The sequence below is a fragment of the Triticum aestivum genome, chromosome 5B (assembly GCF_018294505.1).
Source record: "Triticum aestivum cultivar Chinese Spring chromosome 5B, IWGSC CS RefSeq v2.1, whole genome shotgun sequence".
NCBI lineage: Eukaryota > Viridiplantae > Streptophyta > Magnoliopsida > Poales > Poaceae > Triticum > Triticum aestivum.
In genome coordinates this window covers 561,386,281-561,458,369 of record NC_057807.1, presented here as the reverse complement: position 1 = coordinate 561,458,369, position 72,089 = coordinate 561,386,281, and the positions used below count along the sequence as shown (strand labels likewise).

Here is a 72,089-nt window from a genome sequence, read left to right as displayed (position 1 = left end):
GACTCTCTTATCATGAAGATCATGGTGCTACTTTGAAGCACAAGTGTGGTAAAAGGATAGTAACATTGCCCCTTCTCTATTTTTCTCTCATTTTTTTATTTTAATGGGCTTCTTTGGCCTCTTTTTTTCTTTGGGCTTCTTTGGCCTCTTTTATTTTTCATAAAGTCCGAAGTCTCATCCCAACTTGTGGGGGAATCATAGTCTCCATCATCCTTTCCTCACTTGGGACAATGCTCTAATAATGAAGATCATGACACTTTTATTTATTTACAACTCAATAATTACAACTCAACACTTAGAACAAAATATGACTGTATGTGAATGCCTCCGGTGGTGTACCGGGATATGCGATGAATCAAGAGTGACATGTATGAAAGAATTATAAAGGTGGCCTTGCCACAAATACGATGTCAACTACATGATCATGCAAAAAGCAATATGACAATGATGGAGTGTGTCATAATAAACGAAATGGTGGAAAGTTGCATGGGAATATATCTCGAAATGGCTATGGAAATGCCATAATAGGTAGGTATGGTGGCTGTTTTCAGGAAGATATAAGGAGGTTTATGTGTGATAGAGTGTATCATATCACGGGGTTTGGATGCACCGGCGAAGTTTGCACCAACTCTCAAGGTGATAAAGGGCAATGCACGGTAGCGTAGAGGCTAGCAAAAATGCGGAAAGGTAAGAGTGCGTATAATCTATGGACTCACATTAGTCATGAAGAACTCATATACTTATTACAAAAATTTATTAGCCCTCAAAGCAAAGTACTACTACGCATGCCCCTAGAGGGATATATTGGTAGGAAAAGACCGTCGCTCGTCCCCGACCGCCATTCATAAGGAAAGCACTCAAAGAGCACTCCATGCTACAAATTTGTCACATAACTTTACCATACGTGCATGCTACGGGACTTGCCAACTTTAACACAAGTATTTCTCAATTTCACAATTACCCAACTGGCATGACTCTAACATTACCACCTTTATATCTCAAAACAATTATCAAGTGTCAAATTATCATAGTGTTCAATGCACTCTATATGATAGGTTTTATTATACCCAACTTGGATGCCCATCATATTAGGACTAATTTCATAACCAAAGCAAATACCATGCTGTTCTAAGAGACTCTCAAAATAATATAAGTGAAGCATGAGATATCAAAAATTTCTACAAAATAAAACCACCACCGTGCTCTAAAAAGATAGAAGTGAAGTACTAGAGCAAAATTTTCTAGCTCAAAAGATATAAGTGAAGCACATAGAGTATTCTAATAAATTTCGAATCATGTGTGTCTCTCCCAAAAGATGTGTACAGAAAGGATGATTGTGGTAAACTAAAAAGAAAAGACTCAAATCATACAAGACGCTCCAAGCAAAACACATATCATGTGGTGAATAAAAATATAGCCTCAAGTAAAGTTACCGATAGACGAAGACGAAAGAGAGGATGCCTTCCAGGGCATCCCCAAGCTTAGGATTTTGGTTGTCCTTGAATTTTACCTTGGGGTGCCTTGGGCATCCCCAAGCTTAGGCTCTTGCTACTCCTTATTCCAAAGTCCATCAAATCTTTACCCAAAACCTGAAAACTTCACAACACAAAACTTCAACAGAAATCTCATGAGCTCCGTTAGTATAAGAAAATAAATCACCACTTTAAGGTACTGTTGTGAACTCATTAGTTATTTATATTGGTGTAAAACCTACTGTATTACAACTTCTCTATGGTTCATACCCCCCGATACTAGCCATAGATTTATCAAAATAAGCAAACAACACACGAAAAACAGAATCTGTCAAAAACAGAACAGTCTGTAGTAATCTGTATAATTAGAATACTTCTTTAACTCCAAAAATTCTAAAATAAATTGGTGGACCTGAGGAATTTATATATTAATCATCGGCAAAAAGAATCAACCTAAAAGCACTCTCCAGTAAGAAAAATGGCAGCTAATCTCGTGAGCACTAAAGTTTCTGTTTTTTACAGAAAGATCACAAAGACTTCACCCAAGTCTTCCCAAAGGTTCTACCTGGAACAAACACTAATTAAAATGTAAAACCACATCTAACCAGAGGCTAGATGAATTATTTATTACTAAACCGGAGCAAAAATCAAAGAACAAAAATAAAATTGGGTTGCCTCCCAACAAGCGCTATTGTTTAACACCCCTAGATAGGAATGATGATTTCAATGATGCTCACGTAAAAGATAAGAATTGAAACATAAATAGATCATCATGAAGCATATGACTAGCACATTTAAGTGTAACCCACTTCCTATGCATAGGGATTTTGTGAGCAAACAACTTATGGGAACAATAATCAACTAGCATAGGAAGGCGAAACAAGCATAACTCTAAAATTTTAAGCACATAGAGAGGAAAGTTGATATTATTGCAATATGTAGAAGCATATGATCCTCTCTCATAATAATTTTCAATATAATCATGAATGAATTAAACCATATAACCAGCACCTAAAGCATTGTTTTCATGATCTACTTGCATAAAAAAATTTCTACTCTCCACATAAGCAAATTTCTTCTCATGTATAGTAGTGGGAGCAAACTCAACAAAATAATTATCATGTGAGGCATAATCCAAATGAAAACTAAAATCATGATGACAAGTTTCATGGTTAGAATTATTCTTAATAGCATACAATTCATCACAATAATCATCATAGATAGCAACTTTATTCTCATAACCAATTGGAACCCCTTCTGAAATAGTGGATTCATCACTAAAAAAAGTCATGACCTCTCCAAATCCACTTTTATAATTATCACAATAATATTCAAAATCCTCCAAAATTGTGGGATCATTACTTCCTAAAGTTGACACTCTTCCAAACCCGCTTTCATCAATATAATCATCATAAATAGGAGGCATGCTTTCATCATAATAAATATTATCATCAAAACTTGGCGACTAAACATATCATCTTCATCAAACATAGCATTCCCAAGCTTGTGGCTTTGCATATCATTAGCATCATGGGTATTCAATGAATTCATACTAACAACATTGCAATCATGCTCATCATTCACATATTTTATGCCAAACATTCTATGTAATTCTTCTTCTAGTACTTGAGCACAATTTTCCTTACCATCATTCTCACGAAAGATATTAAAAAGATGAAGCATATGAGGCAACCTTAATTACATTTTTTTGTAGTTTTATTTTATAAACTAAACAAGTGATAAAACAAGAAACTAAAAGATTCGATTGCAAGATCTAAAGATATACCTTCAAGCACTCACCTCCCCGGCAACGGCGCTAGAAAAGAGCTTGATGTCTACTACACAACCTTCTTCTTGTAGACGTTGTTGGGCCTCCAAGTGCAGAGGTTTGTAGGACAGTAGCAAATTTCCCTCAAGTGGATGACCTAAGGTTTATCAATCCGTGGGAGGCATAGGATGAAGATGGTCTCTCTCAAACAACCCCGCAACCAAATAACAAAGAGTCTCTTGTGTCCCCAACACACCCAATACAATGGTATATTGTATAGGTGCACTAGTTCGGCGAAGAGATGGTGATACAAGTGCAATATGGACGGTATATATAGGTATTTGTAATCTGAAAATATAAAAACAGCAAGGTAGCAAGCGATAAAAGTGAGCGTAAACGGTAATGCAATGCTAGGAAACAAGGCCTACGGTTCATACTTTCACTAGTGCAAGTTCTCTCAACAATAATAACATAACTGGATCATACACCTATCCCTCAAGATGCAACAAAGAGTCACTAATAGCGGAGAACAAACGAAGAGATTATTGTAGGGTATGAAACCACCTCAAAGTTATCCTTTCTGATTGATCTATTCAAGAGTCCGTAGTAAAATAACACGAAGCTATTCTTTCCGTTCGATCTATCATAGAGTTCGTACTAGAATAACACCTTAAGACACAAATCAACCAAAACCCTAATGTCACCTAGATACTCCAATGTCACCTCAAGTATCCGTGGGCATGATTATACGATATGCATCACACAATCTCAGATTCATCTATTCAACCAACACAAAGTACTTCATAGAGTGTCTTTTACCTCTTGAGCATGTGTTGGTTTTTCCCTTGAAGAGGAAAGGGTGATGCAGCAAAGTAGCATAAGTATTTCCCTCAGTTTTTGAGAACCAAGGTATCAATCCAGTTGGAGTCTCCTCACAAGTCCCTCGCACCTACACAAACAAACAAGAACCTCGCAACCAATGCAATAAAGGGGTTGTCAATCCCTTCACGGCCACTTGCGAAAGTGAGATCTGATAGATATAATATGATAAGATAAATATTTTTAGTATTTTTATGATATAGATTGAAAAGTAAAGATTGCAAAATAAAGTAGATTGGAAACTTATATGATAGAGAATAGATCCGGGGGCCATAGGTTTCACTAGTGGCTTCTCTCAAGATAGCATAATTACTACGGTGGGTGAACAAATTACTGTCGAGCAATTGATAGAAAAGTGCATAGTTATGAGAATATCTAGGCATGATCATGTATATAGGCATCACGTCCACAACAAGTAGACCGACTCCTGCCTGCATCTACTACTATTACTCCACACATCGACCACTATCCAGCATGCATCTAGAGTATTAAGTTCATAAGAACAGAGTAACGCATTAAGCAAGATGACATGATGTAGAGGGATAAACTCAAGTAATATGATATAAACCCCATCTTTTTATCCTCGATGGCAACAATACAATACGTGCCTTGCTGCCCCTGCTGTCACTGGGAAAGGACACCACAAGATTGAACCCAAAGCTAAGCACTTTCCCATTGCAAGAAAGATCAATATAGTAGGCCAAACCAAACTGATAATTCGAAGAGACTTGCAAAGATAACCAATCATACATAAAAGAATTCAGAGAATATTCAAATATTTCTCATAGATAAACTTGATCATAAACCCACAATTCATTGGATCTCGACAAACACACCGCAAAAAGAGTTACATCAAATAGGTCTCCAAGAAAATCAAGGAGAACTTTGTATTGGGATTCAAAGAGAGAGAAGAAGCCATCTAGCAAATAACTACGGACCCGAAGGTCTGTGGTAAACTACTCACAACTCATCGAAGAGGCCTTGGTGATGATGTAGAGGCCCTCCGTGGTTGATTCCCCCTCCGGCGGAGCGCCAACAAAGGCTCCAAGATGGGATCTCGCAGATACAGAAGGTTGTGGTGGTGGAAATAGTTTTTCGTGGTGCTCCTGGATAGTTTTGGGGTACGTAGATATATATAGGTGAAGGAGGTAGGTCAGGGGAGCCACGAGGGGCCCACGAGGCAAGGGCGCCCCCCTAGGGCGCGCCTTGCACCCTCGTAGCCGCCTCGGCTGCTTCTTGGCGTCCACTCCAAGTCTCCTGGATTGCGTTTGTTCCAAAAAGATCGCTCCTGAGGGTTTCATTTCGTTTGGACTCCGTTTGATATTCCTTTTCTGCGAAACATTGAAATAGGCAAAAAAATAGCAATTCGGGTTGGGCCTCCGGTTAGTAGGTTAGTCCCAAAAATGATATAGAAGTTTATAGTAAAGCCCATAAACATCCAAAACAGATAATATAATATCATGGAACAATAAAAAATTATAAATACGTTGGAGACATATCAAGCATCCCCAAGCTTAATTCCTACTCATCCTCGAGTAGGTAAATGATAAAAACAGAATTTTTGATGTGGAATCCTACCTAGCATATTTCTCAATGTATTTTTCTTTATTGTGGCATGAATGTTGAGATCCAAATGATTCAAAATAAAAGTTCATATTGACAAAAGAATAATAAAACTTCAAGCATACTAACAAAGCAATCATGTCTTCTCAAAATAGCATGGCTAAAGAAAGCTATCCCTAGAAAATCATATGGTCTGGCTATGCTCTATCTTCATCACACAAAATATTTAAATCATGCACAACCCCGATGACAAGCCAAGCATTTGTTTCATACTTTAATGTTCTCAAACTTTTTCAACTTTCACGCAATACATGAGCGTGAGCCATGGACATAGCACTATATGTGGAATAGAATGGTGGTTGTGGAGAAGACAAAAAGGAGAAGATAGTCTCACATCAACTTGGCATATCAACGGGCTATGGAGATGCCCATTAATAGATATCAATGTGAGTGAGTAGGGATTGCCATGCAACGGATGCACTAGAGCTATAAGTGTATGAAAGCTCAACAAAAGAAACTAAGTGGGTGTGCATCCAACTTGCTTGCTCACGAAGACCTTGGGTATTTTGAGGAAGCCCATCATTGGAATATACAAGCCAAGTTCTATAATGTAAAATTCCCACTAGTATATGAAAGTGACAACATAAGAGACTCTCTATCATGAAGATCATGGTGCTACTTTGAAGCACAAGTGTGGAAAATGATAGTACCATTGTCCCTTCTCTCATTTTCTCTCATTTTTTGGTGGGCTTCTTTGGCCTTTTTGTATTTGGGCTTCTTTGGCCTCTTTTATTTTTCATAAAGTCCGAAGTCTCATCCCAACTTGTGGGGGAATCATAGTCTCCATCATCCTTTCCTCACTTGGGACAATGCTCTAATATGAATATCATCACACTTTTATTTACTTAAAACTCAAGAATTACAACTCAATACTTAGAACAAAATATGACTCTATGTAGATGCCTCCGGCGGTGTACCGGATATGCAATGAATCAAGAGTGACATGTATGAAAGAATTATCAAGGTGGCTTTGCTGCAAATACAATGTCAACTACATGACCATGCAAAAGCAATATGACAATGATGGAGCGTGTCATAATAAACGGAATGGTGGAAAGTTGCATGGCAATATATCTCGGAATGGCTATGGAAATGCCATAATAGGTAGATATGGTGGCTATTTTCAGGAAGGTAAATGGTGGGTGTATGGTACCGGCGAAAGTTGCGTGGCACAAGAGAGGCTAGCAATAGTGGAAGGGTGAGAGGCGTATAATCCATGGACTCAACATTAGTCATAAAGAACTTATATACTTATTGCAAAAATCTACAAGTTATTGAAACAAAGTACTACGCGCATGCTCCTAGGGGGATAGATTGGTAGGAAAAGACCATCGCTCGTCCCCGACTGCCACTCGTAAGGAAGACAACACTACAAAAAAATACACTTCCGTGATGATACGTGTTTGTCACAATAGGTCACATTTTTTGTCATGCATGTACATCCATGACGATTTTATGACATAATCGAGATAGTCATACATGTGTTGTCGTATAAGTGTTCCATGACATTACCAAAATTATCATCACGGAAGTGTCCACTTCCATGACGATAAATCGAGCGTCACAGAAGTGCTTTCGTCAAGGGTGACCGACACGTGGCATCCACCATAACGGGTCGCCGTTAATCTATCAGGTCTGGTTTTGGATCCGATAACCCGTTAACAGCCCCGACCAATGGGGATATTCCACGTGTAAAATCATCATTGGCTGGAGGAAACACGTGTCGGCTCACCGTTGGGATAGATGTCATCCACTCATTGGACCGAATGCGCCTATGATACGGTGACACGTGGCACGGCCCAACAGAGGCCCATTCATGTGAAAAGGATGGCCTGTTTGACTTGGTCAAAAGGTGTCGGGCCGGCCCACGGAAAGCCTCTTAACGGACTGTTTGCATATAGCCCATTTACAGCCCGCTAACCCGGGGGCCGTTACGACCTCTCCGAATTAGGCCCATCGTCTAGGCCGTCCAATATGATTCGAGTCCGTTTTAACTTCCGGCCCATGTGTGGCCCATGACTTCTTTCGGCCCATATGAGACCCTTTGTAACTCTTGGCCCATTAACGGCCCGTGGCAAAACTGGCCCGTAATGAACAGTGTATCACTTTATACCCATTAACGGCCCGTTATTCCATTGGGTTGTTTTCGGCCCAAGTTATCTTTCGGCCTTCTCAGGGCCCATTGATTCTTGGGCTCATTTGCAGCATTCGGTTACATACGGCCTGTTACTGTCATTTTCTACTTCTGGGCCAAATTCAGCCCGTCGTTCTAGTCAGCCCGTTTGTGGACCATTAATATGTTGGGCCATTTTCATGTCAAAAAAAACCTGTTGGGCTGTTTTCATAGAGTTATCAAATACGGCCTATTAACGGCCCGTTATGGTCCATGAATAGTATGACCCATGATTGGCGAAATGATGATCCGCCCCGTAGAAGGCCCATGGATCCTATGGCCCATATGAGGCCCATGGATCATACGGCCCGTAGAAGGCCCATGGACACTACGGCCCGTAGAAGGCCCATGGATCCTAATGCCCGGATAGAAGGCCGATGGATCCTACGGCCCGTATAGAAGGCCAATGGATCCTACGGCCTGAAGAAGGCCCATGAATCATACGGCCCGCGGGAGGCCCATGGTTACAACAGTCCGTGTCTTGCCATGATTATTTTGGCCTAGTTATCAAAAATAGGCTATTGTGGCAACTAGAAAAACACAGAAAAAGAACTGCAGTGACTGCAAGCAAATAACTAAACAAGACAATAAGGAAATAAATAAGCAAGCAATTAATGCTAGCCTATTACTGCTATTACACATATTTCATCCACTGGGCATCAAAGTTCGCCACCAGTGCAAATATAGCGAACAAAGCAGCATATTACATACACTGGCCGTCAAAATTGGCCACCAGTGCAAATAAATGCGGCAGCAAAACAAGAGCATAACTGAAACAACTTCAGTAGAGCTCAAGAAACATTATCCTGGGTATCCACCATGCTGGCAATAAGCTTAGCAAGCTTATTAGCTTTGTCATGTTTGGCGCTAAAATCCTCCAACGCTTGCTGTTGCACCAGAAAGTATGCATTTGAATGCTCTAGGGACTTCCGCAGTCCTTCCGCTTCTTGTTGGAGCATAGCTGATCGATGTCTTTCAGCTTGTAGTTGAGACTCAAGAAACCGAACTGATTCAGACAGTGAGTTTGAATAGCTTGTGCAAGCGGTAGTGGCCAGTAACTCGAACACTAAACCAAGACAGGACTTTGGGGTTGTCTCGTTGTCTTCAAGATAGTCTTCCTTAGATGTTTTATCAGCTTTGTTGGAGACCAAAAAGGATGTGTCACTATCCTGAACCTTATCTGCATTACTTCCTTTACCATTGCTTAATAAGGCACTCTTCCCCAATATTCTGTCAGCATTCTAAAAGAAGAAACAAGCAGACACATAACAAGTTTAGCATGTACTAGTATATGAAACTCATTTCGGTGAACTAGTTCATTAGTAAGGTGGACAGGATTAAACTACCAAGTCTTCTATTGCCAAGTACTAGTACATAATAAAAGCATCAAACAAACATATATATATATATATATATGTCCTATGGTCACTGCATTGTCTTGCCAAATCAAAATAGAGAGACGGTTCAAATCATATCAGTTCAAGAAAAACAGCAGTGAAAGAATACAAAGCGTGGGAAACTACACGGCACAACAAGATTTCAGATGGGTACCACGGGTCTATATGTACAACAACACTATTGGCTCTGTTGTGATGCTAGTAATGTGCATGATATGCAAGTCAACTGTATACACAATTGAAATTGAAATCAACAGAGCTATTGATAAGAGCAAACCTGTTAAAGAAACATGCGTGAACATACCTGCTGTGCCATTGGAGTTTCGATTGGATCCTTCAATTTAAAAATAAGTTTGTATGAGTAAATACAGTCATACAAGAGCAAAGCAATCATAGTTAAAAAAGGCGCGCCTAAGCGAGCGCTTAAGCGCGCCTAGGCCATAGGCGTTGGCAAAACGCATTGAGCATAACTATGCTTAATCTGTGCATAACTGCGCATAAGCATGCGCTTTGGTCAGTAAAGCGCAAGGCGGTGGCAAAATGCACAATTAACGCCTAGAGCTTTTTTGAACTATGATAGCAATGGAATCTTAAATTAGAACAGTTGTTCCTTAGGTTTAGGCACTTGTTCTACATGAACAGAGTACAGTAAGATGCAAGAATATAATACTTAAAAATAGAAAATGAGCTCATAGACCTTACCACATTCTTGGTTCGGGACCAGTACAGAACAAGGCGTTCCCAGTCATCGTCGAGTAAATGTGTCTCAGGAGAACATAAGGGAATTTGATGAGTTTCTTTGCCGGTGAAGTACGTTTTCTTCAGGTAATCCCGATACTGCCACCAAGCATTCTTGAAGATAGCAGAGGTATTAGCACGGGTTACCTCATCCTGAGTTTCCAAATCGGTCCTTCTCTATAGAGAAAAATGGGAAAATTTGTTGTATTATAACCATCATGGAGGTAGGATGTATGGGACAAAGCAAAGTAATTACCATGAATAACATTACTTACACATAACTCCTGGACAAACACCTGCAACTGGCATTTTCCTTCATCTTCAGTATAATATTTCCAAGATGGGAAGATGCGCACATACGGTTTAACAACATCAAATGCGATAGATGCTAAACTACGACTAGCTGGTTGTGTTTCCTCCACAGGAATAGGCGTACTAACTGGTGGAGTTGGGGTTCGCCGTGATAGTACTGGCCCTTTGGGCACTGGAGCTGCCTTACTAACTGCTTTTGTTTGGGGGCTCTGTGGTGGACATGGTGATGTGTTAACATGAACTGGGTTACTATCGACTGGGGTTGGGGTTAGATTGGGTGAAGCTGGTTCTCTGTCCATCGCAGTAGGGGTACAATCTGCGAGAGTTTGGGTTATGTGTGGTAGGGCTGGTTCTTGTGCATGTACAACCGGGGTGCTATCTCCACCAAGAGGTAGCGCTGTTTTATTTGAAGTCTGTGTTTTAGTCAACTAGATACTGGCATCACCCGCTCCAATTCAAATGGCTGATAAACAGGAAACATAGTTGAATGTACAGACATTGTATGAGAGACAGATGCAATAGATAGTGTAGAAAAAACAGGGCATGAAATAGTTGACATGTATATCATTTAACTAAACGGATAGCATGACATAATTTCACATATATGATGTCTATCTAAACTGGAGAGCATAGCATAACATAATTCAAAGATATGATGAATAACTAATCATGATCGCATGACATAATTCACCTACATGTTATCTAAGTAATCAGGATCGCATCATTTAATTCACATATGTGATTTATATGCTAAACAGAGGGCATTCGATATGATGTCTGAACTAAGAACATGGTATTGAATATTGTGTATATGATGTCTAAACTATTGAATGCAAGACTCCATATGCATGATATGAGCAGTATAATCGTGCCAAGTTAGAGCATACACCTCGGTGGGGGAATAGGACTGGTCATCTGTCTCTGGATCGATCTCTGAGGAGCTATCGGGACCCAACAAGAGATCTGCTTCGACATGTAGCACTGTCTACTCTGAAGGCCTTGTTTTCACTCCAGATTTTTCCATCTCCCACCCTAATGGTTGATTCATAGGAAGAGTAGTTTAATGTACAAACATTGTCGACAAATGGAAATGTAATGAAGAAAAGGATGGGCAAGTTATCATTCAAATATATGATGCCTGGTTAAACAGGATGGCATTGCACATTTCACATATATTATGGCTGGCTAAAAGACATGAGACTACATAATTCCCATATATGATATAGAAACTAAACAAGTGGCATTACAAAACATGTCTAAACTAAGCAGATGACATATATGATGTCAAAAGTAGGCACTGCAAGGCAACATATGCATGAGATGACTAACATCATCATGCCAAGGTAGAGCAAACACCTTGGGGGGTAAATAGGAGTGGTCAGCGGCGTCTGAATCTGCCTCAGAATAGATATTTTCCTCTGGATTACAATCTGGAGAGGGGTAGGGAGGGTTTGCCATTGAACCCACCATGGAGCGATGTTTGCATGACATTGTATTGCCGCGCAAAACTCTTCTCTTTTTCTCTACATGTTCAGCATGACTGTGTACAATATCTGACATGCATACGAAAAAATATGGTGAGATTATGTAAGGAGAGCATGCAGAAATTTAGAGTGATGGTAACAACCAGTGGATGGATCCCAAAATAATGATAGCAGGCTGATGATTGCTTTAATTTAATAAAAAGACAGATGATGATTGCTTTACTATTTGTTTCCCACCCAAGATGAACAACATAGGCATACCCTAGGTGAACCAGATATTAGACAGACATACTATTCATTGCTGCCTCGATATCTGCCCCACAACAAATTTAGAACTTAAGTTTGAACGTTAATTTGGACCTGACTTAAGTTAGCATGTTATTCTACCACTAATGCACTTGGTCTTGTTTTCATGCATAGGATTTTGAAAAGTAGGTCCAGGTGGATGTTTTGCTTCATTCCTTTCAACAAAATGCATGAATAATTGCATAGTAGAGTGCCATTGGAAAATTCCCTATTGCTATGTTTTCCCGTTGAACGAAAATAGCCCTAATGGATCGACTTGAATGTATAGGAATAAGTGATGCAACAAGTGTACAACCTCTTTGCCGTAGCCGTGTAGACCTCAGGATCATTGGGTTTGTCGCTGAAGTAGTTGAGGCAGAGGTGGCTGTCGGAGGTGTGGAGGAAGATCTGAGGAATCTGTAGACAGCGTCCAGGGCACTGCTCTGTTGTGATGGATCGTTATGCCGTCGGAGCAGCTCCGATGAGCTGTAAGACGTCAAGTCTGAAGCAGCACAAGACAGACATTGTCAATCTCAAGTGGGATTCTAATAGCATCTCCAATAGATGATGTAAAATTGATGTAAAATTTACGTCACCAAAAACTACCTGACTACAACAGATGAGGTAAAAACTGTTGACCCTGAACTTAACTGTCGAAACTGAAATTTACTATCGAATATGGATGTTACTGTCAAAACTCAACGCAATGGTAGCAGAGAGGCACTTGACATGTAGTTTAGGGAGGGCCTGCAGTTCATCTTCAACATGCACCCTCCTGAGCCGCCAACCACCACCGGCCGAACCGTCGGCCCCAGCGTCGCCTCGCCGCCCCGAAACAACTCCCCACTGCCGCCCCGGCTAGCCCTCTAGGCCCCCCGCACCCCCACCCTGAACCCCAAGATAGATAGTGGGGTACCTCTCCGGCGAGCCCCTGTCCCCGCTGCGGGTGGTTCTTCCTTAACTCCAGCGAGCCCCCCCCCTCCCAACCCCTAAAAATCGACTGACCCAAAAGTCGATTTAGTCGACTGAAGTGTGGCTAAAAATTGGAGTAGGGCAGCAGCACGTGCGAGGGGGAGAGCAGCAGCAGCAGCGCGAGCGAGCGAGCGAGAGCCGGAGCAGCAGCAACTGGGCGAGCGAGCGATCGAGCGAGAGCCGGAGCAGCAGCAGCGCGAGCGAGAGCCAGAGCAGCAGTAGAAGATCCGACTGGTATGGACGCCGCCGCCGAAGGGGCCTCGCACTGGGGGAGAGCCTCCATGGAGATGTCGCCCGCGGCGCTAGCTTCAAGGTAGTCGCTCCATGGGGGTGCGGGATGGAGCACCGTTGGTGCTGGGAGGTCGAGTTAAGGTGAAAGTGCGATGCGATGAGTGTACAACCTCTTTGGTGGTGCTGAGTAGGCCTCGGCTACGTCCGAGGAGTCGGTGAGGATGTTGCGGTTCTGGTGGAGCAGGTTAAGGCGGCGCTGCAGGGATGGAGTAGCCGCGATAGACGAGACGATCGTCGGAGCAGCTCCTTGGAGGTGGAGGACGGGGCGGCTGAAGCGGCGGGACAATGAGATGGACGACGGATCCTCATCCGGGGAGGTGGACGAGGGACGTCGAGCTATTGCGGTGGACGGCATTGTCGGGGAAGAAGCTCCAGCTGGGCAGCGGTGAGGTGGCGGACGGAGGAGGGTGGGGTTTCGCGGCTGGAGCGGAGAGGTTATGGTGGCCTGGGATTTCGAATGGCGAAAAGGGAGCGATGGGAGGGGGTGAACCATGACTTAGGGACGCGCTTGTCCAAAATGTAGGGTGTGTTACAAAAGTACCCCCCACCGATTTGAACTAGCGGCCTTTCGCCTCAGGGTTAGAAGGAGGATTTTGCGTTTCGGGATTTGGCAGCTGGAGGGAGTTTTCACGCGCGTTGTAATTTCAGGATAGCAAGGCGCGGGTTGTGAAGGCGCCAGTTTTGGGAGCACGATATCTGAATATTCGGGATATAACAAGGCGCGGGTTGAATTTTAGGGACAAGCCTAACGTGTAGTAATATTGTACTTGTACGTACCAAATCAATTCGCACTTCTCTCAACCAAAAAGAAAACGAAAAAAATTAAACTGTTCACACCACAGAAAGAGAGAGTCTTGCCCCGTTTTACTATACAAATGATATTCAAAGCTACTCCCTCCTTCCATCTATATAGGGCCTAATGCGTTTTTTGATGCTAACTCTGACCAAATATTAGAGCAATAATATATGACATGCAACTTACACAAAGCACACCGTAAAATTCGTCTGTGAAAGGTTCTTTCAATGATATAATTTTCACATTGTGCATATCATGTATTAATCTTGTTAATAGTCAAAGGCGGTGATTAAAAACTCATTACTCCCTATATAGAGGGAAGGAGGGAGTATGAATCCATGTTATGTCCAATTAAATTTTTTTGCTTGCTGTATAATGCATGTAACTTACTCATTCCAACATTTTAGTGCATTCCAAATGTCTATACTACCACTGCAATTCAAACTAAATTTGAATTCGTTTCTCTATTTCAATAAGAATCTACAATCATGATTGTTGCCAACTTCAACCATCATTCGTGTATTACCTTAATAACACACCACATGATTACTATAGAGATAGATATGAACTATGTGTACTACATGAACTCGAATTCTATTTTTTGAATACACTTGATGCTGATTCCAAATAATAGTACATTTGATGTACTAACTATATATTCATAATCTAAACCATGTTCCATTCGTACACCGTGTTTATCACACAAAGTATAGTGCCCCGCCCCCTACATTATGACAAGTATTTAGACCTGAGCTGCAAAAGCCACACATTAGCCCAAATTATAATCAATGTTCTATATATTATACGTAGTACTAGCAAGATGCCCATGCATTCCACAGAAGATCAACGTGATCAAGGGGCCTAATTTGCAAATATGGAGAGGGGTGTGGGTATGTTTTTTCAAAATTGCCATAGTTTCCTTCCTATCCGCCAGATATAAATAGGACAGCCTATATTGCAGGATGGCAGGCACACCATCCTCAGCAACTCCATTTTTTTATAAGAAGTAGAGATAAAATATATTATATGTAGTATAACATGTTCATAACTACACCATGTGTATCACCGTTATATATATTCATACATGCGTCGGTTTAAAACACTATGATAAATTCTGCAAATATCCGAATTCACTTTTTATAGTGAAGTATGATCTCTATTCGTCTTTTACACCCACACAATCCTCTTATCTTTGTAGCTAGCGCTAACTTTCTCTCGTGCATGCACACGCCCGCATCCCTCTCACCCTCCTTCAGCATTCTCTAGCTCCATTGCGCAAATTTGTCTTTTCACTTTAGGTCTTTCACCCATGGTGTGTGTAGGCCCCCCAGCTCCTTCTTTACGGCAAACATCAATCGATATGCTTCTCTAGCCAGGTGTGCTAGCACAAACACAAGCTTCCCCTCTTCTCTTATCACCGTCAATGCCTCACTCCCACCACTCTTTTCATCGATCTCGTACTTGCACAGTCCTTCCCCCATGATATAATATGCCTCTCGTACCACCTCCTAGATGCATCCCCCTCTCTCTATCCTTCTCACCGTGCCTCATTTGCTTCTAACACACACATGCATGTATACCGATCGATCTCCCAACATATACCTAGATCGACTTTAACTATTCCACCCCATCAATCGATGTACCTCACAAGTTATGTCTCTCCTTTCTCTAACAAAGGGCGATTGATCTTCCTATGTAGTTACGTCTGCTTACCACAGCCATATCGTCCTCCCTCATCATTCGTGCATGCCTCCTGACCCGTCTTTCACATGCACGTGCACAGACAAGCAGCCATCTCCTCTCTTATTGATATTGCGGGCGTGCCATCCATTTGTCTAGCAAGCCTATCCCACCATTTGTTAGAAGCAACTCCACTACCACCCCCTCCAACACTCTAGCGCTGTCTCTCTCCCAACCTTATTCCTCTCCTACACATATGCATGGATGCCGATCGATCTCCCTTAATACATGATGTAGATCGATCTCCTTAATACATGAGGTAGGCCTCTCTCCTCCTCCACACATATACCATCCATTGTACCTCTATATTTAATTAGGCCTCCCTCTCCCCCTACCACACACCGATAGTCGAGCGTTGTACGTAGGTATCCATGCCACAGAGACAAACTGCACATGTCCCCTCTCACCTTCCAGTAGGCCAGCCACTCTATATATTTGACGTGGGCACACACAAATTCGATGGCACTCTTTATCAATCGCGCGCACGCGCGCACATACACACACACACACATCATCCCTCTCTTTGATTCTATGGACACCTCAAGCCGATGATACCTCCACTCTCTTCTGGTGGATCGCCCCCTCTATATATATGATATATCCAGGACTCTATTTCACACACATTGCATATGTTAGATTTTTTGATTGAACCCCCCCCCCCCCCCCCAAAAAAAAACTCTCACGAACCCAACACACTATATCTCTCTAGGTTTGTATCTCTCTCACACAACCCCACATAGGTGGTGTACGTATACAAGAAGAGAATAGGTGCACCATGCACGTACTCATGCTTCATGCCCAGCCACACCCGCGCGGGTACACGGTGGAGCTCATTTCTTTACGAAATGGCATCCCACGTGCTAATTTGAATGCGTGTAGCGGTTGTTTAGCTAGGGAGGTCGTGGTACCACGCGTGCATGAAACAAAGTTCGACTTGACGCGTTGGCGTGTTATTTTTAAATAAAGTTATAACGCTCAATGGCACATACATAGAATATAAAATGATTTTTATGGAGAAAACGGTAGTCCGCTCCACTATATACAATAGAGCCTGCCTGCCTGGTTTGTCTTTCTTCAGAGTATCTCACACAAGGCTGTGGTGGCCTCTCTCTCTCTCTCTCACCGTTGGTCAATGATCCGGCCGCATCCTGTCCGCCGGGGAAAAGGGAGGAAGTGCATCGTTTCTCTGTTCGATGGTGCCGAGGCAGCATGTCCTGATCTGCGGTACATGTCGTTCTCTCTGACCAAGCTCCAGCGCGGTAGGGCCTACGCCACCTGCTTGCTACCACAGTATGGGTAGATTCCGCCCGCCGCCGCTCACCTAGTTACATCCCGACGACCTCCAGGTATCCCCTGCAGCCTTGCTCCACTGCCCGTCTTCCCACGTTGCTGCATGTGGATCTTCCATAGTTCTTTGCCCAAAAAGTAGCTTGTCCAGCGTACTTTCCATATTGCAATCTCGTGCTCACACCGTTTTAGACAAACACAACCGTGTTGTTATCTTCCCTTAGGACAAGGAATGTGCTTCTTTTTTGTCGTCGCATGTGTCATCAACTGTTATTGGCCAGTAATTGTTTCCTTTCTACCTCTTTTTTGCAAACAAGGCTATCCATTTCACCTCATTGGGAGATTGGTTTTGCTTTATCCTCCTCATCCAACTCCGAGCCTAATCTTCTCCAACTAGTTAGTCTTAAGAGAGACTGCAAAGGTGACTGGATTCTATTTGTGTGTTTATTGTTTAATCAGCAGTCCTCTATTATCGTACTCACACTTAATGTCGGTGTTCTGGGAACGGGGGTCCCCAGACATGCCTGCCTGCGGCCTGCGGCGTGGCTCGAGTGGTGGCCCAGCGCGGCCCATCTTCATTGACTCAAGCTCAAGACCCTCGCGAGGGGCCAAGTCTCGCGGGGCGGACGACAGGAAGCTTCCTCAAAAGCAGCCTCGCTAGGCAGGCTCGCGAGGAGGTGGAGAGATCAAGGCAAGGGTACCTCGTGAAGTGCTCATGACGCAAGCCATGACGATCGAGGCCAGGCGAGCGCCAGGCGGGCGCCGGCCTGCGCAGTGTCCTTGTTTCCTCTTTGGTGCAAAGGGAGCAAGCACAGACCAAGGCATCAGGCAAGGGCTACCATTTTGGTGCAACAAGACCAAGACCAGCAGAGCGGTAGGACGGAGGTCACCATGGAGCCCAAGACGGCGTCATCGTCAGAGTCTTTGGCAGTCGAAGACCAACTTTAGTCAGGATAAGTGTACTAGATGTTCCCCTTCAAAATGGCCATTGTTGGCGCCCTTCCTGCTCAATATTTGGGAAGAGGACCCAGGCCTCTATATATAGGGCTAGCCACCATAGTAGGGGGGCATCTTGGATCGAATCCTTCCCAAGCAGAGCCACACATCCACAAGAACACCCCTCGCGAGGCTGTTCTTCCTTTGTACTGTTCATCATCAGCCCCCTAAGGCAACCCACACACCAAACACTGGAGTAGGGTATTAGACCACAATGGTGGCCTGAACTAGTATAAACTCTGTGTCCCTTGTGTTGTTCATCTTGCTTGTCCAGATTCTTAGCGAGTCTTTGGGACGTGGTCGGTGGAGGAGAGATCTTCGCGCGCACCCCAGAGTTCGAACCTTAAGGGTTTGTTGGAACCCAACATCTGACATTTGGCGCGCCAGTTCGGGGTGTGCTGGAATCTTTTCTTCCGCCGGCTTGCATTCCATCGTCTGTCGCGTCCATGGACGACGCTCGCCGAGCCCGTGCCGAGCGTCGGGCTGCTCTCGCTGCCCATGTCGCCCAGACGGCTCCCGTCGGTGGGCCTCCCCATCGTTCCCCGTTGCCTGCCGCCCACGCCGCCACACGACCCGGCGGGGAACGAGCAGCAGGCGTCGTTGATGCATCCCTCGGTGCGGCGGGAAGGCCGCACCGCCACCCCGTCATTGACTCCAGCAGGCTCGTCGTCGCACGCCCGTCGTGCTCCTGCGAACGCGCACTCCGCGTTGCTCCTGGCGCGTGAGCTCCTGCACTACTGCCCCGTCGACGACCTCTACGAAGAGTGGCTCGCTCGCATCACCGAACTCGTCAGCGCCGCAGGGGGATCCCCTGCACCGTCCCTCTTGCTGCATCGCCCTCCGTCCTGCGTGGGTAATGCAGCTCCAGAGGCGCCTCCGCTGCCTCCTCCCCAAGAAGGCGCCCTGGCTCCAAGGCGCGCAGCCCCTGGGCGAGACCCACCACGCCCAGCACCAGCACAATAAGAAAGGAGCTGCCAAGAAGTCCCTCACCCTCAATAAGGCGCTCGCGTGCTCCCTGCACCGGCGCGCCATGATCGCATTCCTGCTCCAGCGTGCCAAGACCCCGCGCTGCTCCTGGCAGCAGCGCGCGGAGACCCCCAGGATCAAGCCCTGCATCAGCAAAGGCCCCAAGTGGCTACCGCAAGCTGTTGCGCCTTCACCACCGAGCTGTGTAGCATGGCCTGGCCGGGCAAGTTCAAGCCAGATCTACCTCCTAGCTATGATGGCATCGTCGACCCTGCGGAGTTCCTCCAGCTCTATGACCTGGGCATCGAAGCGGCCCACAAAGACGAAAAAGTCATGGCGAACTGGTTTCCCATGGCGCTCAAGGATGGTGCCCGCACCTGGCTCCTGAACCTGCCTCCCAGCACGATCTCCTCTTGGGACGAGATGCACACCCGCTTCATCGCCAACTTCCAAGGCACTCGCGACCGGCCCCCGGCCATGAGTGACTTGCGCTGCATCAAGCAACAACCAGGAGAGACCCTGCATAAGTACATCCACCGCTTCAACAATGCACGCCTCAAGATCCCCAGGGTGACTAAGGAGGCCATCATCTCAGCCTTCTCTAATGGCGTTCGTTACATCAAGATGAAGGAGGAGCTAGCGATCCACGAAGAGTTGTGCACCTCTCTGGAGCTCTTCAACTTGGCAACCAAGTGCGCCAGGGCCGAGGAAGGATGCCTCCCCCTTCTCGAGCTTCCAGCTGCCGATCCGGAGGAGAAGAAGCCCAAGGACAAGGACGTGAAGCGCAAAGGAGCAGTTGTGCTCGCAGCTGAGCCGGATACCAAGCGAGGCAGGGATCAGCCGGAGTCGTCCAAGGGCAGCCGGTACTGCGTGTACCACGACCTCCACACCCACAACACCAACGAATGTCAAGAGCTCAGGGCTGTACGAGAAGGACGTGTCGGCCGACGCCCCGAACGCAACGATTGGGGCTACGACCGAGAAGGAGGAAGAGGTGGAGGATGATGTGAAGATCGTGGCCCTCGCTAAGGGTGGCGTGACCAGCCTCACGAGGACCGCTGGCAGGACCAGCCTCACAAGGGGGCTTGGAGGGAACAACCTCGTGAGGATCGTCCACAAGGCAACGAATGCCTCCCTCCTCTGCCACCACCACCAAAGAGGAATGAAGACCACCAGGACGAGGGGCTGGGGGCTTCCAGGAGCCGCGTGCTATCGCTTGCATCTTGGGCGGAGCTCAGGCCCCAGCCTCTCAGCGCATCTTCAAGCAGTTTGCTCGCGAGGTGAATGCAGTCCTCCCAAAGCTCGAGGCCTCGCGCCCTCTCAGGTGGTCCACGTGTGCCATCACGTTCAGCTCAGCGGATCTGCTCAAGTGCGCAGCAATAGTTGGGGTCCTCCCAATGCTCTGCTCCCTAGTCCTCAGCAATGTGCAGGTCACCAGGACCCTCATCGATGGTGGCGCGGGGCTCAACGTTCTGTCTGTTGAGACATTCAACAATCTCCAGGTGCCTTACGATCAGCTTTAGCCAACCAAGCCTTTCTCAGGAGTCACTGATGGTTCTACCACCCCGATAGGGCAGGTCCGCCTCCCTGTCACCTTCGGACAGCGCAAAAATTATCGTACTTAGCTCATCGACTTCAACGTCGCCCACATTCGCCTACCGTACAATGCCATCCTTGGGTATCTAGCCCTGGCCAAGCTCATGGCGATGACTCACCATGGCTACAATGTCCTCAAGATGCCAGGAAGCGGTGGGATCATCACAGTCCCCTGTGAGGAGAAGGATACAGTGTGTTCTCTCGAGTGTGCCTTCCAGGCCGCGTCAATTGAAGACCCAGATCGCAGGAGCGAGAGCCTTCCCGAGGCAGTCCCTAAGAAGAAGAAGACATCACTTGGCCCGAGCCCTCAGTAGGCAGGCACCTCTAGTGGCACGGTGCCAGGATCCGCGCCCGTTCAAGGGGTGCCTCCCTCCATCGCATAGCAAGGCGCGCCCGGTGCCCTCCTCGGGCAAGGCTCGGGGGCTCTCTCTTGGAGGGCCATTGACTTTGCCAAGGTCACGAGGGAGGCGCTCGGGCACCACTTGGAGGCGTGCTTCGCAGCACGTTTCCCTCAGGAAGGTACGAGGCAAGGAGGGTCCAACCCTCAGGAGTTCATCAGTAAAGTCACTCAGGAGCTACAGGAGTCAAGAGTCATGCGTGGCAGCCTCCGCCTACCCACCGCAGCTCCCCATCCAAGGGAGGATGGTGGGCTGCGCGTCTGCATCGACGTGCCAGGGCTCAACCGAGCCGCATCTTAGGAGCGCCTCTGGCCTTCACGCGTGGGACGTTGCGAGGGTCTGCCTCACAGCTACGTTCGCATGCCTCTCGGCCTGCCGAACGCGGCCGCTCCTCATTAGCGCCTGGTGTAGAGCATTCTGGAGTCTCTGGAGGTCAGGCACTATGCGGTCTTAGCAGAGATGGAGATGGTCCTCGAGGAGCCGCTCGGGCCCTTAGAGCCTCTCGAAGCTCAGAGCCCCGAGGGCTCATGAGGAGTGGCTTCCTCACCGCACGTCGTCTGCTACTCCAACATCCAACATCCCTTCGTCTGCAATGGTATCAGGGCCTCTCTAAGGGATAGTGTCGAGCGAGGCCCTCGCGGTCTCTCTCTCTCACACCCGCGTGAACCGCTTGCATGTTAAAGGGGGGCGCCTGAGCATCGCGACTCATGGGGTCTCACTGGCTCTCCAGCCCTCACCTCATGGCCTTGTCCATGGCATCGTGACCTGGCATACCAGCGACGGCTGAGCTTGCTCAAAGGCCGGGACCCAAGGATGTAGAGCACGAAGGAGAGTGCGGGAGGGAGAGAAGAAGCTCGCGAGGACCTTACCGGGAAACTCCCCAGCTGCTGACGTGTGGGTCCGGCGCCGTGCCGAGGAATGGCCCCAAGCTCCTGATATAAGTCGCTCTCTGGAACTGTTAGCTAACGCGACACCAACCCTGCACCTAATGCAGCCCTGTGAAGGTGATGTTGCACTCCTTTCTCACCGAGCGACGGCTGCTTGAGTGCTAAGGGGGACCTCCTGAGCATCGCGCCTCGGGGGCTCTTACTGGACCTCGGGCCGCTCACCTCCTGACCTTGACCACGGCATCGCGACCTGGCATACCAACGACGGCTGAAACCTGCCTAGGGACCGGGACCTGTCAGCAAAGATCACCAAGCCCTCGTGAGGTTAGAAAGGAGGAACCAAGCCGAGACAGGACAAGCATCTCGCACTGCTTCACGATAAGGATCATATTAACGAAAGAGATTACAGGCACATTACATGCCCCCACGGGGTACTTCCTTGGTTCCCCGCAGGGAACAAAAGGCGCAAATCCTAAGGAGCCATAACTACAGGTGCCTCAGTGGCAGACGCCATCATCAACAGTGGGTCGTGTGAGGTCGGCGCCAACCCCATCCAGATCAGTCGCGCCAGCCACCGGGCGCACCAGCCCTCCTCCGGGCGCGATGCGAGCTCGAGGGCTCGTAGCTATCATAGCTCGTTTCCGGAGTCAAGAGAAGCTCGGGGGAGTCGCTGGACCCCCCGGTATCCCCGCTGCTGCCAGAAGAGCTGCTGGAGGAGCAGGTGGCAGGCTTGGCCCTCGCCACTCCAGTGCTTCGGCCGCTGTTCCTAGGGCAGCACTCCAGCCGGCGTCCTTCTACGTGAAAGACCTTGAAGAACATCAAGGAGGCGCCATCGTATTCCAGATGAATCACGAGGGCTCCCCCCGTTCGACAGACCCTGACGATCTCGCCCCAGCCTCGGGTCATGAAGACCTTGCCAGGAGCGACAACATCGATCTCCGCTCCAATCGCAGGGGTGCTGCAGTCGGCGTGCTGCAGCCAGAGCTCGAGAGCCCCCCTCGGCGACATCTTGAAGGAGAAGGAAGCGGGAAGGCAGATCTAAGAGCTTGGAGGCATGGCGGCGTGAAGCACGAGCTCACGAGAAGAGTCCGCGGCGTGGACTCCAGGGGCGACGACGCGCGTTGCCGTGATCCGTCGGCGTCGCCGGCGGCCCGAGCGGCACCGCATGGCATCTACTTCCCTAGGACCCTCGTCCCGGGCGTACAAGGGCAATGGATACCCGGGAGGAGGCCGCTCGTACCAAGGTCTCGACGTCTCCTGCCAAGCGCCCTCGTCGCGGTGACAGGGGACTGGCCGCTTCTTCAGTGGGAGTGGGGCGGGCCCCTCTCGGGGGGCCTTTCCCTTCTCTTTGGCTGAGAACCGGCGGATCGGTGCCATTGTCGTCGAAATGGAGGAGGAGTGAAGAAGAAGAGGTGGAGCAAGGAGAGATAAGCTGGGAGGGCTCACGTTGTCCCGTACTTATGGCCGGAGGAGGCCAACCGTCGGCCTCCATGATCGCAGGTAATCATGACACATTTTGCATGCACGGACTTGTCATATCAAATGGTGGCCGAGGGGCATGGGGAAGCGGAGACGCCCACGTCCAATCAACCGCCACACGACGCCCAAGGCTGCAGGCTGTTGGGGCCCGCGGCGCTTCGCACTTGCCCCTTCGCTTCTCTGCTAAGCCAAGTCCGAGCACGCCTAGGGCACGGGGGCTACTGTCGGTGTTCTGGGAACGGGGGTTCCTAGACTTGCCTGCCTGCGGCCTGCAGTGTGGCTCGAGTGGTGGCCCAACGCGGCCCATCTTCATCAACTCAAGCTCAAGACCCTCGCGAGGGGCCAAGACTCGTCGGGCGGATGATAGGAAGCTTCCTCGGAAGCAGCCTCACCAGGCAGGCTCGCGAGGAGGCGGAGAGATCAAGGCAAGGGTACCTCGTGAGGTGCTCATGACGCAAGCCATGATGATCGAGGCCAGGCAGGAGCCGGCCTGCGCAGTGTCCTTGTTTCCTCTTTGGTGCAAAGGGAGCAAGCACAGACCAAGGCATCAGGCAAGGGCTACCATTTCGGTGCAACAAGACCAAGACCAGCAGAGCGGCAGGACGGAGGTCACCATGGAGCCCAAGACGGCGTCATCATCAGTGTCTTTGGCAGTCGAAGACCAACTTTAGTCAGGATAAGTGTACTAGATGTTCCCCTTCAAATGGCCATTGTTGGCGCCCTTCCTGCTCAATATTTCGGAAGAGGACCCGGGCCTCTATATATAGGGCTAGCCACCACAATAGGGGGGCATCTTGGATCGAATCCTTCCCAAGAAGAGCCACACATCCACAAGAACACCCCTCGCGAGGTTGTTCTTCCTTTGTACTATTCATCATCAGCCCCCTGACGCAATCCACACACCAAACACGGGAGTAGGGTATTACACCTCAATGGTGGCCTGAACCAGTATAAACTCCGTGTCCCTTGTGTTGTTCATCTTGCTAGCCCAGATTCTTAGCGAGGCTTTGGGACGTGGGTCGGTGGAGGAGAGATCTTCGCGCACACCCTAGAGTTTGAACCTTAAGGGTTTGCCGGAACCCAACACCCGACACTTAATATCTTTAGAACAGGGACGCTCAGCTCTATTTTAGTGGAACTGCACAAAATAATCGGAATGTTGCATGCTCCAGACAGCTACTTTTTTCCCAACATGCCTTGTTGATTAGACAGAGCTGGGTGGACGTTGCTGCAATGAAAGCATGGATCAATTTTAATTTAACACCTTCTCACAACTTTGTCTTTAGTTGTGATGTAAATATTAGCTCTGATCTGCTAATAATTGAGATGCATTAGCAAGGAAGTTAGTTTTTTGTTGTTTCCAAAAGAGCATCGATGGCAAGACACACGAAACAAAAGCTGAATGCTCACACCATTATACAATTTCATGTCGCTGGAAAATTATTTGTATAGTACGTCAATTATGTAAACAAATGCTGGAAGCTTGGTAGCATTGCCAGAAGCCTCTTCAGCATCCGGGTCCATGTGCTATGCACAAAATTATACTCCTTCGTTCCTAAATATTTGTCTTTTTACAAATTTCAAATGGGCATATTTTATGAGTGTAGATTCACTCATTTTGCTTCATATGTGTACTCCCTCCGTTCCTAAATACTCTATTTGTCTTTCTAGAGATTTCAACAAGTGACTACATACGGAGCAAAATGAGTGAATCTACACTCTAAAATATGTCTATATACATCGGTATGTAGTAGTCCATTTGAATCTCTAAAAAGACAAATATTTTAGTAGTCACTCGTTGAAATCTCTAGAAAGACAAATACTCCGGGGTGTATTTAAGAACCGAGGGGGTAGTGCACAACCGCATGGGAGACTCAGCCCGGTCGTTGCGCCGCATTAATAGTGAGTAATGAGCAGTCAAATCATAAGCCTCACCTTTCCCACTGTAAGTTGCTCACAAGAAGCAACCATCAATACACTCTTCTTTGAATCCGCTCATACTACTCCATCTGTCATCGTTTTATAGAGCGCACTTCAGAAAAAAGAAAAAATATGTGGGACCAAGGCGACTAGCGATCGGCCTAAAAAATAGCATTGGTAGTTATAGCACGGCGTCTATTACTAGAGGAAACAATGTGTACACACATGCATGCAGTGCTTCCACCCCGGGTACACACATGCATGCACTTACTCCAATCTGTAGTAGTACATCGAGAGAAAATTGTGGACTTGATTGTGGTTACCATGCAATAATTAATTGAGCATTAAACTAAACGCGTCTAAAGTCTCTCTGGTGGTGCAAATTCATTGAGAGAAATGCATCATAATGAAGCGCGCCCTATAAACTGTGACACAGGGAGGAGTAGTATATGAAGGTGCAAAACCAAGTACGCGTATGGCCAGTCGGTCAATGCACCTCGTCTTGGCATACCACTGACATGTGGGACGGGAGTGTGAGCAAACCGATCTCAATTGACGGCAAAATGGCCAACCCGTCGTTCCTTGAGAGGGACGAGGAGTGAGAACACACAGACGGGCTCGCACGGAGGCCAAGATATATTCAAGCATGGTTGGTTGACCGATATCATCATTACATGTTGGGCTGCCGTTTTCCGCCCTTCTTCGGAATAAACGTGTACTTTATCAGAGATTAAAAAAATAAGAATACAGATGCTCCACCACGCGTTTCTAGTAGTAGTAGTACTCGTACTACTAAACCTTGCACTTGGCTCTTCGCCTCTTCATGAGGTCGAACAATGATGGTACTCCGCATGTTGGGTACTGTAGTGTATGCCTCTGACAATCTGACACCGAATGTACTGATGCATGTCCACCGAGGATAGGTTGCATTAGTCAAAAGGCATAAGCGAGCTTCACCTTGTCCTGCAAGGTTCTTCTCATTCTGCGAGTTGACGGGACACACCGAAAAGTAGTGCTAGTCCATACTCCCTCCTTTCCGGTTAATATGGCTTAATCTTATTTGCGGGTAAATGAGAGAGCTTTATTCATATATAAGCATTCTTAGGACGATCAGCCAAGACACTGGTCACTAGGAAGCGAGGTACCCCACAAGTAAAGAAGTAGGAAGCGAGGTGTTTCATCAAGCCAGCTCTCGACCACATTCAAAGTGCAGCAAGCACGGTTCGCAAAAAGATGTGCTGCAAGGTTTCCTGACCTGTTTACATGCTGAATAACAAAAAAGAGGAAATATTACCGAGCGGTCCTATTTGTAACAGGATATGAGCCAGAATTAAGCGAGAATTGTGGCGAGTGTTCCATGCAATCAACTTCCATTATCACATGTGAGAACCCTCGAAGAGAACCAAATGTGTTGAAGATTGCTTCATCACATTTTAAAATTATAAAAAGAGTACAGACGCTCCTCCATCCGGTTCCTAGTACTAGTATAGTACATACCTCTATAGACTATAGTAGTAGTACTAGTACTAGTAGTAAACTTTGCACTTGGATGTTCGCCTATTCGGGAAGTTGAACAATAATAGTACTAGTATAGTGTATGCTTCTGGCAATCTGACACCGAATTAAATGTTGCATGTCCACCGCCTAAGACTAGCCACAGTGGGAGTAACTTCATTAGTAACATCGAGCCCAACTCAGCAAATTTGCTTATGTGGTAATGAGTTAATGAGCAGAGATGTAGTATTAGTAACTTAGCTAGTTATTGTAACATCACATGTCCCAATGCAATATGAGTCTATAACCTAATAAATGAAGCTTTGCATGTTACCACACTTATGTTACTACCCACTATTGAGGTAGTAACATAGTCTAGGGATATGTGTATGTTACTAGTGTATGTTACTCTCCATTGTGGCTAGTCTGAGCGAGGGAGAGCTTGCATTAGTCAAAAGTTTCTCCTTGTCCTGCGAGCCACCGTGTGCAAGCTTCTCCCGTCCTGCAACCTTCTCCTTGTTCGGCAAGTTGACGGGACACAGCAATGTAATGCTAGTCCATACTGCCTCCTCTCCGGTTAATATGGCTTAATTTCAAACGAGATAAATACACTGTCTGTCACTGTATATTTGTAAAAATACGGTCAATGGACTTCATAATACGCTCATTGCGCTCAATATATATATATTTCCGATGTTTATACGGTCACTAGCTCACCCTGATTGAGTATGTGTGTGCATGCACGTGTAGGTTGAGCACTTGAGCGTGACCGTGTGTGTTCCGTCGTGTGCTCGGACATGCATGCATTAGGGCGTCGCGCGCGTTTTTGCCTCCAGGTGTATGTGTGACTATTGCATACACGTAGGGGGAGTACGTGTAGGGGCCACTAAGGAGCAGTAAAATCACACAATAAGTTAGTCGGAAGAAGCAACCATCATTTCACTCTTGAATGACACGTACGCAATATAAAATGGTTGATATGGAGAGAAAAAGAAAACCACTATATATACACTAGTAGGAGCCTAAGCTACAAGCCTGCTTGCTTAGGTTGCTCTCTTCACAAGCATATAACGACGGTGGCCACGCCGCTGGTCACATATCCGGCCTGATCCTGCAGCTGGGGGAAGGGAACAATGTTCTGCGTAGACGCGGTCGACATCGGCGAGGGAGAAAACCCACAGTCGGTGTGTCCTAATCGGGGGTCACCGTGGTATGCGCCGATACCGTGTCCCAACTGCCCTTCTAGCTACAGCCCGACGTCCCAGGTAGTCCATCTTCCTTTTGGAGCCGGCTTGCTCCACTGCCGTAGCTCCATCTCCATGTCGATCTTTCTCTACTTCTACCGGCCTCTACTTGTGATGATTTTATGTCTCATGAACTAGTGTGTATTGTTATTCTAATCACACTTCTTCAATATATTTGCCATCAGGGATGCTCAGGTCGATTTTAGTGGAACTGCACAAAAGCATCGTATGATCTGAGGGTGCCAGCCATCTTTCCTTCGACATGTTCTACCTGGCCAGGAAATTAAATCCTGTTTAGGGTTTAGGCTTTAAGGCGTAGTGACCCCATTAGTAGTTTTTCTTTCGTACACGCTCTCACAACTTTTGTCTTTAGTTGTGAAGTAAATATTGGCTATGATCTGTGAGTCATTGAGATGCATCAGCATGCATGTGACTTTTCCTTTGTATTTGATGGAATGTTGTAATGGGGCAACCTTGGAATAGGAATGAAAATGGAGTGGAAAGTTTACGTTTTTCCGGAGAAAAAATGGAAACGGAGAGAAACCAACGTTTCGTTTCATTGGATCGCGCCATTGAGCAAAACCAATGTTTAAATCACGCCTGTCGTGTTCGTGTCTCACCCTCCTCCACGGCTCGACCCCACACGGTCGCTCGGCATGCCACTCACCGCAAACCGAGTATACGATAACTTTCCCGCCTGCTTGTCGATGGATCGCGCCATGGAGTAGCACTACTAGAAGCGATTGACGAGTTGAGGGAGGACAGCTAGCTGTAGCACAGACTCCCAACAACTTTTGCATGCATGTTGTGGCCGGCTATTGCGACCTTTGAACGCGGAGTAGTCGCGTGCACCAGGAAGCGGCGCGGGCGACGCTCTCTCAGCCGGCGCGCCGCTTCAATGCCGGCGCTAGTGAGAGGTCGCGTCCGCTCTGGCCAGGCATGAATGCGGCACTGACCGTTTTGGGCGGGAAGCACGCGCGGGTGATGAAGAGGGTTTGGGTTGGTCAGGACCAGCCGTGGCAGCAGTCCAGACGCCTACGTTAATATTGCTGCGTATATAATTAACAATGTAAATAATGTGCCAGTTGGACAGATATGATTGGAGATGGATATGGAAATGGAATTTTACGTAAACACAGATATGCCTGTCTATGTCTATGTGTGTGTGCGCGACGACTCTCGCGACCTGGAAGCGGGGGCGTGTTTCTGATCAAGTTTTCTTTCTTGGTACGTTAAAAAATTGTCCGCCAGTTTTCGTTTCTTTTTTCCGGGAACACGCGTATTCTATTTAAAACCACTGCTATGGAGAGATTTTTTACTCCATTATAGCCTCTTGTTTGATAGAGTTTCTCACATCTCGCTCTCTCACCCTCTCCATATCAAAAAAAGATGACAGTGCCCACTCTATCTCTCACCTCACCGGTGGTCACAGATCTGGCCGAATCCCGTCCGCTGCGGGAGGTGAGGAGGTGCAGCGTTGATGTTGTCGCCGTCGGTGATGAGGAAGCCGATGTGCACCGTCCTCTTAGAGACGGCGCTGGCCCGGACGAAGGTCCTCCGTGCCCTTGTTCGCTGCCGTCGTGTGGGAAGATCCTGCCCGCCCGCCTAAAGGACATCTCGCCCACCTGAGGTATAACTTCTTGTACTGGTCCAGTTCCCCAGGTCGCTGCGTGCGGGTTTTCTTCTATGCGATTACTCCCCAGCTTCCCAGGTATAGTAGCTAGGGTTCTTCGGCTGGTCCAACATCACCTACTATTATATAAGAAATGACACTCAAGAAGTTGTCCTGATTTATGCCTCAGTGGAGGTATACATGTTGTTTCGACAAAAAGTACATGGTGGTTGTGCGGTCATTGTCCATATGCTCCTATTTCTGCTGCTAATCTAATACTATCACTGGTTAAATGAAGAAATGCTTTTTTTCTCGGGTATCCTGGTTTAGTTCCCATCAAGATAATCATGATGCTTCTGTTTGTTGGTGTACTTTCATTAATTCTTATTGACAATTGAGATGTCGTTGCTAATCTTGTAAAACAAAGTAACAACACTATATCCCTTTTTTGTATTTTTGGAAACAGCGATGCGTATCTCCATACCCGGGCATGTCTTCCTCAATTTTAGTGGAACTGTACAAAATTGGATGGCCATTGTTGTTCTGCCTCACTGTCCTCTACCACGTGGTTGTTCCTTCCTCGAGCTTGATTACTGAGAAGAAACAGACCACAATGAGGATTTGTCGAACTTCATAGGTGCCTCACCCAAACTTGATGCCAAATGGATGATGCATCACCATGATGACCTATCGATGCTCATGGTTGCGCCTCATGGTTGCGTCGGCTGGTGAAGTTGATCGATTTTCAATGAAAAACAAGTTGTCTTCCATTAGTGCTCTTTGCTTGTTACGCACAAAGATGATATCCTTCGTCAGTTCACCTTGGTTGCATTGGAGACGCGGTCGTCCTTCACGTTGGTGCAATTTTATCACACAATTGGTTATGAAACAAATGTTTCCTCGAAGAAGGATCGATGTTAGTACTAAGAGCATAAGTTTTGTATTGATTTCTAAGCCTTCTCACAACTTTGTCTCCAGCTCCCCTGTAATTTTATTTCTGCAGCTATTAACTTTGATTTAAAAAATGGTGTGGACTAAAAACCCGGATGGACATAGTAGCCCTCCATTTTTATTTACTCCGCATAATAGATTTGACTGAAGTCAAACTTTGTAATACTCTCAAACCTTTCCGACACTTGAAATTAAAATTCTTTATTTGTACACACTCTCACACGTTTCTGATAATTTGGCGCAAGTGTGGTTGTTCACTTAAGGGAGGGTAGTGTACCGCACGTGAAGGACAGGAAGTGCAACCAGGATGCGTGGATCGTTAGTTCATGGGAAGTAGTAGTAGTTTTCTTCATTGTACGTTAAATAAAGAGTTTCGTTTCATACTTACACAATTTGAAACGATTGTTATGGAGAGAATAAGAAAATCACTCCACTATATATTAGTCGTATACACGTGTACTATATGGACGCAACTTCATTGACTTAGTGCACCTGCCTTAGGGTTTATGACAGGTGGGCCCAAAATGTGGCTGGCTCACCTGTCATACAGCCAAAAGCAGGTGCAGTTAATGCACTGGAGCTTAGTCCGTACTACAGTAGTATATATATAAGCTGGAGCCTCAGCGCTTGTTCGCTAGAGTTTGCACTCTCCACACTCTCGCCACACTACATATATATACACGCTGGAGGCTCAGCGTTCATTTGCTAGGGTCTGCTATATTCACAGTCTCTCACCCTCTCTTCACCATATCTAAACAAGACTGCATTGGCCTCTTGTCTCTCTCTCCCCCCTCACAGCTGGTGAAGGAGGCATCTGGATCCGTCGCACCGGGAAGGGGAGGAGGTGCAGCATTCACTCAATCGCCTTCGGCGAGGGAGGCAATCCACTGCCGGCTGTGCTGTTCTATTTCACCCAGCGCTTGTACGAGAGGGCCACCGACCCCTTCTTCCTCGTTGTTGTACATAGTGTGGGCAGATCCGGCCTCCCGCCGCACGCCTTGCCACATCCCGACGACCCTAAGGTATAAGTTTCTTTGAAACCATCGTTGCTCTAGCTGCATGTGGATCTTTTTCGATCTGTAGTCGAATCTAGGTCTTGGTTCAAAGAGGAAAGACGGGTTCGGTGGGCTGGAGCATGAATATAGGACGTGGTTCAATGAGGAAAGGAGGGAGGGAAAGTAGTATAGACTGGCTATCCAGCCGCTTTGTTGGTCGAAAAGGGAAAAAGGGGCTAACCCAAAACTGGGGTGTCGGGTAGTTTGTGCAGGACTAGATTTGCTTCCCTCACATCGGAAAAAGGTTGAAGAGAACAAATATGGGACCAACGCAGATATGCTGCTTGTCTACATACTCTACATCACCCATTTATACGTGTGGACGCACGTGGTGCTGGCATGTCCCATACAACTATTTTGTTGTTGTTAATCTAAGAATGCCGCCGGAAAATTGTAGCAATGCCACTGTTAAAAGTAAATTGCATTTTTTAACGAATGTTGTTTTAAGAGAATGTCTCTGTTAATACGAATCAATGCAACCGTTTTAGAAATGCTACTATCCTACTTTGTTTTCCATCAAGATAAGTTAGATGCTTCTTTCTGTCACCATTTGTTTCATCCTTCTTTATCGGCAAGTAATTGTTTCCTTTTTTGCCTCTGTTAAAACAGGGGTATCTATTCAACTTATTGCTATTGCGACATTTTGCTTCGCTACGCGAAACACTTTGCTTAATTTCAGTGCAACTGCACAAAATGAGATTGGATTTTCTATTCGCTTTGGTAGATTCGTATTTTATAATGGTCGTCTCATGAAAGGTCAGTACAGGCCTTCATCCACATGAGTGTGCAGTGTGCTTTGAGATGTTGTGCTACTTGTATTGGTACTGTTTTAAATAAATGTTGAATTGAAGCTATTGTATTGTTGTCTTTCCCCATTAAGTAGTGAACAAAAATGGGACCAACCCAGACATGATGCTTGTTGCTTTGTTACAACAAACTCTGCATCACCCCCTTTATAAGTAGATGGAAGCACATATTGTTGTTGCGCCCACTCTCCCTTGGAACTGTTCATGCTTTTCGTTAATCTAATGCCGCTGGTAAAATTAAGCAACACCACTCTCAAAATTAACTATTGAATCTTATTTCAAAACTGCAACACTTGTTAGAGATTGGCGGGATTACCATTTTTGTGGCCGCATGTTTCATCCTCCTTCATTAGCCAGTAATTGATCCCTTTTTTGCCTCTGTTGAAACAGGGATATCTATTCAACTTGTTGCTATTGCGACATTTTGCTTCGCTACGTGAAACACTTTGTTTTAACAGTGTTTTGTGAAGTTCAACTTGAATGTCACACCGACAACTTTGCTTAATTTTGGTGGAACTACACAAAAGGAGATCGAGATTTCATATATGTGTTGGGATATGTTTCCAGTCTTCCTCGCGAGCTGTTTCAAATCTTGGTCAAGAAAGGTCGGTACCGACTTTCATCCACATGATGCTGCAGTGTGCTTTGAGATGTTGTGCTACTTGTATTGGTACTGTTTTGGATAAATGTTGAATTGAAGCTATTGAAATGTTGTCTTTTACCATTAAGTGAGCAAAAATTGTTCCAACCCATACATGATGCTTGTTTCTTTGTTACAACAAAACTCTGCATCACCCCCTTTATAAGTAGACGGAAGCACATGCTGTTGTTGCGCCACTCTCCCCTGGAACTGTTTATGCTTTTTGTTAATCTAATGCCGCTAGTAAAATTAAGCAATGACACTCTCAGAATTAATTAGCTAACTAATCTTAGTTCAAAACTGCAACACTTGTTAGGGATTGGCGGGATTACCATTTTTGTGGCCGCATGTTTCATCCTCCTTTATTGGCCAGTAATTGATTCCTTTTTTGTCTCTGTTAAAACGAATCAGTCGCATTGTTTTAGGAATGGTACTATCATGCTTTGTAGTTCTTTCTACATGTTTAACCAAGGTATTGTTAAGATAATGACTCTGTTAAAATGAATTAGTCGCATTGTTTTAGGAATGGTACTTTTCTGCTTTGTCGTTCTTTATACATGTTGAAACAAGGCCTCCTTAGGATAATGTCTCAGTCAATATGAATGAATTACACTGATGGAGAATTGCTACTCTCCTGCTTTGTTTCCCATTAAGATAAGGTAGATCAGTAGATGCTTTTCTTTTGTGAGTACAAATCATCAACCGTTATTTCTGAGTAATTGTTTCCCTTATACCTATTGTTTCTTACAGGGATATCAAAATTAAAGCTCGGTTTTATTCCGACTTTGATTTTAGTTGAACTACACAAACAGAGCCAATGTGTCCAAGGCAAACTGCTGCATTACTGGGTCCAGTTGGTCGTTCCACTTTGCAGAAAGAAGCAGTCACTGTTTGTGCTACATTACAGAAGGAATGACTGAGAAGCTTCATAGAGTATGAGTAGACGTTGGTGACATGACTAGTCTACAGAGAGCATCGGCGATTCTACAACATGTGGAGTGCACTGGGCAAAAAGTGCCCAAACAAGTACAAGAAGCCACGACAGGACTCCACGATCATAGGCATTACATATTTTGAATGGGAAAAGCTTGTAAAAGTTTAATCATTGATGTTAGCAAGAAGACGTTAGTTTAATATATTGGAATTAGAAAACCTTGTCAAAATTTGCTAATTGATGTTAGCCATAGGACATGCATTTGATATTTTTGAGTGGGACGCCCTTTGCTGTGAGCAGCGTCGATCGTTTTTTCCTATTCTTGTGTTCAGTTTAGAAGTAAATAGTTACTCTGTTGAGATATTCCTGTGTTAAGAGTTTGTTCTGAATATTGTCTATGTAATGCCAGGCCTTGTGTTTGATTACAAAGTTGAGCTTGGAATGTTGTGGCATGCGACATCACGAGTTGTTCACCGTGCCTCCTGAGAGTAATGCTTCGTATTGTTTTGCATGTCGACCTAATGCCAGTGATTTGCTTGTTAAGAAGATCATCCTCTTCTGTTGTTTCCGTGCTTAAGAAGTTCATCGTCTTATGTTTCATTCATAGCCTATACGACAAGTCGGGTATGTTAGATGTGAAACCATATTATCTACCGACCAACTCATCATCCTAGGCCGTGATTGGATCGTCGTTTTCCAACAAAAAATGCTTGTATAACTGACGCTTGTAAATAAAAGCAGATGGTCTCGGGCGAAGCGCTTGGTTGGTCGATTTTGACTACTAAAATATACACTAGTCTCTCAAATTACACGCGTAACTCGCCGGTTTTACTTACAGACCTCGGGCCCTTGGTTTCATTATGCCTGTATTTTACGTGTTCTTTCCGATAACGAGTAAATTACACTTGTATGTTAATACAGGTGTGAAATAAACCAGAGCTCCCAAGCGCGGCCTTACCGTTTCATGCCGCCTCAGTCTCTCGAAGGTGCTCATAGGTGTCCGATGATCCTGGCTTCCTGAATGAGAAGCGGGCGATGTATCAGATTATCTGTAGGGCCCGCGAGGCCCTCTCCGTCGTCCTTCAAGTTGTTGCGCTCGTCGTGGCACCGAGCATTGTTAACATGGTCAACGAACATGAGGATTCAGGAGATGACTTTGTTTTGACTGGATGACAGTAGGGACCCACTAGGGCCATAGCCGCACGTACGCAAGTGCCTCCTTATTATGTACAACTATATTTTATTTTGCTTCCTCCTGGTTTCCTGACATCACGGTCCCACGCCATTGTCAATCTATGTAGTCAATATAAATGAGAGAATTGCACAAGGTGCGACCGACAGCTGGGACCAAGCAGCTCGAGCAGTATTTGTGTTTTTGAGGCGTGAGCACTGCAGAGCTTTTCTTAGCGATGTTTTCGTTGTTGTTCAGAGGAGAGCAGGGTATTAACTGGGCGGGTTGTGGCCCGTCTAGCCCAGGCCAGATATCCAGCCTAGATATTAATTTTTTTCAAGATGAAAATGGCTAGCCTAGCTATACTTTTTTTGAGGAATACCCACGCAAGGCCAACTTGTTATTCTCCGCCCCGCTGGGCTGCAAATCTTTCCTAGGAGGGATGCATTAGGCTTAACAGGAAAATGGTCTTTAAAAAATAATAAATGGGATGTAATTATAAAAACTGGGCAGTAACTATAAAAAAATGCATGAAACACGAAATTAGTTTCTAAAATATTATTTATGGATTTTGAAAATCTTAATTTTTAATTGTTGCGCGCGCAATGTTTCGTTGGATTTTTACGTAATACCTATTTATATTTAATTTGACTTGAAATTTCGGGATAAAAATATTTCGGATCCCATCAAAATGTGGGAGATTTTATTGAATTCTGTCTTGAACGGTGGGTTGAAATTATTAATCATTGTCCTAGCTAGAAAATGGACTGTACTTTTAACAAACTGTAAATGGGCTATACATTCTTACAAACTAGAAATGGGTTATAAGTTCTCTGCCACACACTTGTGGGCCTACTAAGTTGACGCATTCCCTAAAAAATAAGTTGACACGTATTCCTCTCCGTGTGGGCATCCATTGCCGCGTCTTCCCCGGCTCCGTGTCATCCCCTTCCTAGGCCTTGTCTTCATCCACCGCCGTGGTGCTCTCGGCGCGGCGTGGTCAATGTGGTTAATGACCGACTTCCATCGGAAGAGTACAGTACGTGGAGAGGCTGACAGTTGGGTCCACGGCAGCCGCAAGGAAGTGCCTCCTTATTACGCGCAAAATAATTATTCCTCCACCTGACTGCAGGGACCCACCAAACGGGCCACCGTATTTCGCGAAAAAAAGTTTCCCCCCTGACTGCTAGGACCCACCGGATGGGCCACCGTATTTTGTGAAAAAAACATTCCCCCCTCTATCAGCTCGGATCCACCGGAAGTGCCTCCTTATTACGCACAGAAAAATGAATACTCCCCCTGCTAGCTGGGACCCTCCTTGGTGGGAGGCTGACTTGTGGGCCTACTAATTTGACGGGGACGGAGGGCTTTGTTAACTTAGTCAATATGAACGATTCTAACTCCAGTGACCGTACGATGTCCATCCAATGGCCATAATGCTTCTTCAACCACTTGTCTTCTTGCTCCAGCCGCCCAAAGCAGCGCCGGTCGTGCCGCATGCTCCTGCCTCTCGTGGCCGGTTGTGATGCCGCGGAGGCCTCACCGCCCCTTACTACTCCCACCGCTGGCCCAGGGCATCCCTCTACTCACCCACACCCCCTGTTATTCTGCGGGGACGGCAGCCTCACGCCGCAGCCGAACCAGTGAACCCTCATACTCCTCTCTGCGTGGGCATCCACTGCCACGTCTTCCCCGTCTCCGCGTCTTCCCATTCCTAGGCCTCACCGTCGTCCACCGTCTTGGTGCTCTCAGCGCGGCGTGGTCAATGTGGTCAAAGACCGACTTCCATTGGAAGAGTACTGTACGTGGAGAGACTGACAGCTGGGTCCACGACCACAACCTAGTTTTTTGTGATTTGCCAAGTAAGTCACCTTGTCAGGCCTATTGGGCTGTAAATCTTTCAAGGCGAGGAGAGCTTCATTTGGCTGGCCGAGAAAATGGCCTATCAGTAATGAGAAATGGGTTGTACATTCTTAAAACACATCAAACCGGCAATTAGTTTCAAATTTCTTTTTTTCATTTCGATATTTTAAATTGCATTGATTTTTATGCGTGGACAATTTGTTGGATTTTATATTGATATACATTTATTATTAAAAATAGTTTGAATGTGTCTCGAAATTTCGGGATTAAAAACTGTTCGGACGGCACCGAAATATGCAAAATTTCGTATAATTTTTTAACCGTGGCCACAATATGGGCTGTAATGCTAACAAAAAGAATATGGGCTCCAAAAAAACCTTAAGAATTAGCAAATGGGTTGTAAATTATTAGAAATAATGGCGAAGGGTTGTATGCTGTTTTCCACAGATTTGAGGCTTTCCTAAAAAAAGGTTGACGCACAAGCAGTGATTGTTGGATTTCCATCCAACGGCCGTCGTGCTTCTTCAATCTCTGCTCTTCCTGCTCCAGCCGCTCAAACAAGCCCTGGCGGGACTGCCTGCTCCCTCCTTCCCGCGGCCAGCTGTGCTGCCATGCAGGCCTCACCGCCCCACCGTACTCCCATCATGGCCTAGCCATCCCTCTACTCACCCACACCTGTTGTTATTCTTCGGCAATGGCAGACGAACCAGTAAACCCTCATATAGTCGCACTCCCCTCCGGATGGGAAACAACTGCCGAGTCTTCCCTGCCTCCATCTCGTTCCCTTCCTAGGCCTCGCCGTCGTCCACCGCCCTGGTGCTCTCGGCGCGGCCTGGTCAACATGGTCAACGACCGACATGCATCTGAAGTGGACTGTACATGGACAGGCTGACAACTAGGTCCACGGCAGCAGCAAGGAAGTGCCTCCTTATTACGCGCAAAATAATTATTCCTCCACCTGACAGCGGGGACCCAACGGACAGACCACCATATTTCGCGAAAAAAACATTTCCCCCTGACTGCTGGGACTCAGCAGCTACATCTTCGCACACAAGGAAGTGCGTTCGGGTAAAAAAACAATTCGCCCCCCCCCCCCCCCGACTGCTGGGACCCACCAACTACATCTTCGCACGCAAGGAAGTGCCCGACAGTCGGGACCCACCTGGTCGAAGCGTACATAGCGTTGTCATTCTGGTCGCGAACGTGTACATACATATATACTGGTTGATGTAGAGGCACGCACGTGTCGTAGTAGAGGCGCGTACGTAGCATGTACACATACGTACAGCGGCCAGTGTGCAAGAAAGAAAATACGGCCACGTACGTACATATGGGCGGGGTCTCGAACGCGTACTCGCGCATATATACGTACGGCCAGGGCTCGTGTACATGGCTAGGTCGGAACGGAGAAACAGCGTCGTCGTCGTGTTCATGGGGAGCCAACCGGCTGGGTCAGAACAGAATGTGTCGTCGTGTTCATCGGGAGGGCTTGGACGGAATAGGCGATGGAAACGAGGCCTGGCGTACTGCAGAACAGAGGAAACAACCTTGTGTTCGACCGGCCAGGTTCGAAGCGGGGTCCTGTTCATCGGGAGGGGTCTGGCGTACCGCAAAACGGAGGAAACGGACCTCCTACGGTCGAAACGGGGGGTCCTATTGATCGGGAGGGGTGTGGCGTACCACAAAACAGACGAAAAGGACTTGTGTTGGAGCACTATGGTCGAAACGGGGGTCTTGTTCATCGGGAGGGGTGTGGCGTACCACAAAACGGGACTCCACGGGATACTGTTCATCTCCATCGTTGATCTCCTCCAGCCTCCACGGGCTACTGTTCATCCACCGTCGACCTCCTCCAGCCTCCACCTGCGACTGTTCATCCACGGGCTCCTGTTCATCCAGCTCCACCGCACGCTACTCCACCGGCTACTGTTCAACCACCCCTCTCCACGGGCTCCTGTTCAACCACCCTCCACCGTATACTGTTCATCCAGCCCTCCACGGGGTTGTCCTATTCATCCAGCCCTCCACGGGGTCCTGTTCATCCAGCTCGAACCGGCTCGATCGATCGGGGTCCTGTTCATCCAGAGGCAATGCCACGGGGTCCTGTTCATCCAGCTCAAACCGGCTCGATCGATCGGGGTCCTGTTCATCTAGAGGCAATGCCACGGGGTCCTGTTCATCCACCCCCACCGCTCACTGTTCATCCAACCCCACCGGCAACGCTCACTGTTCATCTAGAGGCAGCATCAATCGGCTTCAGTTAGCAGCAGTAGCGAAGGAATCGCTCGATCGGGTTCAGTCAATAGGCATCGATCGATCGCTCGGGTTCAGTAACGCGTAGCCTGCAGTGCAATCGCTCGGGTTTAGTTAGAGCCCAACGCCTCGCTCGGGTTCAGTTTAGAGCCAACGCCTCGCACACACGCGCGTACGTGTACGAGAGAAACGCGCATCGCTCGGCCCCCAACCACCCACTGTAACTGGGAATTCGCCAAAATTTTCCTCGCCCTCGCTTCTACAATGGTATTTTCCGTCATGGACGGCCCAAAGAATGTCATGCAGCTGCGTCTCCGGCCCACCCAGGACGAAAAGCCCATTTTCTGTCATGATTTTTTGTCATAAAAGTAGGAGCCCACCACATCTATGATTATACCGGGTTTTGTCACAATTATCGTCATAGAAGTGTCATAAGTATGACGGAAAAAAATTCGTTCGGCCCAAAATGTCACGGATGTGTCTTTTTTTCTAGTGCAATCAAAAAATAAATCATGCTCCAACTTCATCACATAACGGTTCACCATACGTGCATGCTACGGGAATCAAAAACTTCAACACATGTATTCCTCAAATTCAAAATTACTCCTCTAGCATGTCTCTAATATTACCACCTTTATATCTCAAAACAATTGTCAAGCATCAAGTTGATCGTAGTATTCATTTCACTTCCTATGATAGTTTTTATTACACCCAACTTAGATGCCCATCATTCTAGGACCAATTTTATAAACATAGCAAATACCATGTTGTTCTAAAATAATCTCCAAATAATATAAGTGAAGCATGAGAGATCAATAATTACTACAAAATAAAACCACTGCCGTGCTCTAAAAAGATATAAGTGAAGCACTAGAGCAAAACTGTCTAGCTCAAAAGATATAAGAGAAGCACATATAGTATTCTAATAAATTCCGAATCATGTGTATCTCTCCCAAAAGGTGTGTATAGCAGGGATGATTTTGGTAAACTAAAAGGCAAAGACTCATATCATACAAGACGCTCCAAGCAAAACACATATCATGTGGTAAATAAAAATATAGCTCCAAGTGAAGTTACCGATAGACGAAGACGAAAGAGGGGATGCCTTCCGGAGCATCCCCAAACTTAGACTTTTGGTTGTCCTTGAATTATCTTGGGATGCCATGGGCATCCCCAAGCTTAGGCTCTTGCCACTCCTTATTCCATAGTCCATCAAAACTTTACCCAAAACTTGAAAACTTCACAACACAAAACTCAACAGGAAATCTCATGAGCTCCGTTAGTGCAAGAAAGAAAAACCACCACTTAAGGTACTATAATGAACTCATTATTTATTTATATTGGTGTTAAACCTACTATATTCTAACTTCTCTATGGTTCATACCCTCCGATATTAGCCATAGATTCATCAAAATAAGCAAACAACACATGAAAAACAGAATCTGTCAAAAACAAAACAGTCTGTAGTAATCTGTAACTTTCGAATACTTATGGAACTCTAAAAATCCTACCAAAATAGGAAGTCCTGGGAGATTTGTCTATTGATCTACTTCAAAAAGAATCAACTCAAAAGCATGTTCCCGTGATTTATTGGATTTATTCTCGTGAGTGCAAAAGTTTCTGTTTTTCAGCAAGATCAAATTAACTTTCACCCAAGATGATCCTATAGGTTCTAGTTGGCACAAACACTAAACTAAACATAAAACCACATCTAAACAGAGGCTAGATGAATTATTTGTTACTAAACAGGAACAAAAGTAAGGACCAAAAATAAAATTGGGTTGCCTCCCAACAAGCGCTATCGTTTAACGCCCCTAGCTAGGCATAAAAGCGAGGATATATCTAAGTATTGCCATCTTTGGCATTCAATTCATAAGTGGCTCTCATAATAGATTCATAAGGTAATTTGATTTTATTTCTAGGAAATTGTTCCATGCCTTTCCTTAATGGAAATTGGAATCTAATATTTCCTTCCTTCATATCAATAATTGCACCAATCATTCTAAGGAAAGGCCTACCAAGAATAATAGGACTTGAAAGATTGCAATCTATATCAAGAACGATAAAATATTCGGGCACATAATTCCTATTTGCAACAATAAGAACATCATTGATCATTCCCATAGGTTTCTTAATGGTGGAATCTGCAAGGTGCAAGTTTAAAGAGCAACCATCAAATTCACGGAAACCTAGCATATCACATAAAGTTTTTAGAATAGTGGAAACACTAGCACCCAAATCACACAAAGCATAGAATTCATGATCTTTTATTTTAATTTTTATTGTAGGTTCCCACTCATCATAAATTTTTCTAGGGATAGAAACTTATAATTCAAGTTTTTCTTCATAAGATTGCATCAAAGCATCAACGATATGTTTAGTAAAAGCTATATTTTGGCTATAAGCACGAGGATAATTCAACACGGATTGCAACAAGGAAATACAATCTATTAAAGAACAATTATCATAATTAAATTCCTTGAAATCCAAAGTAGTGGGTTCATTACTATGTAAAGTTTTAATCTCTCCAATTCCACTTTTACCAATTTTAGCATCAAGATCAAAATACTCCAAATCATTGGAACGCATCTCGTTTCTAAAGAAATTATTATGCTCAAATTGTAAAGTCATAAAGCTTCTAATGTTTAATTCAATCTCTTCTAACCTTTTAAGGTGAAGATCAGCGTTCTTAGGCAAATCCATAAGGGCAAAAAGGCACACGAGAGGCAAGCGAAAAACAGGCAAACAGAAAAGAGAGGGCGAATAAAACGACAAAGGTGAAGTGGGGGAGAGGAAAACGAGAGGCAAATGGCAAATAATGTAATGCGAGGGAGATGAGTTTGTGATGGGTACTTGGTATGTCTTGACTTGAGCGAAGACCTCCCCGGCAACGGCGCCAGAAATCCTTCTTGCTACCTCTTCACTACTAGGGAAAGGCCTATACACAGAACTTTAGCAGTAGCGCATGTTAAAAAAGGGCGCTGCTGCTAGACAGCAGTAGCGCGGGCGAAACAACCGTGTTGCAGAAACATATATAGCAGTAGCGCGTGCCACTGTAAAAGCGCTACTACAAAAATTCCCACCACTAAGCCGATCGGCTACACATAGTGGTAGCACTCTTTTAGAAACAGCGTTGCCGCTAATTTTGTTGTAGCAGTGGGTTTATGTGTAAGGCGCTACTGCTAACGAAAATAATATAAAATGAAAAACAAGTAGAAAAGTAAATGAAAATGAAAGAAATAGAAAAAGGAGACAGGGAAAAATTAAAATGTATAGAAAAATAAATGAAAAAAGGGAAAAGGAGAAAGGAATAGGAGTAGTGCTTTTTAGGAAACGCGATGTAGCTAACTTAGCTATAGCACGTTTCCAGGAACGCGCTACTGTTACGTTTCACTTAAACAACGGTTCCCCCCCCCCCGGCAACCACTTCTTACCCAAATCCCTCACCCTCGCCACCATCTCCCCAATTCACCGTCACCCCACTTCGCCGCCGTCTCCTGCCGGCGTGGACGCCGCCAACCTCACCGTCTCCCCTCGAGGCCGCCGTCATCCTCACCGCCGCCGCCCGAGGCCGCCCTCAGCCTCACCGCCGCCGCCCGAGGCCGCCCTCGACCTCACCGTCGCCGCCCTCCACCTCACCGCCACCCGAGCCCGCCCAGGACCACCGTTGCCCGTGCCCGAGCCCGCCCTCTCCGCCCCTGCCTCCGTCGCCGAGCACCTCCCCGCCACCATCTCTCCCCTCTCTGTAAGTCCCCCACCCCTCCCCCCTACTCCTCTCTCTCTGCATTTTAGAGCAAAAATTAGTAGAGCAAAAGTTAGTTTATAGCAAAAAAATTAGTTTAGAGCAAAGGATGTTAAGTAGTAGATGTTAATGCAAAAATTAGTTTAGAGCAAAAAATTTGGTTTACAGCAAAAGTTAGTTAGGGCAGTAGGGTTTAATTAGGGTAGATGTTGCTTGTAGGTATAGTGATACTAGTAGATGTTAATTAGGTTAGGGCAGTACTGGTACTAGTAGATGTTAATTAGATGTTTTTCAGTTAGGGCAGTAGAGTTTTGCTAGGTTAATTAGGTTAGTAGTGCTGCTAGTAGTAGTGGTACAGTAGGTTAATTAGGTGAAGTTAAATGAATAACCTAAATGAATGAAATTAGTAGTTAACTGATTTTTTTTCCTTTCATCATTATAGAGCACTAAAGTTAACTGAATTTTGTTCTATTAGTAGTTAAATGAATTTTCTTCTACACTTTGTTTTTGAATTAGCTTGTGAAATTTGGACATGTGGTTGCTCGTGTCTATTTGTACATGTGTTGCGGTGTCGAAGAGGGATATTTGAACACTGTTTCCAGGGAATGAAGCTGAGTGGCCTATGTTTTGCCAGAATGTTGATTCATTTCCGTTCCGGCAAATTTCAGGTTCTCGATTTGTCCACTTTTTAGGAAAGGTCATGCCGAAATTTTACGTGAATTTCGGCATGACTTGTGCTACAAACTAGGACATATGGAGTGCCCGAGATTTGCCGCACCGGGAAAGAGTCAACGTTCCTACAAAATAATAGGCCTTTTTATGTCATTATTCATTTTATTAGTTCTGGAATTAATCGACTAGATTTAATCGTAGGAAACATGGCTAGCAACGATGAAGGACAGGGTTCTGGTGATTGCGACGACGTCTACCAGGTGGCAGATGAATTTTTGAGCCTTGCCGACGATCAACCGATGTTGTTGCTAGGCCCACCGGTGGCATCGGGGACTGAGACCGACACGCAGACCGGTGCTGAGACTGAGACCGGTGCTGAGACTCAGATTGGCATCGAGACCGGTGCTGAGACTGAGACCGGCGCTGCCTCGGGGAGCGGAGCCGATGTAGAACCGAAAGCAAAGAGGCAACAGCTTCCTAAAAAACTCAGGACTACTAGACTGGTGGTCACGGAGGTGGACGACGACATTTTTGAGCCAAAGGCGTCCGAGGAAGCACACAGGTGCTACGACAATCAAATAGGCTGCATCGTACGGACAACCGCCACCATCAATGATGAGAAACTACAGAAGATAGATAATATGAGGCCCTCCCTCCTAAAGAAGTTTCACCAGATATTCTTGTTCCCGGGCCGGAATGAAAAGGATTACAAATATCCAGATAAGGACCTGGCAATGAAGAAGATAAACAAACACGCCATGACCAAGTTTAGCGACGCATTGGCCACCTGGAAAACAAGGGTGAAAGCAAGGATCATCAACAAGAAGGAACCCTACTCCGAGATTGTAAAGGATAATCCGACAATCACGGAAGAGCAGTTTCAAATATTCAAGGCGACTTGCGAGGCCGAAGCTGCCCAAAAAAAGTCTAAGTACATGAAGGGGCTTCAAGAGAGGAACATTGGGAGCCACCACCTCGGAAGTTGTGGTTACGGCGGGAAGAGGTCCAAATGGGCCAAGGAGGACGCGGAAGCCGTGAGTCTGGGCATTCCAGACCCCTTGGCGGAGTTCACCGTCCCGCAGGAGCGTGACGTCCTCAGGTCCCGGCACCATTGGGACCCAATGAAGAAGGTTTACGAGACAAACATGGTCACGACGGAATTCATTAGACTGCTGGTAATTTTAGTTTCTGATCAATTCGACTACACACATTAGTCATATTTGTAAATGGTCCTTGTGCCTTTTGCAGAGAGAGCAGCACATGATTGCGGCCGAAAGCGACTCGCCGTCTGAGGCATTGGCGAGGCCCAAGTGGGACACTTCATTCAACCGGGCGTTGAACATATTGAAACGACTCCCGGTGGAGACTCGACCGTCGTATGGACGCATGCACGGTGTCGGAGATGGCGCCACGTGGAAGAAGTACTACCATGAGACCATGGAGGAGAGAAAGGAAAGACGGAGGTTAACTGAAGAAAACATTGACAAGAAGGTTGAGATTGCGGTTGAGAAGAAATCATCTCAGACAGTCGCAACAGCGGTAGCTGCCGTAAAACGGGTGGTTGTAGATATGTCTACATCCTTGGTTTTGACCGTTTTCAATTGGACCAGGCAAAATGCAACAGACTTTCCCCTTGCTGACTTCTTGGGGAACGTTGCACCAGCACCTGCTCCCACACCGGCTCCTGCACCTTCTCCCGCACAGGCTCCCGCACCGGCTCCGACACCGGACGTGCCCGGCGGTGCTTCGTCTTTGGCTGAGCTCGATGCCCTCGCGGTATCTGTGACACCGGCCCCTTCAATAAATGTATAATCTCCAGTTTTCGTTGCCTTTCAGATGTCTCACATCGCAGACTTTTCATTGTAGGCCGATGAAACCCCGTGCACCATATTGTACACCATCAGCGACCAGAAGGTGGACGTGGGGAAGGCGACGATAATGGAGCCGAAGGAACCATTTTACCATAGCCGGCCGATCCCCCCGAATGTCTTCAAGGTTTCCGTGGCCAGTGTCAAACCGGGCCACGAGAATTTGCCTCCTCTGATACTAGTGGGGGATGACGATGAGACCCCACAGCGGCTTGGTGATTGTTGCAATGGGTGGGTCCTCTGGTGGCCGAAGAGTCTACTTCGTCTGGAGGCGGCCGGGAGCACACCCACGAGCATGCAGCAACAAGGTATGAACATCAACACACCACCTACCCAATTAGCATTGGGTGTCGGGTTGGGTGATAGCGCATGGGGTAAGGAAGAGGCTCCATTAGTCGCTGATGACGTCGCCATGGATGAGGATGAGGATGATGATGGCACTCAACAGTATGTCTATACTGGCGCCTACTCAGGGTTTAAGCGTCATGAGTCGGTGCCCAAATTGCCGTCTCCGGAGGCTGAACGTATTATGGACAACCTTCCGGTAGTAAAGAAGTTTAGGAAGAGAGCGAGGAAAGGCAAAAAAGTTGATTCTATGATCCAGCCGCCTCAGCAGCCTCGACTTCAGGAGCGTATAGATATCCCCGATGCGGATAAATGGCATATCCCCGGTCAACCAATCCTACTTGCAAGAGCGCTAGGGGCTAGATACGGTGATCTAAGGAGACTTTATGACAATGTGTTGCGGATAGAGAAAGGCCTCATCGCCTCGAAAGATCCAGGATACCCACTCTACGTGGTTAAAGTTCCGCGGCAATTGTCGTACGTCGACTGGTTCCCCGTGGATAAGTTCTTCCTTCGGTTCGATTACATATTCGACATGTTTCATGTGGAGAAGCTGGATTTTATGTTTGTCCGCCTTTATGCCTTGCACATGAACTACATCATCGGGCTTAAGCAGATACCTTATATCTGTGTCGCTGACCTGTACTACATGCACGAGGCTTTCTTGGGAGTCTGCACAAAGCACCATGAATACGCGAGGGAATACATCGTCAGTTTCATGCTCACCAATAAGGACAAGGAGGCGATTCTCGTGCCTTACCATCCCGTGTAAGTCATCCACGCGGATATCCTTCCTTTGATTTCAATCATTCATTTGCACGGTGGAGGCTAATTAATTTGAGGTGTACTTATTTTGCGCAGCGGCGGGCGTGCCGTCCTCATCATCCTCTACCCCTGATACTCCCACGCTCTTTACTTGGACTCGTCGAAGAACATTCACAAAAAGGATTAAACCCACATCAAGGATGTTCTCAACAGTGCTATGTTTTACTACCAATCACTGGGTGGAGAGGTCAGGGACAAGAAGAAAAGGGGCGGCAGGATCGCCTTCAGCCATAGGACCGACTTCTGCTGCATCTAGCAACCGAGTGATTCTCTTAATGATGGATTCTATGTCCTACACCACATGCTGTAGTACAGACGGGATCACCAGAACCTTCGCATGTCACCTAGGTCCGGCGATGCCCATATTCTGCAATGGGCAAAGAACGTAGGAGATATCGAGGATCATCGACTTCAAGCTGAGTTCTATCACATCCAGCGCGAACTTGCCCAAATCATCATGAAGGAGGTCGTCGGAAAAACAGGGATGTTCTACGAAGAAGGAAAATGTCGCGGGAAGAGGTCCGAACATGGGTAGCCTCTCAGCGTCTCGACATGAAGCCTTTCACTAAGCTCGGGGACTATCTCCCTGACATCGATGGATGGCATGACATGTTGGAGTGATTGTCGATATATGACAATGTGTCCGTTTAGTCCATACTTTTTGTATGACAAAACTTTGAGTTATGCGCGGCGAAACTTTATTTGTGATGTAATTAAACCATCCTCCTCCTCGACTAGCAAAGATCATTCTAGTTAGGGCATTTTGGGTACAATGAACTTTGTTATTTATGCTTATGATATGTTGTTTCTATTTTTGCCAAGTCTGTCTCTTTCTGTTCCTCAACTATATATGTTGCATATCATCGACTCATGTGATGATGCAGGTGCATAGATCATCGATGGCAAAGAAGTGCTATGCCAGGAGTATATATACGACGAGTGGCCAGAGTGTCAGGCCCAGGTGTACCGGTTTCTGGTTTCCGAGCGACTGGCAGTAGTTAGTTTAGGTTCACGCTAATGCGAGAGAAGGATACGAACTCATGTATTGCATAGTTCCGCTCTCACTCAAAGTGATAGCTCTTCTCGCGTATATCATTGTTTAGATGGATGACGATGTATTTGCATGTAATCGAGACTTGTATCACTATTTTCGAGATGATGACGAGAGACCACTTTGTGTTGGATGATGATTATGATGATGACATGATTTGATGAGACTAGTTGTATTTATATGCTATGATTACTTTTGTATGTGTATGATATGCTAAAGATTATTGTATAAAGCCTATTCAATTACAAAACAAATATGCAAAAAAAACTAATAAAACTAGTAGTAGCGATGGGCAAAAGTTAGCAGTAGCGCTGCCCTGTAAAAAGCGCTGCAGATAATATCAGTAGCGCTCTTCACTGAAGCGCGCTACAACTATCCATGTATAGCAGTAGCGTGGGATGGCAGGCGCTACTGCTCCACGTTAGCTGTAGCGCCTTATCAGTAGAACATCGCCCCGCGCTACAGATAGGCCTAAAACCCTGATACATCTCCGCCGTATCTATAATTTTTTATTGTTCCATGCCAATATTCTACAACTTTCATATACATTTGGCAACTTTTTATACTATTTTTGGGACTAACATATTGATCCAGTGCCCAGTGCCAGTTCCTGTCTGTTGCATGTTTTATGTTTCGCAGAAAACCAATATCAAACGGAGTCCAAACGGGATAAAAACGGACGGAGAATTATTTTGGAATATTTGGGATTTTCCGGAGGAAGAATCAACGCGAAACGGTGTCCAAGGTGGCCACGAGATAGGGGGCGTGCCCCAGGGAGGCAGGCGCGCCCTGGCCTCTCGTGGGCCACCCGTAAGGCGGTTGATGCCCTTCTTTTGCCGCAAGAAAGCTAATTTTACAAGAAAAATCTGGGCGAAAGATTCACCCCGATCGAGTTACGGATCTCCGAATATTAAAGAAACGGTGAAGGGGTAGAATCTGGGAATGCAGAAACAGAGAGATAGATCCAATCTCGGAGGGGCTCTCGCCCCTCCCAAGCCATGGGAGCCAAGGACCAGAGGGGAAACCCTTCTCCCATCTAGGGAGAAGGTCAAGGAAGAAGAAGAAGAAGGGGGGCTCTCTCCCCCTTGCTTCCGGTGGCGCAGGAACGCCGTCGGGGGCCATCATCATCACCGCGATCTTCACCAACACCTCCGCCGTCTTCACCAACATCTCCATCACCTTCCCCATTCTATCTACAGCGGTCCACTCTCCCGCATCCCGCTGTACCCTCTACTTGAACATGGTGATTTATGCTTCATATTATTATCCAATGGTGTGTTGCCATCCTATGATGTCTGAGTAGATTTTCGTTGTCCTATCGGTGATTGATGAATTGCTATGATTGATTTGAGTTGCATGTTTTATTATTGGTGATGTCCTATGGTGCCCTCCGTGTCGCGCAAGCGTGAGGGATCCCCGCTGTAGGGTTTGCAATATGCTTATGATTTGCTTATGGTGGGTGGCGTGAGTGACAGAAGCACAGACCCGAGTAAGTAGGTTGTTTGCGTATGGGATAAAAGGGGACTTGATGCTTTAATACTATGGTTGGGTTTACCTTAATGAATCTTTAGTAGTTGCGGATGCTTGGTAGAGTTCCAATCATAAGTGCATATAATCCAAGAAGAGAAAGTATGTTAGCTTATGCCTCTCCCTCAAATAAAATTGCAATAGTGATTACCGGTCTAGTAACATAGTCAATTGCTTAGGGACAATTTCACAACTCCTACCACCACTTTTCCACACTCGCTATATTTAATTTGTTGCTTCTTTATCTAAACAGCCCCTAGTTTATATTTACGTGCTCTTTATTATCTTGCAAACCTATCCTATCACACCTACAAAGTACTTCTAGTTTCATACTTGTTCTAGGTAAAGCGAACACTAAGCATGCGTAGAGCCGTATCAGTGGTAGATAGGACTTGAGAGAATATTTGTTCTACCTTTAGCTCCTCGTTGGGTTCGGCACTCTTACTTATCGAAAGAGGCTACAACTATCTCATATACTTGTGGGTCATCAAACCCACACAGCTGCTAGGGTTTTCCCTAGTAGTGCTTGAGCATGCGTTGGTTTTTCCCTTGAAGAGGAAAGGGTGATGCAGCAAAGTAGCATAAGTATTTCCCTTGGTTTTTGAGTACCAAGGTATCAATCCAGTAGGAGGCTCCTCACAAGTCCCTCGCACCTACACAAACAAACAAGAACCTCGCAACCAACGCGATAAAGGGGTTGTCAATCCCTTCACGACCACTTGCGAAAGTAAGATCTGATAGAGATAATATGATAAGATAAATATTTTTAGTATTTTTATGATATAGATTGAAAAGTAAAGATTGCAAAATAAAGTAGACTGAAACTTATATGAGAGAGAATAGACCCGAGGGCCATAGGTTTTACTAGTGGCTTCTCTCAAGATAGCATAATTATTACGGTGGGTGAACAAATTACTGTCGAGCAATTGATAGAAAAGTGCATAGTGATGAGAATATCTAGGCATGATTATGTATATAGGCATCACGTCCGCAACAAGTAGACCGACTCCTGCCTGCATCTACTACTATTACTCCACACATCGACCGCTATCCAGCATGCATCTAGAGTATTAAGTTCATAAGAACAGAGTAACGCATTAAGCAAGATGACATGATGTAGAGGGATAAACTCAAGCAATATGATATAAACCCCATCTTTTATCCTCGATGGCAACAATACAATATGAGCCTTGCTGCCCCTGCTGTCACTAGGAAAGGACACTGCAAGATTGAATCCAAAGCTAAGCACTTCTCCCATTGCAAGAAAGATCAATCTAGTAGGCCAAACCAAAATGATAATTCGAAGAGACTTACAAAGATAACCAATCATACATAAAAGAATTCAGAGGAGATTCAAATATTTCTCATAGATAAACTTGATCATAAACCCACAATTCATCGAATCTCGACAAACACACCGCAAAAAGAGTTACATCGAATAGATCTCCAAGAAGATCAATGAGAACTTTGTATTGAGATTCAAAGAGAGAGAAGAAGCCATCTAGCTAATAACTATGGACCCGAAGGTCTGTGGTAAACTACTCACAACTCATCGGAGAGGCCTTGGTGATGATGTAGAGGCCCTCCATGGTTGATTCCCCCTCCGGCGGAGCACCAACGAAGGCTCCAAGATGGGATCTCATGGATACAGAAGGTTGCGGCGGTGGAAATAGTTATTCGTGGTGCTTCTGGATGGTTTCGGGGTACGTAGATATATATAGGCGAAGGAGGTAGGTCGGGGGAGCCACGAGGGGCCCACGGGCAGGGGGGTGCCCCCCTTGGGCGCGCCTTGCACCCTCGTGGCCGCCTTGGCTGCTTCTTGATGTCCACTCCAAGTTTCCTGGATTGCATTTGTTCCAAAAAGATCGCTCCCAAAGTTTTCATTCCGTTTGGACTCCATTTGATATTCCTTTTTTGCAAAACACTCAAATAGGCAAAAAATACAATAATTCGGGTTGGGCCTCCGGTTAGTAGGTTAGTCCCAAAAATGATATAAAAGTGTATAGTAAAGCCCATAAACATCCAAAACGGGTAATATAATAGCATGAAACAATCAAAAATTATAGATACGTTGGAGACGTGTTAGTGCCCCAAAGTTTCTACCGAAGAGTCAAGACGAAAACGTGTGCCAACCCCTATGCATAAGTTCACAAGGTCACTGAACCCGCAAGTTGATCACCAAAACATACATCAAGTAGATCACGTGAATATCCCATTGTCACCACAGATAAGAACATGCAAGACATACATCAAGTGTTCTCAAATCCTTAAAGGCTCAATTCGATAAGATAACTTCAAAGGGAAAACTCAATCCATTACAAGAGAGTAGAGGGGGAGAAACATCATAAGATCCAACTATAATAGCAAAGCTCGCGAAATATCAAGATCGTGCCAAATCAAGAACATGAGAGAGAGAGAGATCAAACACATAGCTACTGGTACATATCCTCAGCCCCGAGGGTGAACTACTCCCTCCTCGTCATGGAGAGAGCCGGGATGATGAAGATGGCCACCGGTGATGGATCCCCCCTCCGGCAGGGTGCCGGAACAGGGCCCCGAATGGTTTTTGGTGGCTACAGAGGCTTGCGGCGGCGGAACTCCCGATCTATTGTACTCCTGGATGTTTTCGGGGTATATGGATATATATAGGCGAAAGAAGTCGATCAGGGGAGCCACGAGGGGCCCACAAGGATGGGGGCGCGTCCACCCCCCTAGGGCGTGCCCTCCTACCTCGTGGCTTCCTCGTCTGCTTCTTGACGTCCAATCCAAGTCTCCTGGATTGCGTTTGTTCCAAAAAGATCTCTCCCGAAGGTTTCATTCCGTTTGGACACCGTTTGATATTCCTTTTCTGCGAAACACTGAAATAGGCAAAAAAAACAATTTGGGTTGGGCCTCCGGTTAATAGGTTAGTCCCAAAAATGATATAAAAGTGTCTAGTAAAGCCCATAAACATCCAAAACAGGTAATATAATAGCATGGAACAATCAAAAATTATAGATACGTTGGAGACGTATCATGTATCCACTAGCTAAGACTAGCTCAGATCATGTGCCATGTGTGGTATCTATCTCTACTTCCATACCCAAAGTCAAGGTTTTTCATTTTGATAATTATTGGGTGGACATGCCTGGATTCATGGAATGTGTCCAGCTCTCTTGGTTTGCCCCCACAAAACAGGCAAATTCAGCTGCCATCCTAACTGAAAAATTCAAAAGACTAAGGACTGACCTCAAGAAATGGCATACATGCCTATCAAGGTTAAAGCTTCTGATGAAAGTTTGTAATGCGGTTATCCTTGCTTTTGATAATTTGGAAGAGCAAAGACCCCTATCTAGGCCAGAATTCAACTTCAGAAAAATTGTCAAATTGCATCTGGAGGAACTTTTACATCTTCAGTTTATTTACTAGAAGCAAAGATGCACCATCAGATGGATTAAGGTGGGTGATGAGAACTCTAAGTTCTTTCAAGCAATGGCAACGGAGAGCTTTAGAAGGAATGCAATTTCCATCCTAGTTAATGATGATGGTTTGCCAGTGTCCTCTCACAATGACATGGTTGGGCTTCTTTGGTCCTCATATAAAGATAGAATGGGAATATCTTGTGGGGTTGATATGATGTTTGATCTGGAAGATTTGATTTAGCCCGTCCCTGGGAAAATCTTTGGAAGCTTGGCCAATGGTCTGTAAGGGATAAAGGAGGCATGGGTATTATCAACCTTGCAGTTCAAAACAAAGCCTTGCTTACTAAACATCTTCACAAGTTTTACAATAAGGCTAATATACCTTGGGTCTCTCTGATTTGGGACACTTATATAATGGAGTGGTTCCCCATGCAACTGTGCAGTGTGGCTCTTCATGGTGGAGGGACATCATGAAGTTAAATGAGATCCATAGATCACATTCTGTCATCACAATCAATGATGGAAATAGTTCTCTTTTCTGGCATGATACTTGGAACTTAAATGGATGTCATATACTTATCAAGGAGAGGTTCCCAAGGCTGTTCTCATTTGCACTTGATGATAAAATTTCAGTCAAAGATTTCATTGAAGATCTTGACATTTCCACCTATTTTCAACTGCCCCTATCTCATGAAGCAATGGATGAGCTGGTATCTCTTAATACTGCTTTACAAGGCTTGCAGAGGGATCCCCATGAACCTGACTACTGGTCTTGGAGACCTAGTAAAGGTATTTACACTCCCAAAAGCTATTATACGTTGGTGCATGCAACTTTACCTCACAATGACGCTTGTAAATGGATCTGGAAGAGCATGTGTACTATGAAAATCAAGGTCTTTGCATGGTTGCTACTGAATGATAGGCTCAACACGAGAGATATGCTTCTTAGAAGGCATTGGAGGTCTGAGGAAGATGACAATTTATGCCCCATGTGTGTGGCTCGGTTACATGAAGATAGAGATCATCTTTTCTTCAAGTGCATGTTCAGTAACAAGGTATGGAACTATCTGCAGATCAAATGGTATGCGGGGTTATCTACCAGAGAATGTATTTTGGCTGCTAAGAGGGGTTTTCAAAAACCTTTTTTCTTTGAAGTAGTCTACCTCGCCGCATGGAGTATCTGGACTACGAGGAATGATAAAATCTTCAGGCACATCAGACCAACTTTTGGTGGATGGAAGGCCAAGTTTATCCATGACATCACCTTGCACTCCCACAGGATGAAGGACTCAATCAAGCCTCTCCTGCTTCAATGGATCAATGCCTTGCCATGATCTATGAACCTTGGTTGTTTCTTGTATATTTGTAAATATCTTGTTGTAAATTGATAGGTAGGTCCTCTAACACCTAGCTAGACTTTACTTACTGTCCTTTTCTTTTCTGTAATACTTGGTGCCTTGTTTATGCTTTAATAAATGGCTGTGGAGCTTTCACCTCACATTGTTCAGTCAAAAAAAATTTGTCTATATTTAACAATCTTAAATTATTTCAATGCATACAAAAGAATTTCTGACATATTCTTTGATTATTAGTGTGCATAAAGTCAAAACCACCATTGCCAAAGGTTTAGAAGAATGACAAGCTTGGACCTTATCGTGTTGACTTCCTGATAGTATGTACAATGTCATATCGGCTGTGATGATGAAGCGGCAACAACAGCCTGCCTTTGGCTTCTGTTGGAGATTGAATTTGTTTAGCTCCTTGGGAACCTGTTTGTAATTTCCTTTTTTGATATTTTTTATTGTTTGAAGTTTTTAGTATAAACTCAGGGTCTTATTTAAAAAACTATACCTTTAACGGGAAAAGGTATGGAAGAACAGATGAGATACATTTCTTCCGGAAGTACTCTATTTTTTTAGAACACAAACTGCTCTATTTAGATGAAGATGATACAATTGCATTTTTACATAACGGACTTTGCAAGACAGAAAAACAATAATTCCTAACACCGAGGAGTCGTCGTTGATGAGAACCAGCCACACAGAGAAAGAGCATCATTGCAGCATGGAACCATGTGCGCTGCCACGAGGACTCCACCAAAGGAATCACCCTTGAGGTTTTTGAAGCCGCTTGAGCCACCCGGGATGAACGGACCTTGGTCGTGACGGCAAAGTCCTCGAATCAGTGGGATCTCCATTAACGAATAAAGAAACCGTTATCAACAACCACTGGGAAGAAAGAAGAGCATTAACCATCTTGAATGAACCACGCAGCACCAACTGTCAATATCTGAAAAGAGCAAAAATAAAATAAAATCTGAAGACACAAACTAACATAGGCCCTTCACCGGCGCCGAAACGTTGATGTTAGGGGTTATTCCGACTCGCCATCGCCGCCACCGCATTGTAGATGTGTCATCGAAAAAACAAAAACCTAAAAAGAAGAAGAAACAAAATGAACGGACATGTCTCCATTCATCTTGTTGCTGCCAGACGGGGAAGAGAGGGGGGGGGGCGATGTGACGGCCTGGGGAAGAGCTCTGACGACGGAGGCTAGGGTTGACTCCCGGTAGCACTCGCGATGCACTGGACGGGCTAGACACACACAGCAGACCCAATCTTTATAAGATTCTTTGTAGGTCTAGCATTATTGAACCAAAAATGCTACACCTACGTAAGACATTACGAAGCTTTACGTAAATCCCTTGCACGCTAATTAAACTGCCCCCCCCCCCCCTGATTTTCAGGGTGGGCCTGCGCCCCCAAGTAATACCCAATATAAAACTGTCACGTCTGATTTTACGTAAGGTACGCAAAGATATTTACTTAGGTGTAGCTTTACTCTTATCGAACCGAGCAATGCTACACCTACGTAGCAATCTATACCTAATTAACGTAACAGCTTACGTGGCCTTTTTTGGTTAGAGGAAATCAGGGGAGGGGGCCCCACCCGTTGAAATCAGGGGGCGGTGAAAGGATTAGTTAGGCTGGTCACAATGGGCAAGAACATAAGCTAGTAACTTCACACATCCCTAGACTATGTTACTACCTCCATAGTGGGTAGGAACATCTATGTAGTGTCATGCAATGATGTATTTATTAGGTTATAGACTCATTGTTTCTTGGAATGTGTGATGTTCCGGTAACTTAGCTAGTTACCACAAGCACCTCTCTCTTCATTAAATACGTGCCACATAAGCAAAGTTGTATTGAAGTGTGTGATGTTACTCCTAAGTTCCTCCCCACTGTGACCAGCCTTAGGGAGGTTTCGTAAGATTACGTAGGCTTTTACGTAGGTGTAGCATTTTTATATTGAACCCACCTCATGATTGCAGCCCGTGGCCGTCATACAGCGCGATACGCGCGGCAGGGTTTTACCCCTCCCCTCGAAATGGCAAAAGCCGGCGGGACACAGAAAACGGCATACATGCATGCACGCGCCCTTCCCTATGCAGCAGCAAGCAGGCGCAAGGTGTACTCACGCGTCTGCTCTCCAATCATTCGCCCGTCCCTCCGGGACCCCTCCCCTCTCCCCTCCCTCCGTCTCTCTCCTCCTCCTCCTCCACATCCCTCTCTCCCCTTCTTCTATCCCTTTCTCCCTCCCCCGTCTCTGTCCGCGGGAATCCACTTCTCTTCAGCCCACAGCCACAATGTTGCGCGGCTGCTTAAAAGCCACTGCGGGTGCCAAGCACAGGTTCCCCCGCTACCCGCCCGCTCTTCTCCTTCCTCCCCCTCACTAGCCTCTCCTCCCTCCAAGCCAAGAAGAGAGCCGCGGCCCGCTGACTGAGCATCCTCCCGGAGAAGCTTCCTTAGCCGGTGCTGGATCTTGCAGCCAGACTGGTTAGTTCTTGTTCTTCCATGGCTGCTGGCTCAGTTCCCCCCTCTGCTTTCTCATTACGGTTCTCCAAAATCCGCGTCCCTAATGCGTGTTTTCCAGTCTCTTCTGAAACCTGATGTGGATTTCACCATATCCACTGGTCTTAACGGCATAATCCTAGTTTTTATACTGCTTGTAAAGCTTCCAGGTCTTTGTAAATCACTTTTCTGAACCTCTTCGCTTTTCCTATAAAATACTACCTCTTCTCAGCATCTTAACAGAAAAATAAAATATATTTTAAAATGATACTCTATTGCTAGTGCTCTGTAGACTTGATTGATGAGTGGATTAAAAGAACGAATAAACAAATCCCTTTTGTGAAGCCTTTTCACTGTGTTAGCTGGTTGCTAGCTGCTCCTCTGCATGTGCTGCAGGCAGGTTTACATGACCGGTAGGTTTCCTGCAGGCAGGCTCCCCGTACTGCATCTACCTTTCCTTTTTTTTCCCATCATTGGCCTCCCTGTTCCTCACACTGCATAGCCCAGCTGCTTTTTTTATACATATTTTTGGCAATTTTATATCTGAGATTTCCTTTGCTACCAGAAGTTCTTTTTTTTTTTTAGAACTATCGGAGGTTCAAAACATTATTATTTCCATAGTTGGTTCTGTCTGGCATCGCACATGCCCTGCTTGCTTCATATGTAGCCAAATCAGGCTATGCTGCAGGATCCTTGGCAAGAGGCACATTTTTCTATCGAGCAGTCTCTTCTCGTTGCCAATCAAATTTAAAATACCATGCCGCATGCACATGAAGCAAGGTTTCTCAGCTGATTTCGTTGTTTGATTCTTGCCATCTCCTCTGTTTGCTTCGGCATGCAGCGTGCACTCTGCGGTGAAGTGAATCGCCGGTCGATGCTTGTGATGATCTGAGCCATGAGCCAATTCGTGCCAGATTGGGGAAACATGGGCGACATCTCCAGGCCACTCGGGTTTGCTCTTGAATCTTGATCGCTTGATGCAATGGAGTTTGTGGTGTCATATCTGCGTTACAGGCTAGTACTGGTTACTGACCTTTTTGTGCTTAATTTCGTGGCTGCAGGGAAGACGATGACCTCATGGAGCTGCTGTGGTGCAACGGCAATGTCGTCATGCAGAGCCAGGGTCATCGGAAGCTGCCGCCGAGGCCTGAGAAGGTTCCGGCGCCGCCGGTGGTGCAAGAAGACGAGGCCGGCCTGTGGTTCCCGTTCGCCCTCGCTGACTCGCTCGACAAGGACATCTTCCAGGACCTCTTCTGCGAAGAACCACCGGGGGCGGCCGGCGTCGACGGCTCCAGCAGGCAGCAATCGATGAGCCTGGCCGACTGCGGCGACAACGCCGGCGGCTTCCAGTCAGACCTCGTCCAGGCTCGCGCCGGGAAGGCAGCGATGGAGGAGGGCGCGTCGTCGACGCTGAGCGCGATGGGGGCGAGCTTCTGCGGGAGCAACCAGGTGCAGGTGCAGGGCGCGGTGAGCGACCACGGGCGCGCCGGCCACGCCACTGCCTATGGCGACGGCGGAGCGGGCAGCGCTCTGCCCTCGGCGGTGGGGAGCGTAAATGCAAACGCCAGAGGCAGGGGCCACGAGGCCACCGTGGCCTCCTCGTCGGGGCGGTCCAACTACAGCTTCGGCGTCACCGCCACTACCACCACCACCACCGGCACCGAGCCGACGAGCACGAGCAACCGGAGCAGCAAGAGCAAGCGGGGGCTCGACACGGAGGACTCGGAGAGCCCCAGCGAGGACGCCGAGTCAGAGTCCTTGGTGCTGGAGCGCAAGCCGCCCCAGAAGCTCACGACGGCGCGGAGGAGCCGCGCCGCCGAGGTGCACAACCTCTCCGAGAGGGTGCGTTGCGTCATTAATTTCTTCTTGTGCGATCAATGGTCAATTGTTCATTCCGATCAAAAAAAAAATGGTCAATTGTTCATTACAACATCTCTGGCGCTGACTCTGGCGGTTGCAGAGGAGACGAGACAGGATCAACGAGAAGATGCGAGCCCTGCAAGAGCTCATACCCCACTGCAACAAGGTGACCAAATTTCTTTGCTCGATCAGCCAACGTACGTACCAGTTTAGTTTTACTGATTAATCTGCTCGATTTGTGGGTTTTGTGATGGGCGGCATGCAGACTGACAAGGCGTCGATGCTGGACGAGGCGATCGAGTACCTGAAGACGCTGCAGATGCAGGTGCAGATGATGTGGATGGGCAGCGGCATGGCGCCGCCGGCGGTGATGTTCCCGGGCATGCAGATGCACCAGTACCTGCCGCAGATGGGCCCGTCCATGGCGCGGATGCCCTTCATGGCGCCGCCGCAGCAGGGCCACGGCGTGAGCCTGCCGGAGCAGTACGCGCACTTCCTCGGCGTCAACCCCCACCACCACCTGCAGCCGCCGGCCCACCACCACCAGGTTCCGTCCGTCCGCCCGGCAACCGCCAAAACCGTATCCATTTCCAACGCCCCCGCCGTCTTTTCCACCCTCCCTAACACGTAAGATGGACGTTTCTTCCGGCAGCATTTCGCGCAGGGGCTGGGCTACTACCCGCTAGGGGCGAAGGCCCTGCAGCAAAGTCCGGCGCTCCACCACGTGTCCAATGGCAACGCCGGCGGTGGCACGCCTGCCGCTACCGCCAACGCCACGCCGGGGAACGCGATACACCCAAACAAAAGATGAGGTATGCTTGTTTCTCTTCCCTTCTCCAGGCAAGGTGCTCGACAGCTGGAAACTACTTTTTTTCTTTTTTTTTTCTTTTTCGGGCAAGAGAAGCTTCGGAAGCCCTTGGGAAGCTTGGACTAGGAAGCCTGTTTGGTTCACTTCTTTTGTCAAGTTTCGTTGCTTAGTCAGTTGTTAATATATATAGTACGCACATGGGATCAAAAATCACGTGTTCACTAACATCAAATAATTTCAGCACCCACAAACTTATAAGCTTGCAATTAATCATTTTTTTCCTACTATACGAAATGAAAGGTCGCAGCTACACGCGGCCCCACCGCATCTCCCGTCGACCACCGCCGACCGTCTCTCCTCTCTCACCAATTTTCTTCCTCTCCGCCCGGCGCTCACTGCTACTGCCATTGCGACCAGATCCGCCGCTAGATCATGGAAGCATTAATCTCATCGTCCTCGTCTTCCACTTCACGCCGCTCATCACAACATATCGACGCAATTGGAATTTCACGCCTTAAGAGTATCTCTGGCCCTGCCCCTAAATTTTAACTCAAAGAAGTCCTCAAAATTAAATTCCTCAATTGTAGAAAGTATGAAAGTGCTCATCTAACCCTTTTCCTCCGTGGAAGCCTTTCTTCTTCTTTCCTTAATTCCCCCTTCCTTTGTGAGGGGTTAATTCCCCTTCTTTCTTTCTCACATCAAGCACGGATATGGCAATGTCTATTCTTGGGAGGCATCCACCACGCTGCGGAGCGATCTCGCCTCAAAGAGCACCACCCGCACCACGCCGGAGTGAGCCGGTGCCGCATTTGGTTCGGGGCTACGGCATGCAGTCTAAGGCATGGTCTTGGGTTTACACGGCCAACCACAACTTCTGCCGGTAGATAATGTAAAAACTCACCAAGAAAAACAATGGGGTCTCCTATGTGCCCCCGTGACTGCACAACATGGAATTCGAATAAGTTGGCAAAACATGGTCTCCATCATCTTAACAGACTTCTTTCATTTTGATATCTTGTTTTCAGATATCTTGTTGCTGAAACTTTGCAGGAAAATCAAACCTTTGATAATCTTTGATCCCTGAAAATTTCAGAATTTTTTGATTGTTTTCCATTTTTTTATGAATTTATTGTTCATGAGGGTGTAGGGGCACCCGGGAGCTGTTAGACATTTCTCTATGTTCGAGTGTTATCATCATATGAAAACTACACCTCAACTGGCAATTACCGAGTGGTTCTGCATGTCCGTAGTGCCAACAAAATCCCGATTATAATAGGCGACGAAATATCTGAAAACAAGATAAGCTTCGGAGCATGGCGCGAGAATCCGTCATTTTCGGACAGTTTTTCCCATATGCCAAGAATTAGGTGTCTCTAGCAAACTCATGTAGGTACGTGCAGCTAACCTAGCCATGTCAATGGTTTGTACCATTCTTAATTTGTCGCCATCAGAATACTTTTCAATGGTCACACCACGTACACATCTCTTGTGTCTTCATCTCTAGATACATGTCTTCTTTTTTCGCGGTAGCGGTCACAAGCACCCCAAATAATTCAAAAACAAAACGAGTTTCATGGTCATGGGAGCATATGATTCATTATCCTGATTTTTCTTCTCACATGTGTATAACAGGGTAATTACAAAAAAAAGTTAAGAGGAGCAATAAAAAGGAAAGGAGCTGCAGCGTCACAGCAACAATATACATGGAGAAGAGGAAACGCCGACGCGAATCAAGCGGTTGGCGTCTTCTTCCATCTTCTGCCCCCTATGCGATCCCGGCAGGAAAATTGTAGCAAAACGCGCAGATCTCTTTTTTTACATTTTTGCTGGGAAATCGTCCGAATGTCTAGTCTAGCTAACTGATTATATTGTTAATATAATGTTTTGGGTTTTACTCCTGATACTACCTGGGGTTTTTTTTTTTTGCGGGTAAATACTACCTGGGGTTGTTGCCTATTGATTGGGCCTGCACCCTGCTTGTACTAATATTGAACTTCCATTTCTGTTCTCTTTTGTAAGTCAATCTGTTCAGCATCAATGTTGGGCTTTTCTTGGCACAGTTTTCAATAACAAATAACACAGGGGATGAAAGACAAAGAAAGAGATCGGGTTATTTATCATCGGAAAAAAAGGAAGTCATCCATGGATCATTACGAGGGTTTTACGGGGTGATTTTTACTTGGCAGGTTGTGATTGGATTAACGGAAAGGTGTGGCTAGTCGACTAAGATTTAACCAAGTCTTAATCAAGTGACATAATATAAGGGGGGGCAGCCCCAGTGCATGTAGCTCCTGCTTGCGCAGGGTCTGGGGAAGGGTACGACCACTTTGGGTCTATTGTACGCAGCCTTTCCCTACATTTCTGCAAGAGGCTGTTTCCAGGACTTGAACCCGTGACCTCATGGTCACTAGGCAGCAGCTTTACCACTGCGCCAAGGCTCCCCTTCAATCAAGTGACATAATATGCAAGAGAAAAATTTAAAAAAATATTTTACACGGACCTTAGTGTAGGATCTCACGGATATAGCATCGATTGAGACTTAATGACGACCCAGTGGACTAAGACTTAGCAAGACTGTTAAGGGAAGGCATGACACTTTCCATTACGGTCCCAGGAGGCCAGGACGATGCTATATGCAACAGACTCCAATGATTTGGCGTGATACATCGATGGACGTTATGTGACTTTGTCTGAAAATCATGCAAAATGGATCGTGTGCATAGCAGCACACTTTTTTTTCAACAAAAAGAATATATTAATATCACGAAGATACTAATTACACCCGGCTTCGGAAACAACACAACGTCGTAAAGACATTAGGGATGCACAGCCAAAAGATGATAATAATAATAATAATAAGAAAAATTAAAAAAGGGGGGGGGGGGTCTTCTACAGCTTTGGTAGCGAGTTTACTCTCCATGGTCTTTGTATATCCACCTTGGTAACTTCTTGTCCAGTTTGATATGCAAGTTATACTTTCAATTCTTTGTTGATTCCTGCAGTTTCTTCTGGCGAGGCATTTGTTCTGCCTCCCAACACCTTCAAAAGATGAAGAATCCGATGGCTCTTCCCAGGATTTGACCCCCAAGTTCCAACTGGCAAAAGAATCCCTTTCGTTTGAGGTCGAGGGCGACTCCTCTGAATGCTCAACACCGGCTGCTTCCACGATGGTGGTGGATATGAAGCCAACAGTGCAAACAGTACTATTGTTCTTCACTGCAAAGTTGAGGATCGAATTCGGTTAGCCCAGCAGCATCCATCCATGGTGCCAGCCAGTAGCAAGCCGTCGAGTTCGAGAAAGTGTTTGAAAGATGCATCGATAGCCTAGGCTGATGATGATTGTCGAACTAGGTGCCGGTGGCCAGGCCGTATGCCACAGAAGCTGTTTATACTGGAGATGTCTCCGGCCACCAGTGGAGAGGAGAGATGGAATCTTGTCATCGCCTTATCGCCGCAAGCTGTCTGCCGGAGCGCGACCCGGTCGACGGGTCGAGAGAGGCTGCTCAGCTCAGTTCATTGCACCCTAGCTAGCTTCTTCACGCCGTGACTCGGGACAGAGGAATTATTCTCTTCAGGCAGCAGCAACAAAGCGTTCTAGCTAGCTCCATATCTTTGGTGCAGTAGTAGTGGCTGTAGGTTGGCGGCCTAGGAAGGACCCAGCCGCCGTGCTCTGTTCCCCGTGCCGCGATCTTGGACCTGCGTGCCTGCATGCATGCATGCACATGTATCCGTCGCTTGGTCATCTGAAGAACAGATACTGTTGTCTGCTGGTGAGCGACGAACGAAGTACACGAGCGGGCTAGTGTACTTTGTGAGGCCGTCAAGACCTAGACGTGTACTACTAGGCGTGTTAGTGGCGGACCTAGAAATAAAATGAAGGGTGTGCACACTTTAAAAAAATCGAAGTCCATTTCAATTAGCTTGCATGGATCTTAAATATAAGCTAATTTTTACATGGTGAAAAATTGTTTTATAAAAATCTAGGTGTGCCCTGGCACACGTGGCACACCCTCTAGATACACCACTGACGCGTTTGGTTACATTGCCAATCGTGCCTGGCCCGGCGAGCCTAGCGTGTTTGGTTACATTGCCAATCGAGCCTGGCCCGACGAGCCTGGCTCTAGTGAGCCGGTTTGAGAGGATGCGGGCAAAAAAAAATTAGATGCACATAGTTTGGTTGCCTGCATGTACCTAGTTGCATGAGACAACCATTTTTGACACGGTGTTTGGTTGCCCGCATTGTATTAGAGGCATATATGACATTGATATTTGGTTGCAACCTGCATAAGGTGTTGTTATCACTTCTAACTAGTGGTGACCTTACCACACACAATCTAAACATAGTGCCAGCTAGTTAAAACAAATGATAGTTCATCCTAACTACTATCAAATGACAGTTCAAATTAATAAAAGCCATTGGCTAAATAGGGGACAGTTCATCGGTGTTGCTGCTACCATATCTTCCTCTTACTCTTCCTCTTCCTCTTGTGCTTCTGCGGCTGCTGCTTCTTCTTCCTCCTCCTCTTCTTCAAATCCTGCACTGACCTCTGTTAAGCCACATTGCCTTTGCCCACTCTAACTTTTTGTTCTTCCAAGCGTCATTTTCAAATGCCCTCCACCATGGCCGGAGCTAACAACATCATCAGGCTCGACCTCTTCCTCCTCAGGCATGTGTTCATCAAAGCCCCACTCGAGGATCCAGTTATGCAGAATGCAACAAGCAAGAACAAGCTTAACCTGAGTGGGGTATGGGTGGAATGGCTTCTGATCCTGGATCTTAAACCTATTCTTCAGAGCTCCAAATGCCCTCTCAACAGTTACTCTAAGGCTGGAATGTCTGAGATTATACAGCTCTTGTGCAGTCCTAGGATAGTTCCTACCAGAGAACTCGTTGAGATGGTACCTGGTTTTCTTGAAGGGTGGAAGAATACCCGGCCGACATGCATAGCCAGCATCTCCAAGGTAGAACTTGCCGTCGGGGATGTTGATCCGATCAGGCCGACTCATGCTGTCACTGAGAATGTTAGCATCATGTGCAGACCCCTCCCAGCCAGCCAGCACATATGTGAACTTCAGATCAAAGTCAATAGCAGCAAGCACATTCTGGCTTGTGTAGCGCTTCCTCCCCCTGTATGCTACAAACTGTGACCTAGGAACCCTGGCAGTGACATGAGTACCATCTATTGCCCCAATGCAATCTTGAAAATGGCATCACAAGCGTGTGTTAGTGCTCAACTTGAACAATACAAGCATATTAAGGCATGAAAGTGTATATTGTCAATGCTCACCTTGAAGTATGGATACCATCTTGGGCTTCCGCAAATTTTGGGTGGAGTCTGACCAGATGGTCTCCTGATCATCTCTCCTCTAAGCTCCCCAATAGCAAAAAGCACCTGCTTGAAGTACCTAGAGATGGTCTCCATTGATCTCCTAAACGTGTTGTGAATGACCCTGAACCTCTGGCTATGGCCAACAACATGGATAAACATGGCCACTTGCTCTTTCACACTGGTGTTGATGTTATCTTGTAGCAGCCCCCCTGCTCCTGAAGGTCTCGACAAGCCTGGCAAATGGCGCTCTTTTCATTCGAAGCATCCATAGAGCCTCGACGTCATTGCAGTTGTAGATGTAGTTCAAATTTTGGATCCTCTCCTGTTCCCGGATAAACAATGGACCACAGCGGATCAAAGGTCTCCCAGCACGACGAACAACTCTTTGGTGCATGAACATGACCCATGCCTAAATCACACAAATCAGTGTTGCTGCCTGAATTGTCAGCCTCATCCGTGTGTCCATAACCTAGTAGACATCGACGATTCATTCAGTGGGTAATCGATCCTACACCTAGCCTAAAGGCCTAACCACCAACCTAACAAAGGGGGGAGAGGGTGCTGCTTACCAGCATCGGAGACGAGGATGGCTTAGGGGGAGCCATGGCACAGACAAGGTCGACTAGACGGTGGCCAACAGCAAGGGGAGCACCTGATCCGCCGCAAACGCCGCCGCCTCTTCCGCCGCTGCCGCCGCCCTCTCTAGCGCAGATTCGAAATCGCAGCTGCCCATGATATGTCTCCGTCGTATCTATAATTTTTTATTGTTCCATGCCAATATTCTTCAACTTTTATATACTTTTGGCTACTTTTTATACTATTTTTTGGGACTAACATATTGATCCAGTGCCTAGTGTCAGTTCCTGTTTGTTGCATGTTTTATGTTTGGCAGAAACCCAATATCAAACGGAGTCCAAACGGGATAAAAACGGATGGAGAATTTTTTTAGAATATTTGTGATTTTTGAGAGGAAGAATCAACGCGAAACGGTGCCTGGGGTGGCCACGAGAGTGGCCCACACCACCCCTTCAAGGGGCGCGCCCCCCTATCTCGTGGGCCACCCGTAAGGCGGTTGATGCCCTTCTTTGGCCGCAAGAAAGCTAATTTTTGGAAAATGATCTGGGCGAAGGTTTTAGTCCAATCGGAGTTACGGATCTCTAGATATAAAGAAAACGGTGCCAGGGCAGAACTAGGGAACACAGAAACAGAGAGATAGATCCAATCTCGGAGGGGCTCTCGCCCCTCCCAAGCCATGGGAGCCAAGGACCAGAGGGGAAACCCTTCTCCCATCTAGGGAGGAGGTCAAGGAAGAAGAAGAAGGGGGCCTCTCTCCCCCTTGCGTCCGGTGGCGCTGGAGCGCTGCCGGGGGCCATCATCATCACCGCGATCTTCACCAACACCGTCGTCATCTTCACCAACATCTCCATCACCTTCCCCCTTCTATATCCAGCGGTCCACTCTCCCGCAACCCTCTGTACCCTCTACTTGAACATGGTGCTTTATGCTTCATATTATTTTCCAATGACGTGTTGCCATCCTATGATGTCTGAGTAGATTTTCGTTGTCCTATCGGTGATTGATGAATTGCTATGATTGGTTTGAGTTGCATGTTTTATTATTGGTGTTGTCCTATGGTGCCCTCCGTGTCGCGCAAGCGTGAGGGATTCCCGCTGTAGGATGTTGCAATACGTTCATGATTTGCTTATAGTGCGTTGCGTGAGTGACTGAAACACAAACCCGAGTAAGTAGGTTGTTGTGTATGGGATAAAGGGGACTTGATGCTTTAATGCTATGGTTGGGTCTTACTTTAATGAATCTTTAGTAGTTGTGGATGCTTGCTAGAGTTCCAATCATAAGTGCATATGATCCAAGTAGAGAAAGTATGTTAGCTTATGCCTCTCCCTTAAATAGAATTGCAATAGTGATTACCGCTCTAGTAACGTAGTCAATTGCTTAGGAACAATTCCACAACTCCTACCACCACTTTTCCACACTCGCTATATTTACTTTATTGCATCTTTATTTAAACAGCCCCTAGCTTTTATTTACGTGTTCTTTATTATCTTGCAAACCTTTCCAACAACTCTTGCAAAGTACTTCTAGTTTCATACTTGTTCTAGGTAAAGCGAACGTCAAGCGTGTATAGAGTTGTATCGGTGGTCGATAGAACTTGAGGGAATATTTATTCTACCTTTAGCTCCTCGTTGGTTTCGACACTCTTACTTATCGAAAACTGTTGCGATCCTCTACACTTGTGGGTTATCAAGACCTTTTTTTGGCGCCGTTGCCGGGGAGTCATAGCGTGGGGTTAATATTCTCGTGTGTGCTTGTTTGCTTTATCACTAAGTAATTTTTATTTGATGTTCTTAGTTGTTCTTTATCATTAGTTATGGATATGGAACACAAAATAACAAAAAAATTAGAGGTACTTGCTACTCATGTAGATGGGGTAACTCCTAAAACCCCCGATGCTCATTATGTGAAAGATATTATGTACTACTTTGATAATCCTGAGAAAACCCCATTCAACTTTATAATGGGAGACACGTTGGATCAACGTGAATACTGTAGGGATTATCGCTCGACACAAAAAGGGAAACTATTATGGGATCAATTTATTATGTTGCGTTGGTATGCCTGGAATCTCTGCTTGAGATATGATATTACTTGTTGCTCTAGGATGAAGGCTCCACACCTTCCCTTTTCATGCAAATTTAATGATAATGAAACCTTAGTTTCTTATGCAAATGGTATATATGATTACTATGATGTGGAACAAATAGAAGAATTTGTTGCTTTTAAGGCTGCTTATGAAATTGAAGCTTTGCTTGAAAAGTATGAAGCTTTTGATGATGATGGTTATAGGCCTGAAAATCTTGCTATACTTAGATATTTCTATGAAAATTATGAATACAATTACTATATTAATGCTTTTATGAAGAAAGTCTCCACTATCCAAGAAGAGACTAATATTTTGCAGGAAGCTATGGAAGAAGTAATTGATGAAACTGTGAGCTCATTAGATGAAAAAGATGATGAGGAGAGCGAAGAACAAAAGGAGGAAGAGCGGATTGATCACCCATGCCCACCTTCTAATGAGAGTAACTCTTCAACTCATACATTGTTTAATTCCCCTTTGTGCTTACCTAAGGATGATTGCTATGATGATTGTTATGATCCCGTTGATTCTCTTGAAATATCCCTTTTTGATGATGCTTGCTATGCTTGTGGCCAAGATGCCAATATGAATTATGCTTGTGGCCATGATGCCAATATGAATTATGCTTATGGAGATGAACTTGCTATAGTTCCTTATGTTAAACATGAAATTGTTGCTATTGCACCCATGCATGATAGTCCTATTATCTTTTTGAATTCTCCCTACTACACTATATCGGAGAAGTTTGTGCTTATTAAGGATTATATTGATGGGTTGCCTTTTACCATTGCACATGATGATTTTGATGAATGTAATATGCATGTACTTGCTTCTCCTACTTGCAATTATTATGAGAGAGAAACTATATCTCCACCTCTCTATGTTTCCAATATGATAAAATTGCAAGAAACTGCTTATACTATGCATTAGCCTTTACTATGTGTGCATGAATTGTTCTTTTATGACATGCCGATGCATAGGAAGAGAGTTAGACCTCGTTGTTGCATGATATATGTTACTTTGTGCTCACTACTACATTACAAATCATTGTTAATTAAAATTGGCTTTGATATACCTTGGGATCCGGGTGGATCCATTACTTGAGCACTATATGCCTAGCTTAATGGCTTTAAAGAAAGCGCTGCCAGGGAGACAACCCGGAAGTTTTAGAGAGTCATTTATTTCTGTTGAGTGCTTTTATATAGTTTAAAAACACAAAAATAAAGAGGGGAACCTATAAACTTTTCAAAAAGGAAAGTGAAAGTGAGAGAGATAAGCATTGTTGAAGTGGGAGGGCTCCTTGAACTTTGTTCATGCTCACGGAAACTTTGTGAATCTTAATTACAGAAACTTTTCAACAAAAAATAATTATCCCCTTGTACAATTCCATTTTATTATAAAAATAATGTGCCAAGGTTTGCCTTTAGGATGTTTACAATGCTTGTTGGTTTGTACGGTGCAGGACAGAAACTTTGGCTGTAGTGCACGATTTTACATTTTTAACTGGAACATCAATTGGTTATGATTCCTTATGCACTGTGTTCATATACAACTTTTTTATTTTTCCTAATTTTGGTAGAATTTTTGGGGTAACAGAAGTATCGTGGATATTCAGATTGCTACACACTGTTCTGTTTTTAACAGATTCTGTTTTTGATGCATAGTTTGCTTGTTTTGATGACTCTATCAATTTATATTAGTGGATTAATCCATGTAAAAGTTATATTACAGTAGACAAAATGCAAAAACAAAATATGAATAGGTTTTCTATAGTACTTAGAGTGGTGATTTGCTTTATTATACTAACGGATCTTACCGAGTTTTCTGTTGAAGTTTTGTGTGGATGAAGTGTCTAATCGAGGATGTCTCGATATGAGGAAAAGGAAGAGAGGAAAGGGCTCAAGCTTGGGGATGCCCGAGGCACACCAAGTAAATATTCAAGGAGACTCAAGCATCTAAGCTTGGGGATGCCCCGGAAGTCATCCCCTCTTTCTTCAACAAGTATCGGTATGTTTTCGGATTCGTTTCGTTCATGCATTATGTGCAAGTCTTGGAACGTCTTTTGCATTTAGTTTTCATTTTTCTTGTATGCACTATGCTGGTATGAGATAGTCCTTGGTTGATTTATATAATGTTCATTGCACTTCACTTAAATATTTTGAGTATGGCTTTATAGAATGCTTCATGTGCTTCACTTATATCATTTGAAGTTTGGATTGCCTGTTTCTCTTCACATAGAAAACTGCCATTTGTAGAATGCACTATTGCTTCACTTATATTTGTTAGAGCGTGGGCATATCTTTTGTAGAAAGAATTAAACTCTCTTGCTTCACTTATATCTATTTAGAGATGATAGGAGTTGGTCATTCACATGGTTAGTCATAAAATCCTACATAAAACTTGTAGATCGCTGAATATGATATGTCTGATTCCTTGCAATAGTTTTGCGATATAAAGATGGTGATATTAGAGTCATGCTAGTGGGTGATTGTGGATTGTATAGACACTTGTGTTGAGGTTTGCAAGTCCTGTAGCATGCAACACTCGGCACCGTCGGATCACTAAGGCCGACTTTCGTCTCTGCTCGACGGGTGAGTCTTGCAGTCAAGCTCCCTTCTGCCTTTGCACTCGAGGACCAATGTCCGTCTGGCCCGAGGAAACCTTTGCACGCCTCCGTTACCTTTTGGGAGGCCTACGCCCCATAGAAACTGTCTACCTGAGACTGTCCCTTGGCCCGCGGGTCTGACACACTCTCAATTGAAGAAGTAATTGGAAAATAAAACAGCAAGTACAAAAATGAGTAATAAACCCCAGTATAGACTGGTACGATTCAATTCAACATTTTGTTCATTCGGGTTTGATTGTGTCATAGTTCTATAGTTGGAATTTGGTTTATCGTTGGATGAACCCAGCGTTTACCGTAGGCACGATAACTGGTACACCAAAGGTGCGTCCTTCCCGGTCCTCTCATACTAGGGAAAGGTCCTCTCAATGCTCTAACGCCCACACCGGATATGGATCGAACTGTCTCACGACGTTCTGAACCCAGCTCACGTACCGCATTAAGTATGGTAACCGTTGTGTGACAAATTTGAAGCATAGGGTGTTTCTTTGATTGTCTTCCTTATGAGTGGCAGTCGAGGACGAGCGATGGTCTTTTCCTACCAATCTATCCCCCTAGGGGCATGCGTAGTAGTACTTTGCTTTGAGGGCTAATAAACTTTTGCAATAAGTATATGAGTTCTTTATGACTAATGTGAGTCCATGGATTATACACACTTTTACCTTTCCATCATTGCTAGCCTCTTCGGTACCGTGCATTGCCCTTTCTGACCTCGAGAGTCGGTGGAAACTTCGCCGGTGCATCCAAACCCCGTGATACGATATGCTCTATCACACATAAGCCTCATTATATCTTCCTCAAAACAGCCACCATACCTACCTATCATGGCATTTCCATAGCCATTCCGAGATATATTGCCATGCAACTTCCATCATCATCATATTCATGACTTGAGCATTCATTTTCATATTGCTTTGCATGATCGTAAGATAGCTAGCATGATGTTTTCATGGCTTGTCCGTTTTTTGATGTCATTGCTATGCTAGATCATTGCACATCCCGGTACACCGCCGGAAGCATTCATACAGAGTCATATCTTTGTTCTAGTATCTAGTTGTAATATTGAGTTGTAAGTAAATAAAAGTGTGATGATCATCATTATAGAGCATTGCCCCATAAAAAAGGAAAAAAAGGAAAGGCCAAAGAAGCCTAAATAAAAAAGGGGGCCAAAGAAGCCCACCAGAAAAAAGGAAAAAAGAAAAAAAAGAAAAAGAAGAAAAAGAAGAAAGAAAAGAAAAGAAAAGGGGCAATGTGTTACTATCCTTTTTCCACACTTGTGCTTCAAAGTAGCACCATGTTCTTCATATAGATTGCCTCCTATGTTGTCACTTTCATATACCAGTGGGAATTTTCAATATAGAACTTGGCTTGTATATTCCAACGATGGGCTTCCTCAAATGCCCTAGGTCTTCATGAGCAAGCAAGTTGGATGCACACCCACTTAGTTTCTTTTGTTGAGCTTTCATACACTTATAGCTCTAGTGCATCCGTTGCATGGCAATCCCTACTCCTCGCATTGACATCAATTAATGGGCATCTCCATAGCCCATTGATTAGCCGCGTCGATGTGAGACTTTCTCCCTTTTTGTCTTCTCCACATAACCTCCATCATTATATTCTATTCCACCTATAGTGCTATATACATGGGTTGCGCTCATGTATTTGCGTGAGGGTTGAAAAAGCTTAAGCGCGTTAAAAAGTATGAACCAATCGCCCGGCTCGTCATCGGGGTTGTGCGTGATGGGAGCATTTTTGTGTGACGAAAATGAAGCATGGCCAAACTATATGATTTTGTAGGGATAAGCTTGCTTTGGCCTTGTTGTTTTGAAAAGACATGATTCCTTTATTGGTACGCTCGAAGTATTATTGTTTTTATGTCAAATGATAGACTATTGCTTTGAATCACTCGTATCTTAATATTTCATGCCATGATTAGACATATGATCAAGATTATGCTAGGTAGCATTCCACATCAAAAATTATCTTTTCTATAATTTACCTACTCGAGGACGAGCAGGAATTAAGCTTGGGGATGCTGATAC

The 72,089-nt window shown here is 45.7% G+C and overlaps 1 protein-coding gene across 1 annotated transcript; it reads left to right on the top strand.

Annotated features, from left to right (window-relative positions):
* The first annotated feature begins 56,496 nt into the window (after nucleotides 1-56,496).
* Nucleotides 56,497-61,338, top strand: LOC123113231 (transcription factor PHYTOCHROME INTERACTING FACTOR-LIKE 13). Its single transcript, XM_044534418.1, has 7 exons — nucleotides 56,497-56,752; nucleotides 57,609-57,718; nucleotides 57,829-58,609; nucleotides 58,728-58,793; nucleotides 58,893-59,174; nucleotides 59,280-59,439; nucleotides 61,068-61,338. The coding sequence occupies exons 2-6, from the start codon at nucleotides 57,663-57,665 to the stop codon at nucleotides 59,436-59,438; spliced, it is 1,344 nt and encodes a 447-aa protein (XP_044390353.1). The 5' UTR covers nucleotides 56,497-56,752; nucleotides 57,609-57,662; the 3' UTR covers nucleotide 59,439; nucleotides 61,068-61,338.
* The last annotated feature ends 10,751 nt before the right edge of the window (nucleotides 61,339-72,089 follow it).

Excerpts from the sequence above, each read along its gene's own strand:
- LOC123113231 (XM_044534418.1), top strand. The coding sequence starts at position 57,663 with ATGAGCCAATTCGTGCCAGATTGGGGAAACATGGGCGACATCTCCAGG. Across the intron at positions 58,610-58,727 it reads TGCACAACCTCTCCGAGAGG|AGGAGACGAGACAGGATCAA; the intron begins GTGCGTTGCGTC and ends TGGCGGTTGCAG. Across the intron at positions 58,794-58,892 it reads TCATACCCCACTGCAACAAG|ACTGACAAGGCGTCGATGCT; the intron begins GTGACCAAATTT and ends GGCGGCATGCAG.